This window comes from Hemiscyllium ocellatum, chromosome 22 (genome assembly GCF_020745735.1).
Source record: "Hemiscyllium ocellatum isolate sHemOce1 chromosome 22, sHemOce1.pat.X.cur, whole genome shotgun sequence".
NCBI classification, from domain to species: Eukaryota; Metazoa; Chordata; class Chondrichthyes; order Orectolobiformes; family Hemiscylliidae; genus Hemiscyllium; species Hemiscyllium ocellatum.
The window spans coordinates 10,675,765-10,747,853 of record NC_083422.1 but is presented as its reverse complement, the minus strand read 5'-3'; positions in this window follow the sequence as shown (position 1 = coordinate 10,747,853).

Below are 72,089 nucleotides of genomic sequence, written 5' to 3'. Positions count from 1 at the left end.
TGTTCTGGGCATTGAGGCAAGATTCTTGCTAAACTGTGATGAGTTTTATATTATTGTTCATTCACAACTTTATCACCTGCCCATCCCACCTCATTAATATACAACTTCCTATCCTGGTAACCGCCAGGAGCAAACTAGATGCTGAGAATTCTGAACATGGCCTATTGTGATGAAGGGCTTATGCCAGAAACGTTGACTCTCCTGCTCCTCAGATGCTGCCTGACCTGCTGTCCTTTTTCATCGCCACGCTTTCAACCCATTGTGGTAGAGTGTACACTTGCCTGCTTTCCATTGAGAATTCATTTGTGTCTATCTTATATTTGTGAGCCCTTGTTCTAGTCTCACTTGCAAGGGGAATAGATTTTGCTGAGTCTATCCTACCAAGGCCTTTCATAATCTTAAGGACTTCTATCAGGTCATCCATCAGTCTCCTCTTTTCAGGAGTAAGGTGTTGCATCACATTCAATCTATCCTAATTCATACCACCTCCCAGTTCTTGTATCATCCTGCCAAATCTTTCCATGAACAACTCCAGTAGTTTTATATCCTTCATATAAAGGAATATTGAGTTTCCATTTTGGTTAGACCAAAGTTTTGCTATATTTACACAGCACATATTTTGAGCTCAGAACATCCCAATATACATTACAGCCAATCAAATACCTTTCAATTCTATTCCTGAAATGATGCAGGAGGCTGCTTGCACAGAACAAGTCCCACTGCAACAAAACTAGACAATCTGTGTTAGTGATACTAATTTAGGACTAATTATTAATCATGACAGCCCTAGTCACTTTTCCAAGCTGCCTGGATATGTGATCAAACAACAATCAGGAGTGTACCGCACTCAGAGAGCAAACAAACTATACAAGCACAGTCCCTTTATAATACGCATATACATAGCCATGTGATGGTATTAATGGGGCCAGCATAGTGTATGTTGCGCTGGTTCTCTGCATATTACAATACAATCTTTTCTGAGCACCTGAAAGTGCATCCAGGAACTTGGTTTAACATTCATCTGAAAGTTAGCACCTTTTCCAGTGCCTTACTGCTTCCTTGTTCAACTGATGTGTCAGTTTGATGATGGACAATAGATCTGAATGCATATTCCTTTCTGAATCAGACTGGGTCAAGGCTGGTTCCTACATTGGTTTGTCAATTTTCTTCGGTATTCTCAGCCGTTCAAAATGTTAACAATTTCAAGCAGCCTTTAGCAGCTGGGACTGACAAAGTCATTAAATTCAGGTATTATGTTTGTACTGTTTATTCTTGGACTGCAGAAATATTACATTTTCATAGGAGGTAAATTTGGAATGTTGATTAAAAGCAGATAAACTCTTATTGAATGATAATCCACAGTTTAAAATATTTCAGATCAATTACTTAATCTATCTTAAGATGAAGCTCACTTCATTTCTGATGCAAGTTGGCTGAATATTTTTCTCATTACCTATATGAGAGATGAGAGAGGAGAGTGTACAGCTGTGCTAGTTGGATCTCGTAAATTCATAATTTCTCGATCTGAGGCAAAATATAAAACTATGACATGAAAGCAAAATATCGAAAATGCCGAAAATATTCAGCAGGTCAGATAGCATCTGTGGTGAGGAACCTCACAAGTTTGAAAGAAGGTTCTGAAACCCCAGACAATAACTCCCCTCCTCTTTCTGCCGACAGCATTTTCTGTTTCTCTATTTCTTCTATACGCTGACTCTGGCCAGATTGCAACAACATTAGAAATGATTGCTGTTGTATTTTCACTGGAGCAGGTTGATAGAAGAGGTGAGCAAGTGATAGCGTTTGTGTTTCTTTGAAGTAATAAGCTGAACAAAGATATTGACCTTGGGTGAAGTGAGGTGTTATCTACGTATCCTCAGCTGAAACCCTTTACAGATCAACCTGTTCTGTGCCATGATGATTTATAGTGTGACCCATCCATCTGCAGGCACATCAGGAGCTAACTCTCCTTGGGTGAAACCGCGAATCATTTGTTTATTCTTGGGAGGTGAAGCTTGAAACTGGATGCTGCTATAAGAAGACTCTGAAGGAGAAAAATCATCTTTGGAAGGTCACGGAAAAGTTAAGGAGCCTACCATCTCTGTTGTTATTTCTGGCTATGTTTTGAGGGGTACCTGATACATTTATGAGTTCTGTTTGGGTCAACAGCACTTACGCTTATGTTGTATAGTCACATTAGTAAGGGGTTAAGAAACAGGTCAAAGAAAATTGAACCATTAAGCCAGTACATCTCTGCCCGTTCACTAAGCCCTTCCTCATAAATAAAATCTCAGGTCAGTTTGACACAGCACTTTGCGATTCACTGTACACTGATGGAATACAACTTCAATCTTTTGCTGAGTTCTCAATCTCTCTGCTACTGCTGAGCTATTGAACAGAAGTCAATTGCCTTCACACAGGAGAGGCAAAATTGGAGAGACAAACCAGAGATTGCTGTTGGTGAACTATTGAAGAGCATTTTTCCTTTTTAATTGCGACAACAAAAAATTGTTTAACACACAATTCTCCCTTTATCGGTGTTTCGGACAAGAAAATAATTTAAAAACTCACAAAGACTAAGTGAGCCAGTGAATGGGAAGAATCAATTCTTATCGATTTTGATCAATCAATATTCTGAGGTCAGTTTTGGTTAAATTGGATCAGCCGTATAAACACTCAAATATATGTGAACATACAAAGTAGGAGCAGGCATGTTACATTTAGCCCCTCAAGCCTCCCTTGCCATTCAGTAGGATCATTGCTGATATATTTATATTTTGAATTCCACATTCCCATCTACCTTGGATTATCTTTGAATCCACTACCCGACAAGAATCTCTCTGGATGAAGCGTAATCTAGAGTTTGCTTACTTTCTCTCCATGGATGTTACCTGACCCGTTGCTATCTCCAGCATTTTTTGCCTTCAGTACAGATTCCAGCATCTGCAGTAATTTGCTCCTACCAAGAATCTATCTCCCCACCTCCTTAAAAACATTCAATGACCCTCCTTGCACCCTTTCTCGGAGGCAGGAGATCCAAAGTTGCGTATCCCCCTGAGAGAAAATCTCACGTCTCACCTCTGCCCTAAAAGATAGAGTCCTTATTTTAAATTGTGCCCACTAGTTCTGGATGCAACAATGAGATGAAGCATCATTTCCCACATGCATCTTGTTACGTTTACTCAGCATCTTGCATGCTACAATCGAGTCAGCCCTCTCTCCTCTAAACCCCATTGGAAACAAAACCTGTCTGTCCAATGTTCCCCTAGTCTGTTCAGGAATCAATTGAGTAAGCCTTGTCCAGATTGCCTCGAATGCCCTTATATTTTTTCTTAAATCATCCTGCAGTATTCGAGATCTCCTCTCACCAGTGAAACTGAAGCATAACATCCTTACTTTTCTGTTCAGTTTCACTTGTAATAAAGGATAGCATTCCATTAGCCTTCTTAATTACTTGCTGTACCTGCAGGTCAAAGATTCAGTATTCTGCGGTGAATAATGGACCTCCTGAATCCTCAATATTCTACAGCACTTGCGAGGCGCTCTCAATCACACACTGTGATTGAGTACCTTTTGATTGCTTTGCTGTAGCAGCAACAGCATTCAAATAAGTTTATGCCAGCTGGGAAAAAACAGGGCAGCATCATGAGCACCCAATTTCCTCATGCCCCTCCACAACCAGTGGGCCACATCTGTACTTCCCCAAGATCGCTTTGACAGCATCTTCCAGACCAGAATCATTGATAACACTCCTGCTTTTCAATTCCAATTAAAATTGCAGATTTTAGAACTCCTACAGTGTGGAAACTGGCCCTTCAGCCCAACAAGCCAACCCAGACCCTCCAAAGAGTAACCCACCCAGACCCATTCCCCTACCCTACATTTACCCCTGACTAATAACCTACACTATGGTACTGAGTTGCCCTTTTTCTCCCTGCCTCAGAAAAAGGTGCAGGGAGAGTCATTAAATGTTTTTAAGGAGGTGGGGAGATACAGTCTTTATAGGAGCAAATTACTACCAATTACACTGTGGGCAATTTAGCATGGTCAATTCACCTAACCTGTATATCTTTGGACTGTGGGAAGAAACGCACATAAACACACGGAGAATGTGCAAATTCCACATAGACAGTCGCTTGAGGATGGAATCAAACCAGGGTCCCTGGTGCTGTGAGGCAGCAGCGCTAACCACTGAGCCACAAATTCCAGGAAATGAGCACAAATTAAAGTTGACACTTCACTTGTTGTAGTTGCTGTCTTTTTGAATGTGATAATAAAACAAGGGTCTGAACACAGACTTAAAAGACCGATGGCACTATTTTGAAGAACAGCAGGGGTGGCACAGTGGCTCAGTGGTTAGCACAGCTGCCTCACAGCATCAGGGACCCAGGTTCGATTCCAGCCTTGGGTGACTGTCTGTGTAGAGCTTGCACACTCTCCCCGTGTCGGCGTTTCCTCCGGATACTCTGGTTTCCTCCCACAGTCCAAAGATCTGCAGGTTAGGTGAATTGGTCATACTAAGTTGCCCATAATGTTCGGTGCATAAGTCAGGGGTAAATGTCAGGAAGGGGAATGGGTCTAGGTGGGTTACTGTTCGGAGGGTCAGTGTGGACTTGTTGGGCCAAAGGGCCTGTTTCCACATTGTAGGAATTCTATTATTCTAGACTATCCCTGGTGTTCCTGTCGATGTTTATCTCCTAAAATGCACCACAAAAACAGATTTTGTAGTCATTATCTCAGAGGTCAGAGGGCCAGAGTCTGACACAGGTTGATATCAAGAGCATGGATTCAATGCCCACAATGGCTGTGGCTTTTCATGGAGTCTGTCTCCTTACCTTGTGCCACCTTTCAAGCAACATGAGCAGTTGTCTTTAACAAAGAGATACACTTGTCCCTCGTGGACTGTGGCTCATTCCCAGTCATTATCGCATTTGTGGGAGATTCCTGCCTGGTTTCCTGCTTGACAACAATAACCACACTTCGAAAAGTGTTGCATTGGCTACAAATCTCTTCCCTTTGTCTGGACATGTGAAAGGCACTATAAAAATGTACGTCTTTTTATCTTCAACACTCCATAGACTGAACAGCTGCTCGGGAAGAAAGCACACCAAGGGCAATGGAATGTGGTCAATAAATTCCATAGATAATCACATCTCCAGTACAAATCCCTATTAAAGGTGTCAATTGCAAACTGCTGGAGGGATGCCATCAATCCAGTAAAGTATGCTTCTACTCACCTTTATAACCATGACTAATGTTAAACAAAGTAATATTAGAGGCCAAGATTTAATGCATCAAACGGTAGTGTGGGGTGGGGTCTTCAGAGCTGACTGTCTCCCCATCTCCATCAAACAGCAAAGTCACTGTTCAGGCTCCAATCAGTTCAGCCACATCCTCAAACAGTCTCCTCTTCCCTCTACAAGGATCTCAGTGAGTCCCTCTCTCACTGCACCCCCCAGGTCATCTCCTCTGCCCTGAAACTCTTCAGCCACATCCTCAAACAGTTTCAGAGAACACCTCTGGGACACCCGTACCAACGAACCCAACCGCCCCGTGGCTGAACACTTTAACTCCCCCTCCCACTCTGCCAAGGACATGCAGGTCCTTGGTCTCCTCCATCGCCAGACCTTGGCAACATGACTCCTGGAGGAAGAGCGCCTCATCTTCCGCCTAGGAACTCTCCAACCACAAGGGACGAATGCAGATTTTTCCAGCTTCCTCATTTCCCCTCCCCCCACTTTGTCTCAGTCCTAACCCTCAGTCTCAGCACCGCCTTCTTGACCTGCAATCTTCTTCCCGACCTCTCCGCCCCCACCCCCTCTCCGGCCTATCACCCTCACCTTGACCTCCTTCCACCTATCGTATTCCCAAAGCCCCTCCCCCAAGTTCCTCCTCCCTACCTTTTATCTTAGCCTGCTGGCACACCCTCCTCATTCCTGAAGAAGGGTTTAAGGCCAAAATGTCGATTCTCCTGCTCCTTTGATGCTGCCTGACCTGCTGCGCTTTTCCAGCAACACATTTTTAAGCTCTGATCTCCAGCATCTGCAGTCCTCACTTTTTCCAATCAGTTCAGTCAAAGCTGACTGACAAGCTTCTTGTTAAGTCAAGAGCCTTAGTGTGGAACCCTCTCTTCATCAGCCAATCAAAGGCTAGCAACGTCAGGGTGCTGGAGATTCTTACTGGAGGTTTAGTCTTCTGGGAGCAAACGGCAAGATGGAAGGCTATTGTCGTTCAGGGTCTTGTGGGTTTAGGGGTTGTGTGGGATTAAAAATGATATCTTCAATCCAAATCATTAAGCGCTAATTGTTAAGGGTTAATTGGATGTGACAATGGGAAGTGGAAGGCAAGTTGAAGATTACTGGTTTAGTGCAAGATAGTTGTTTTGACTATTGGGGAACCATGTGACACAGCCACTTGGAGGATGGTTTTCTGCACAATGGAATGTCTAGGAAAGTACTGAAAGCACCCAGAATGGTATTAGTATCTGGGACTCTGAAATGCACATTAGGCTTCAACTCAGACTGAGATCACATCCAGTGCCAGGCAACCCACATTCTCCATACTAGCCGTTGTAAAGCAGGGACCCTGGTGGGCAGAAGGCAATGAGATGTATTGTTAGACATGTTAAACATGTCTAAACTATTTCGAGCTAATAGGTCCACTCATTACTTTGCATATGTTTCTAATATATCTAAAGTAGATTATAGATTGTTATTATATTTTACTGCTTAATATATATTTATTGATTAATATCCACTTTATATATACATATTGCAACTAATACACATGTCAATTTGGATCACATAACCAATAGAGTTGTTACATCCCACCAAATCCACTATTGAACCATAGCATGGGGTCAAAGGGAGAGGGGATGCTATGAAGACAAGTCCTCGATTGGCCCAAATGTGGGGCAGATGGAGACACTGCGCTCCCTCTAACCCCAACAGTGAGGTCACCTCTTAACTGGGGAAGCAGCTGTTTTCTGATCTGACAGGAAGCTAGCTAATTGGGCTTGTGGTGGCTCTTGAATGGCTGTCTGTTCACCAATTAAGAGCATTGATTAGTGTCAAGTCAAGACAGTTACAAAAGGACCTTCCCACCAATGATTTTATTGCTGAGGTGTCAAGAAGTCACCAATTATTGGCCTGATCTTCCTAGCAACCAGCTTGAAGGGGATAATCACACCTCAGGGTAAGGAGTCATCACGAGTGAAATTATTGGATTGATGACATCCCTCTGGAAGTGACTGGAGCAACATGATTTGGGAAGAGATGGAAGAAAGACAGGAGGATGATCCGTTAATATGGATTGTTGCAGGATACAGTTTTAAGGCGTCCAGAAGCACCAAAAGAAATCAGAGCATGATAGATGGCACTATTGTATTTGTAGGCGTAATTTGTAGCCTTAATGGCTATTTAATCCTGTCCATTAGAACAAGCAACAAGTTTAGGCTATTCTGCCCTTCAATGCTATTTCTACACTCTCCCACAAGAGGATTCAACTGTTCGTCATTGACCAGCTCAAGACCCCTCAGGAGCATTTACTTTTCAATTACATCACCTCTGACTCTTGAACTCCAAATGATGCAGGCCTATCCTGTCTAGGCTTTCATCACAAGCCAAACTGCTCATTCCAGCTCTGCTAAAGAAGCAAAATCCACATCCATCCAGGCATGAAGCATGCATCACATAGAAATTAATTAACCTTGAAACCTGGGAAAGGGTTGACTTGTTGGGTCAGAACCCTGCAAGTGCTGCTCCTAACTGGACATATAATAATGACCCTGGCTATAGCTTGAGCCTCATTGAACCTGCACTATGTCCTTGTCTAGGCTAAACGCTGACATTACTTTCTGAGGGAACCATCCTACAACTCTTCCCATCCAAGTACATTGCGTCATAAGGAAGACATTTTGAGGGTTCCTAGGAAAACCAGATGAAGCCTTAAATATTTTCTGCTGAGTGGGGAAATGTATTTACACAAGGTTCAGTTTGGGATTGCTGGAAACAGAAACCATCCTAGATTCTGGAAAATGAAAATGGATGGAGTTGCTGAATAAAAAAAATTGTGGGTTTCTTGATTAACCAGTTAAGAGCAGACTGATAGATATGGCACATATTTCCAATAGGCCGGAAGGTGCTAACGGCAAAATGGATTTTTACCTTTTTTAAAACCTGGGTATCAATTTCAGTAGAATACGTATCTAAAGGGTTAAGAGAGGCTCAAAGCAAATATCTCTGAAAGAGAAAAGCAACAGCTCAGCTCCAATGGAGCTGACTATAGTGTTCTTCATATAAACAAACTGATAATTGTCAATAGGACAGAACATTCACATTCAGTGGCATACACCTTCAACCATGGCCAGAGACTGACTTCATTCAATATCTATGAATGACTATTTATTTTAATTACATCATGAGAGATATACAACTTGCTGTTATTGTTTCAAGGTGTACTCACAAACCTTCTTACTCCTGGGCAATGAACAGGTCCCAATCGAGCATTGGGACTATAATTTAGAATTGCTTCCCTGACATGTGCGAGTGTAGCTAGGCTGATAAGAATTTACATGAAATGAACTTCTGTTCAAAGATCCAAATAGAGTTAAAATTAATAGCATCTTTGTTGTTTCATATTTCATGGAGTGTAGGGAGATATGTATTTCAATGATGTAGGGAGGAGGTGGCATAATGGTAAAATAATTGGACTCGTGGTCCAGAGGCTCCAGGCTAATAGGTTCAAAATCCCACTGTGGTAAGTTTCATTTGAATTCAATAAAATCTGAATCAAAAGCTAGCCATGTGGTAATCATGTAACAATTGTTAAAAAGCTCTCAGGTACACTAATGTCCTTTAGCTGTGGAGTTTTCTCCTTAAAGCTACATGCATTGTTATCTATTTCGCGTGTTTTACGACAGTTTCTCCAATCTACCCCCTTGACCAAGCTTCCTGTCACATGCCCTAATATTTCTCGATGTAACTTGATGCCAAATTTTATTTGCTGATGTTCCGGCAACGGCCTGGAGCAGGTTCCCACTTTAAAAAATGAACATTTCTACCTGTTGTAGCATGCACATAGAGTAGACCCTTCGTGTTACGAAACAATGGCTCCTGTTGGTGAGGCTTGTGTGCAGCATAATGGTGTGGACAGTCTTATCTTGCATGTTCTTTTCAGCCAGATTTACTGATAAAAACCACACTGAGCTTACAACCTGAAACTTCCACTAAAATATGCAGCAGCTCACTCCAGGTCACAGTCTCTGAAGTTAACATTGGTTCTACATGACGGATTCTAACCCATTACAGATACAATCACTAAAACATGGAGAACTCATCTGTGTACAAGGGATTCTGCCAGAGGTAACAAACTGAATCACAGTAAGACATACCTGGGATGGTGTAGTGCCGAGACCTCCACGCACCGGTTTGGAATGGTTGTGAAACTTTGGCACTTCTTAATTTATAACGAGGCATTGCTGCTGGAATTTTATTTCTTATTCACTCATGGGAAGTGAGTGATGCTGCTGAGACCAGCATTTGTTGTCCATCTCCAATTGGCCAGAGTCAACCACATTGCTATGGGTCTGGAGTCACATGTAGACCAGCAGTTTAGTTCCCTGTAGGGCATTAGTGAGGTAGATGGGTTTTTCCTGGCAATCAACCATGGATTAGACTCCTAATTCCAGATTTTTACTATATTCTAATTGCACCATCTGCCATGGCGGGATTTAAACCCGGCTCCTCAGAGCTTTACCTGGGTCTCTGGATTAACGCTCCAGCGATAAGACCTCTAGACCATCTCCTCCTCCTAAACTTAAGGCAGAGAGCAATTCATCATCTGTTTTAGAATATGGCCTGGCAGCTGATTCCAGGCCTGCATTGATAGTGATGGAGAAGGAGGCTTCATCTTTCGGATTCGCAAATATGGCTCTCGAACATTGTGGACTGCCACCAGAAAACATTACCAGGAAATGAGAGGGGAAAATGGTAGAGCCTTCAATCCCAAAAGAGTGCAGTGGGCCGAGGAACATTTGCATTCAAGATAGCATGGAGAGTGGCAAAAAGAGTGCAGGGATCTAGTGTGTGGATGACCTGCATTCAGAAAAAATTCAAAGTACAATATCATAGGAATGCAGATTAAGTGATTCTGGTAATTTCTGAGTAATTGCAAGCTTTTATTAGTACCAGAAAGGCACACTGATAATAATAAAGCTTATTAGGAATAATATGAATTTTAAATGGTAAACTGAGAAAAAATATTCCTCATGTAATAAAGATGGCAGGGGAGGTGATGTTTTGCAGCTGCAATGTGTGGGAGCTGCTGGACATCAGTGTGATCCAAGGCAACCACATCTTCAGTAAGTGACTATGACTTGAAGAAATTCAGTCCAGAAACAGAGTAAGATGTTTCAGTAACGCGGTTATTTAAGGATGGCATTGGTAGATAGTGAGAGGTGAACTTCACTGAAAATGGGTGGCCCATCATTCAGCACCCATCCATAATGTGGAGACAATCCTGATAAGGACTGCCCCAAATGGTGGAATTACCATTCTCAAGCACCTGGACTGGTATCAGAGACTGTCTTTGACTTACTGTGCCAGAACCCCCTGAGCAAAGACCATCACCCCTGATTCAACTGTTCCCAATCCCCCATCACAAGCTTCCCGATTTTGAGTCGGTACTACATGGTAAGGAAAGGATGAAGCAGTATGACCCCTGTGTCTCAGGCTGAGGGGGAAGAGGACCAAAGAGGCAAGGAAGGGATGCTGTGAGCATTCAGGTAGGGTCAAAGTGAGTAAGTAGTATGACAGTGAGCAAAAACTCAGAGATTTGGCTGATCCATGAGCTGGGTGCATATCCCTAAGTGTGCACGGTCCATACAGCCATGTTGCTAATGCAGCCTGTTGTGCAACACTGAAGTGTGCAAGTATCCTATAAATAGATTGGAAATGTTGTCATGAGGTTCATCGAGGTAGGCACCAGCTGGATTCCAGTATTCATAGATGTGGCTGATACCAACAGAGCAGTCCCTGAGGTGATGATGCCCAGTTCTAGCATGGAGGTCATTCAGAGCGAATAATGAGTTAAATTCACCAGGTATCTGCTCTAGTTTCCACACTGAGTTTTCTCAAGATCCAGCCTGTTTGGCAAGTTTGGTAAGATGGAAAATTGAATATTAATGGATTAAGTTGGGCCATCAACAAGGCATTGACTTTTTTTAAATTTACTTGAATGTGGATCTTCCTCTCTGAGTCTGCATTTATTTCCAGGTCCTAATTGTGCGATAAGAAGGTGGTGTGAGGTACCTTCTTGAACTGCTACGAAATGTAGGGTGCTGGGGACACCTGCAGTGTTGTTAGGCAGATAGTACCAGGCTTTTGATGCAAAGGCCTAACAAGGCCTTGAAAGCTCAATAATCCCCTTAAATGGCAATTCACACCTAACTAGTGACAAACCCACCACTCCGCTTGTGAAATGCATAATAGACTGAGCTGCTCCCAATGTTGAGATAGTCTCTGTCGACATTGTCATCTCATTCTGCCACAAATCTCACCATAGGTCATGTCATTTGGACCCCAGTGTGACTCTGTCTATAGAATTAGTTTGAGTAGAGAAGGTAATGGAAAACTTAAAGGTCTATATGTCGAGTTTATTGCACCTACTAAAGTACCTATCCTGCATGACATAATATATAGAGAAACAGACAGGGCATTTAAGAAAGATACTGCAATAATCATGAAACTGAAAGATCTGTACGTGCTAGAAATCAGAAACAGAAACAGAATTTGCTTGAGAAAATCAATAGGTCTAGAGGCATCTGTGGAGAGAAATCAGAGTTAACATCAGGGTTCTTAAGAATGGTCACTGGATCCAATACATTAACCCTGATTTCCCTCTGCAGATGCTGCCAGACCTGCTGAGTTTTTCCAGCATTTTTGTTTTTGTTTCTGCAATAAATGACTTTAAGTATGTAGATTGGGGATGTTGGCAAAGGTAGACTGGAAAATAAGTTGATCGAGTATATTTGGGAGAATATTTTAGAGTAGTATATTCCAGAGCCAACCAGGGAAATGAGGCAGGATTGATCAATAACCTTTTGCAGTAAAGGAACATATTGGTAACTACGATCATAATATGACATAACTGCAAGCTGTTACTAGCGGGGTACGGCAAACAGTTACTAGAGGGGTGCAGTGCAGAGTTGGGCTAGATGGGCATGAATATTTTGAATGTGGTGGTGACTTTTAATATTTCCAAATTTGCTGCTGACACCTAATTGTAATGAGTCATGAGAGGAATGTAAGGAGGTTTCAAGCTGAAATAGACATGGTACGTGAATGCTTTTGAAAATGGCAAATGGGATATAACATGGATAAATGTAAAGAGTCAGGCGCAGGGGGAGCAGGTTTGTGTTCCAGGGAATGGGGGTTGGTCTGCAATGAGGGAAGGAGAGGTGGACGGGCTGGCTCCTGGAGTGACAGAGGCAGATTGAGTGCAGCGTAGGGGAAGGAGGGTCAGTTTTGGGATTAAAATCCTGGGTGTTGATGGAGGTTCAGATCTCAGAGGTGGAAAATATGTTCAGTCTGAAGTTTGAGTACGGGTTTGGTGCTGAGGGGTGAAGGTGTGTCAGGTTGAAGTTTGGGGTTGGGTTGGGTTCTGGACTGTGGAAGATGATTGGACCCTGAGAGCAAGATTGGGAGTTGAATCCCAAAGGTGTCATTTCAGGATCTGGAGTTAGCAATGCAAGTGGTCTGGGAAGGTGTAGTTGGTCTGTATGAGGCCGGTTGAATAGTATCTCTAAAGTTAGGCAATGTATTTAATAATTTTCTTGAGTAACAGTTCAGTGAATCAGATTGGAACCCTGTAAATTCTCTGCTTTAATTTAAATGGTTCCAGACACAATGAAAATTACCAGAGAAATCTTCAATTTCCTGAGAAATTTCTTCAGAGTTTGCTACAATGCAGGATCCCTTTCAACAGCTCCTGTCTACCCTGGAATAATAATTGAGAAACCTGGGATATAGCTCGGAATGAGAGGTGGCTATTTAAAACTGAGATGAGAAAGAATTTCTTCATTCGAAAGGTGGTGAACCTTTTTGAATTCCCTACCCTAACTATCTGAGAAGTCCAGTCATTGAGCACGTTCAAGATAGAAATTAATAGTTTCTGAGGACAAATGACATAGAGTGTCATGAAAATGACATTGAGGCAGATCCTCTTGAATGGGTTGAATGACTTGATGGGTTGAATGGCCTATTTCTGTTCCTAAACATCTATTACTCTATCAAAGTAGCCAGAGGCTTGTGAGAACTCAATAATGTGCTAATACCCATTGGAGAAGGTAGACTTTCACCAACACCACCATCTTCTTTAAGGCAATTAGACATGGGCAACAAATTGTTGGCCTAACCAATGATGTTCATATCCCTTGAGCAACTGAAAAAAATAATCATTGTTATACTTGGTTACCTTTAAATCTATGTTTTGTTAGCAACATCTAGAATCAGAGTAATCAGATTAAAAAGATACAAAAGTACCCATTGTGTATTGAAGACAAATCAAGATTTTTCAAGCATTGATTGAACAATTTGATTACATTCCGGATTGTAGATCCACGGCTGAATAAGTCTAACATCTATTATTAGCACTAGTCCTATCCCTCTTCTTCAGAAAGATAGATGGGAAACAGTATGAACTACCAATTAAAAGATGGTAGAAACTTGGGCAAATGTGAAAACTATGGGAGGAGACAATTTTAATCCAAAACATTCCAGATGTGAGGTAATTGTAAATTTATTTCAGCAAACCAAGCTTTTTAACTAACCACCTGAAAGGTGTAAAACAAGCCATGAATTTATGGATGAAAATCAGTATAAAACTGACCTTACTAGTCCTTAGTTGGAATTGAGGACATAGAATTTGATTAAAGGACTTCTTCGATGGTCCTTCAATCAGTCTGCTGTTCTTGATTACAGTCCACTGAAGTCAGACAGGCCCTTTGCAATCGTTCAATCACACCTTGGTTATTACAGGACAATCTAACTTATCAAAGGACAGTCTCAATTTTGGAATCATTACAGTTGAGCTCAGTTGTAGAGTGTATTCGTGATTGAATTTTACAGGTACCAGATTTGATTAAAATTTGAATCTAATAGTATGTGGTATTTATGTCTTTGCCATTGAATAATAAATTGATTGATCCAATGAGCAATGACCTTTCTACATTCAAAGAAAACCTCCACAGTACTCACAGCCGCATAACTCTAATGCTGCCTGAGAGGGTGGTGGAAGTAGGTACACTAGCAACATTTAAGAAGCATCTGGATGGTGACTTAAAATACCAGGCTCAGTAGGCTATGGACCAAATGCAGATAAATGGGGAATCATGTAATTTAGTGTTTGCTGACTGGCATAGACATGGTGGGCTGAAGGGCCTGCTTTTATGCTGGATGACTCTAACACATGCACTGATAACTGACCACATGTCAAGATATCACCAATATTCTGGCGATCCAGGTTCAAATCCCATCGCGGCAGGTGGTGGAATTTGAACTCAATAAATATCTGGAATTAAGATGACCACAAATCCGATGTCAATTGTCAGGGGGGAAAAAATCTGGTCCTTTAAGGAAGGAGACTGCCATCCTTATTTGGTCTGGCCTACAACCACAGCAAAGTGGTTGACTCTTAACTGCCCTCTGGGATGGGCAAGCAATGTTGGTCTGGCCGTGAATGGATAAAAAAAATATTGTTTTCAGAATTGATGCTGATGCAGTATTGACAGGTACAACTGTAGTGAAAAAAACAAATGTTATCACAAGCTGTTCTTTAAAATAATTCCTAGGATCACTGGCTAGGCCAGTATTTATTTCTTGTCCATAATTATACCTAGTTGTCCTGGAGAAGATGGTGGTGAGCTATCTTGTAGAACTGCTGCAGTCCTTGGGATGTAGCTAGGTGTGGGATGCAGCGAGAACCTCAAATGTTGTTAGGATGAGCTTTTCCAGAATTTTGACCTGGTGACCTTGAAGGAATAATGATGTCAGTCCGAGTCTGGGTGTTGTGAGACTTGGGGCTGAGTTGTTAAGTATATTTAAGGCTGGAATGGACAGAGTTTTAATAAGTAAGGGGATCAATGGATATGGAGAAAAGCAGGAAAGAGGACTTAAGGTTTATCAGATCAGCTGTGGTCTCATTGAATGACAGAGATCACTTGATAGGCTGAATAGCCTCCTTTTACCATGTCTTAAGGTGCTATTCCTCACGCAGAGATCACTTGATAGGTTGAATGGCCTCTTTCTACCCCTATGTCTTCTGGTGCTATTTCTCATGCTTCTGTTGTCCGTTGTTATGGACCAGATCAGACACTCTCAGAATATTTTAAGAAGGTAGCTTCGACCCTAACGTTTCTTATTTTGAAGGTAAACATGAAGTATCTGTTCCCGATACGATGTGACTGGTCAAACTACTTGGTGTTAAGCAATAACGTAATTCTATTGGAAAACTCAACAGAATAATAGATACAGCAGCTATTACTAATTAACTGTTCCAAGATAGTAACATCCCATAAACACACCTGTTGGCAAAAAGGAAATTTCAGACACAGATACTCACATGCAGCTCCCCCATCCAGGAAGGAAAATCATCAAGAGAAAACTCAGAGAGAGTAGCAGCCAGGAGACATTCACTGAAGCTTCCAACTGTGTTGAGATCCCAGTAGCTTCTGATGTTAATGATAAACCAAAACACAGAAATTCTAACCTGTGAGAGCTGGCCACATCCATTCAGGCTATTTAAAAAAAACCCAAGGCCTCCCAAGCTGTTTACACACGTGTGGTATTTACTAGCCAGCTCAGCGTCTCTCTTTTAAAGAAACCAGGACAAAATAACCTCTTAAAGCTGCAGCATCGTCACACCATTCTCCTTTAGGTGGTAGACATTGTGGGTTGGAAAGTGCTATTGAAGGAGCCTCACTTAATCACTGCATTTCCCTTTGAGATGGTGCTGATTGTTGTCACTGTGTGTTGGTGGTGATCGGAGCGGGCTGCTTTGTCTTGGACGTTGTCAAGCATCTTGAGTGTTGTTGGAGCTGCAATCGTTCAGGCTAGAGGGGAGTATTCCATCATAGTCCTGACTTGTGCCTTGGAGGTAGGTGGACAGGCTATGGGGAGTGAAGGTTACTCATCTTGGTTACAATTAAAAAGGCAAGAAAGGAAAACTGATACAAATTAAAAATCACTCGAAAGTCCCTCTGATTTATTCAGGAATCCCAACAATTTATTAAATTGTTCTTGTAATATTTATGTTTAAACAGTAAATATTAACAACACTGACAGAAGACAATTTATTTATGAAGGGAGGGATGATTCCAAATTGTAAGGCAGCATGTGCAGCAGCCCTGAGCATTATTGAAAGGTTTCATCCAGTTTATTATTCAAAGCCGGTACATTAATTGAACTTCTTTGCAGTGCTGAGTGGGATGGCTGCTGCTCAGCAAGTTACCCCTACACTATGAAGTCAATCAGGGAGAGCTTTGAAACGGCTGGCATAAAAAACTGAAAGTGGTTCGAGCAGATTACTCCATGAAGTCATATAGAGCCCTTTCTAATGTATATTAAAAGACGTTCCAAGGAGGTTCTCTGAAATATGATCACTTGAAAATTAAATTAAAGAAGCAGATTTTAGGAGGGTTGAGTCAAAGTTTGGCCAATTGAAGGAGGGTGTTAGAGGAAGATAGGAAGATGGAGTGATCTCGGAATTGAATTCCGAAACTAGATTGCTGAAGGCATGTGTTTTTGGGTAAGTTCACACCCCATTTCCATCTTGCAGCAAAATCTTTTTCTGCAATGCAGCATCAGTATATAAACAGTCGAATGGACATATTGAAGGGACAACTATAGCACTTTATGGCTTGAGTTAAGACCTGGGCTAATGTTTTTGCCTGGGGCAGTGCATAGCCGGAACATTGCCTGCAAATGTTTGCAGTCTTTACGGCCATTTAAGCCCAGCAAGAAAGAGTGGATATTGGAGAAAACGGCATTTCAAATTGGTCTCCTCATCTGAAGTGCACTTGGGAGCCATTCCCTCCCAGTTCGTTTTCTAAAAGTGTAATCCACATTATTATTTATCTACCTGAGACACAAGCGACATGGAAGTGTGGGGCACCAACACTGAGTGAGTAAAATGTCCCGCAGCATCTTACTTTGAGAAGCAACGACATGTCACCAAAAGTCAATTCATTCTACTGTGTTCGATAGTAAGGAGGAATGAAGGTGTAACTTACAATTTCTTTTCATGTTAAAAATCAAATCACATAAATTTTAAATGATGGCCCTGTGCACATTACACTGCTCTTGAAAATACAACAATAATGATGTGAGAAAATTGGTCAGTAATTGTAGCGTGCTGTGAATATTAATGGTGCTCTTTAGTGACTCCATAGAAAATCTAGCCACTGTCTTAAGTGTTATTTGCATTTTTAATATACTCATTGGAGATAGAATAAAAACATCTTCTGTTTGCCAGCATTATTACCCTCACTTATGTAAGCAGAAGCAAATTAATCCACAGTTGTATTTTTGCTGTGCTGTGATGATGGTTTAAAGTATTTATGTTTTGCATAAATACCAGCTGGCAGTGTAGATCTGGGTTCAGGGCCCACTATAACTCTGGGCCAAAGCTTGAGGGAGCAGTCTCCTACTACTGAGTTTCACACCACATGGATTGCAAATCCAACTCCGTGTCCAACCTGGTGTATTTCAGGATTGAACGGATCTTCTGGGAATTTTTAAAAACTGATCATTTCTACTTAAGACTGTAATGACAGGGAATTTCCCTGCGGGTGTCTTAATGAACATTGGATTCTCCAAACTGCTTGGGAGAAGATTCTGTGCATGTTTACTCAGGCATATGCAGAGCTCCCTATTGAGCAGCACGGTTAGAGGTCTGGAAAGGCTGAAGGTAACAAAATAAGTGGAGATGAAACAGGCTGGAGCCTGAATTGTGGCTATCAGCCTGAGACCTGGGATTGTGTTAACTTGTACCAGGCACAGGGACAGGGGAGAACTTCTGTACGTGTTCACTTGCATTTTCTGTAATTAAGAGCAATAGCTGGCAGCATTATATGGAACAGATTAGCACCAAAACCTGGGCGGGAGGTTTGCTAAAACTCTTCGGGAGGGTTTAAGCTAGTTTGGCAGGGGTTTGGGAACGGATCTGAGGTTGGAATAGATAGTGTACAGCCAGATACGGAGTGCAGAGAGTCTGTGAGAAGGGATAGACAGTTGATACGGCAACATTGCAGTCAGTGTGATGGATTGAAGTGTGTCTATTACGACGCAAAAAGTGTCAGGAGTAAGGGTGATGAACTTAGAGCATGGAACAGTACTTGGCACTATGATGTTGTGGCCATTATGGAGACTTGGATGTCAGAGGGGAAGGAATGCTTGTTGGATGTTTCAGGGTTTAGATGTTTCAAAAGGAATTGGGGTGGGGTAGATGGTGTTAAAAAAGCTGGGAGAGTGACATTGCTAATCGGGGATAGTATCACAGCTGCAGAAAGAGAGGTCGTCGAGGAGGGTTTGTCTATCGAGTTAATATTGGTGGAAGTCAGAAACAGGAAAGGAGCAGTCACTTTATCGGGAATTTTCTATAGACTTCCCCAATAGCAATAGAGTCATAGTGGAGCAGATTGGGAGGGAGATTTCGAAAAGGTGCAGAAGTAACAAGGCTGTTGTCATGGGTGACTTTAACTTCCCTAATATTGATTGGAACCTCCTTAGTTCAAATAGTTTGGATGGAGCAGATTTTGTCAGGTGTATCCAGGAAGGACTCCTGACTCACGATGTAGATAGGCCAACTAGAGGGGAGGCCATATTGGATTTGGTGCTTGGTAACAAAGCAGGTCAGGTGTCAGACCTCACCACACAGATAGTGATCACAACTCGCTGACCTTTACTATAGCCATGGAGAGGGATAGGAGCAGACAGTATGGGCAAGTATTCACTTGGGGGAGGGGGAATTACAATGCTATTAGGCAGCAACTAGAACACTGAAATTGGGAACAGATATTCTCAGGGAAATACATGACAGAAATGTGGAAGTTATTTCAGAACCACTTGCTGATTGTGCTGGATAGGTTTGTCCCGCTGAGGCAAGGAAGTAATGGTCAGGTGGTGGAACGTTGGGTGACAATGGATGTGGAACATCTAGTCAAGAGGAAGGAGGAAGCTTACTTAAGATTGAGGAAGCAGGGATCAGATAGGGCTTTAGAGGGTTACAAGGTAGCCAGGAAGGAACCAAAGAATGGACTTATGAAAGCTAGAAGGGTGCTGAAAAAGCTTTAACAGGAAGGATTAAGGAAAACCTTAAGACTTATTTTACACTTAAATCAACATTTTGGGCAAAAGCCCTTCATCAGGAAAGCCTTCACCAGGCTCTTGACGAAGGGCTTTTTGCCGGAAAAGTCGATTTTCCTTCTCCTCGGATGCTGCCTGACCTGCTATGCTTTTCCAGCACCACTCTAATTTTGACTGTATTCTCCAGCATCTGCAGTACCCTTTTGCCTTATTTTACACTTAAGTGAGGCACAAGAGGATGGCCAGAGTGAGGGTAGGGCCAATATGGGATAGTGGAGAGAACTTGTGCCTGGAGTCGGAGGAAGTAGACGAGGTCTTTAATGAATACCTTGCTTTAGTATTCACCACTGAGAGGGACCTTGACATTTGTGAGGACAGTTGAAACAGGCCGATGTGCTCGAACATTTTGATGTTAAGAAGGAGGATGTGCTGAAAATTTTGAAAAACATGAGGATAGGTAAGTCCTCGGGCCAGATGAAATATACCTTAGGTTACTACGGGAAGAAAGGGAAGAGATTGTTATGCCTTTGGCGATGATCTTTGCATCCTTACTGTCCACTAGAGTAGTGCCAGATGATTGGAGGGTGGCAAATGTTATTCCCTTGTTCAAAAAAGAGAAAAAGGATAATCTGGGAATTATAGACCAGTCAGTCTTACGTCTGCGGTGGGCAAATTATTGGAGAGGATTCTGAGAGACAGAATTTATGATTATTTGGAAGAGCATAGTTTGATTAGAGTTAGTTGACATAGCTTTATGAGAGGTATGTCATGCCTCACAAACCTTATTGAATTTTTTGAGATGTACAAAACACATTGATGAAGGTAGAATAGTGTACATGGATTTTAGCAAGGCATTTGATAAGATTCCCCATGGTAGGCTCATTCTGAAAGTAAGGAGGCATGGGATACAGGGAAATCTGGCTGGTCCGTTGAAGAAAGTGAGTGGTAGTAGATGGAAATTTTTCAGCCTTGAACTCGGTGACCAGTAGTGTTCCACAGGGATCTGTTCTGGGACTTCGGCTCTTTGTGATTTTCATAAATGACTTGGATGAGGAAATGGAAGGGTGAGTTAGTAAGTTTGCCGATGATACGAAGATTGGTGGAGTTGTGGATTGTGTGGAAGGCTGTTATAGGTTGCAGCGAGTCATTGACAGGATGCAGAACTGAGTAAAAAGTGAGGTCTGCAGATGCTGGAGATCAGAGCTGAAAATGTGTTGCTGGTTAAAGCGCAGCAGGTCAGTCAGCATCCAAGGAACAGGAAATTCGACGTTTCGGGCACAAGCCCTTCATCAGGAAATGATCCTGATGAAGGGCTTGTGCCCGAAAAGTCGAATTTCCTGTTCCTTGGATGCTGCCTGACCTGCTGCGCTTTAACCAGCAACACATTTTCAGCCCAGGATGCAGAACTGGGCTGATATGTGGCAGATGGAGTTTAACCTGGAAAAGTGTAAAGGGATTCATTTTGGAAGGTCGAATTCAAATGCAGAATACAGAGCTAAAGGCAGGATTCTTGGCAGTGTGGAGGAACAGAGGGATCTTAGGGGCCATGTCCATAGATCCCTCAAAGTTGCCACCCAAGTTGATTAGACTGTTAAAAAGGTGTTTGGTGTGTTGGCTTTCATTAGCAGGGGGATTAAGGTTAAGAGCCGTGAGGTTATGTTGCAGCTCTATAGAGGCCTGGTTAGACCACACTTTGAATATTGTATACAGTTCTAGTTGCTTCACTATAGGAAGGATGTGGAAGCTTTAGATAGGGTGCAGAGGAGATTTGCCAGGATGCTACCTGGACTGGAGGGCATGTCTTATGAAGAAAGGTTGCGGGAGCTCAGGCTTTTCTCATTGGAGCGAAGAAGGGTGAGAGACGACTTGATAGAGATGTACAAGATGACGTGAGGCATAGATAGAGTGAATGGTCAGAGATTTTCTCTCCAGGATAGAAATGGCTATCGTAAGGTGGGCATAATTTTAAGGTGATTTGACGAAGGTTCAGGGGAGATATCAGAGATTGGTTCTTTTCACAGAGAGTGGTGGGTGCATGGAATGTGCTGCCAGGGCAGTTGTAGAATCAGATACATGAGGGACATTTAACTGACTCTCGGATAGGCACATGGATGATAGTAAAATGAAGGGTCAGATCTTAGAGTAGGAAAGAAGTTCTGCACAACATCGAGGGCTGAAGGGCCTGTACTGTACTATACTGTTCTATATTTTATGTAAATTATCCAATAATAAATTTCAAGTTGCCCATTTTTATGTCTGTGAAGCTGAATAATAGGAAATGTTTGATTATGGTGTAAACAATTGTCACTTGAAGAATGAACCATGACATATTTCAGAGATAATGGAAAGCAATTGGTGCACATTGGAGCATATATTTAAGGAATGGTTAATAGAGATGGGTTGCATTATTTCCCCCTCCAACACAATTTTGATTTGGCTCCCTCCCTTGTTTCCACACCTTTGTTTTCAGTATGCACCCGAGCAGTGCTTGTATCGTATTTGTTTAATTGGAGGGTGGGTGATTTGCTGGTGGGTACAGTAAAAAAAAACCTCATCAACCTCTTCTGCAGCTACATTTATGCCCAGGTTTCCTTGGAAATGGACCTCCCGCCATCCACCCATACCCTCAAGTCATTTACAGAGAAGTGGGCACCACAGGGGCTGGGTGCCTTATTCCCTCCACATCCCCCAAACATCTCACCACCACTTTCTCAAGGGCAACTAGGGACAGGCGATGAATGCTGGCTGAGCCAGCAATGCCTATGCCACATGAATGAATTTAGAAAATTTCCATTTTGCTTTCAGTTCCCTATATTTCCTCTTAGGCTATTGTTGCAGTGCCTCTGGTCAATTAGTCAAACTGCATTCTGGGAGTCTCTTAGACACAGAGCCTCAGGCAACTCTCTGTGTGGAGTTTGCGCATTCTCCCTGTGTCTGTGTGGGTTTCCTCCGGGTGCTCCGGTTTCCTCCCACATTCCAAAGATGTGCAGGTTAGGTGAATTGGCCATGCTAAAATGCCCGTAGTGTTAGGTAAGGGGTAAATGTAGGGGTATGGGTGGGTTGCGCTGTGGCGGGTCGGTGTGGACTTGTTGGGTTGAAGGGCCTGTTTCCACAGTGTAAGTAATCTAATCTAACCTAATCTAATCTCAGTGAATTATGAATTATATATAAAAATAAAGGAAAGGCTGGTTAATCTCTTCTGCAATGAATTTTATACCTGGGTGTACATGGAAAGGGAGTGCATGATGTCAACCAGAACCCTTGAAGTACTTGGAGAGAGATAGGCAACCAGGGACAACAGTACATTATCTCCTCCTTTCAATACTATTTCAATTTAATTCCCTCCCTGGACTCCTTCCCTTTTCTATTTTTGGTACTGATATACTGTGCCTGGTGGATAGTGTTTGTGATAGGTTATAAACTTATAGAGTGGTTGGATAACATGTTGGTTTAGAATATGGGGTTGGTTAACTAGTTCCCCTCCAACACAGTTAGGCTTTAAGTACCCTCCCTTGTTACTCGACGTTTTGGGTTTTTCTTTCTGTGATACTGCCCCTTGGTGGTCAGTTCTTGTAATTTGCTCAATTAATTAAACAATTGATTTAGTGGTGGGGTCTTCAAAATAGGAAAAACAACTGATTAGTCCCAATAAGAGGAGTTGCTTAGGAAGGGGAGGGTGCAGAGTGGAGTTTGTATTAAACTATAAAATACCGATAATTAGTGTATGGGGAGATGATAGCCTAATGGTATTATTGCTCGACTGTTAATACAAAGGCCCAGGTTTGATTCCTGACGTGGCAGAAGGTAGAATTTGAACTTGGTAAAAATCTGGAGTTAGAAGGCTAGCGATGACGTGTGAATCCATTGCCAATTGTCAGTAAAAAAAAACCCATGTGGTTCACTAATGCCCTTTAGGAAAGGAGACTGCCATCTTTACCCGGTCTGGTCAACATGTGACTCCAGACTCACAGAAATGCAGTTGACTCTTAACTACTCTCCAGGCAATTAGCCAGTGACACCCAGGTTGATTCCTGCTTCAAGAATGAGAGGACTGGCAAAATAGAAGGGGCAAGCAGAGGGTAAAAAGTACCAAACTGGACAGACATGCCCGAAGGTCCAAGCTGACAATGAATTGAGTTACAAAATTTTGTGAAGAAGGGCCTCTGGGCTTGAAATGTTAACACTGTTTTCTCTGCACAGATGTTGCAATTTCTGTTTGTATTGACGCTGCTTGTTCTAATTAATGATTTTCACTGTTTCATATCTCTTTTATTATGGAGTCATACAGCACCAACATAGAACAATACAGCGCAGAACAGACCCTTCGGCCCTCGATGTTGTGCCAACCTGTGAACTAATCTAAACCCAGCCCCCTACACTATCCTATCATCATCCATGTGCGTATCCAAGAATTGTTTAAATCTCCCAAATGTGACTGAGTTAACTACATTGGCAGGCAGGGCATTCCACACCCTTACCACTCTCTGAGTAAAGAACCTACCTCTGACATCTGTCTTAAATCTATCACCCATCAATTTGTAGCTATGCCTCCTCGTGCAAGCTGACGCCATCATCTTAGGAAAAAGACTTTCACTGTCTGCTCTATCTAATCCTCTGACCATCTTGTATGTCTCTATCAAATCCCCTCTTAGCCTTCTCTCCAATGAGAACAGACCCAACTCTCTCAGCCTTTCCTCATAAGACCTTCCCTTCAGACCAGGCAACATCCTCGTAAATCTCCTTTGCACCTTTTCCAATACATCCACATCCTTCCTGAAATATGGCGACCAGAACTGTACACAATATTCCAAGTGTGGCCGCACCAGCGTTTTGTATAGTTACAGCATGATATTGCGGCTCCGGAACACAATCCCCCTACCAATAAAACCTAAGACACTGTGTGTCTTCTTAACAGCATATTGACCTGGGTGGCAACTTTCAGTGACCTATGTACATGGACTCCAAGATCCCTCAGCACATCCACACTATCAAGAATCTTTCCATTGACTCAGTATTCTGCCTTCCTGTTATTCTTCCCAAAGTGAATCATCTCACATTTAGCTGCATTGAACTCCATTTGCCACCTCTGAGCCCAATTCTGCAGTTTATCCAAGTCCCCCTGCAACCTGTAACATTCTTCCAAACTGTCCACTACTCCACCGACTTTAGTGTCAGCTGCAAACTTACTAACCACCCATCTATGCCTGACATCTCAGTCATTCATAATAATGACAAATAGCATTGGTCCCAAAACAAATCTTTGTGGCACACCAATAGAACCGGATTCCAGGCTGAATATTTTCTGTCTACCACCAGTCGCTGCCTTCTTACAGAAAGCCAGTTTCTAATCCAAACTGCTAAATCACTCTCAACCCCCTGCCTCTGCATTTTTCCCAACAGTCTACCATGTGGAACCTTATCAAAAGCTTTATTGAAATCCATGTATACCACGTCAACTGCTCTGCCCTCATCCACATGCTTGGTCACCTTCTCAAAAAACTCAATGAGGTTTGTGAGACACGATCTGCTCTTGACAAAACCATGTTGACTATCTGCAATCAAATTGTTGCCTGCTAGATGATTATAAATCCTATCTCTTATAATCCTTTCCAAAACTTTTCCTACAACAGACGTAAGGCTCACTGGTCTATAATTACCTGGGCCATCTCAACTGCCCTTCTTGAATGAGGGCACAACATTTGCAATCCTCCAGTCCTCTGGTACTACACCTGTAGACAATGACGACTCAAAGATTAAGGCCAAAGACTCCAACAACTCCTCCCTAGCTTCCCAGAGAATCCTTGGATAAATCCCATCTGGCCCAGGGGACTTGTCTACTTTCACTCCTTCTAAAATTGATAACACCTCTTCCCTACTAACCTTGATCCTTGCTAGTCTAATATCCCATATCTCATTCTTCTCGTCTACAATATTCTCCTTTTCCTGAATGAAAACCGATGAGAAATATTCATTTAGCATCTCTCTGATCTCCACACACAACTTCCCACTTCTGTCTTTGACTGGCCCTATTCTTACCCTAGTCCTCCTTTTATTCCTTACATACCTATAGAAAGATTTAGGGTTCTCCTTTATTCTACCTTCTAAAGACTGCTCATGACCTCTCTTTGCTCTTCTCAACTCTCTTTAAATTCTTCCTAGCTAATCTGTAACTCTCCATCGCCTCATCTGAACCATCTCGTCTCATTGTCACATAAGCCTCCTTCTTCCGCTTAGCAAAGGATGCAATTGCTTTAGTATAATAAGGTTCCCTTATTTTATCACTTCCTCCCTGCCTGACAGGGACATACCTATCAAGGACACACAATATCTGTTCCTTAAACCAACTCCATATTTTGATTGTCCCCATCCCCTACATTTTGCTACCCCATTCTATGCATTCTACGTCTTTCCCTAATCGCATTATAATTGCCCTTCCCCCATCGATAACTCTCACCCTGTGGCATGTACCTATCCCTTTCCATCGCTAAACTAAACGTAACTGAATTATGGTCACTCTCTCCAAGGTGCTCACCCACCACTAAATCAAACACCTGGCCTGGTTCATTGCCAAGCACCAGTCCAGTGGGGCCTCCCCTCTTGTCGGCCCTTTGACATACTGTGTCAGGAAACCCTCCTGTACACATTGGACAAAAACTGATCCATCCGATGTACTAGAGTTAAAGCATTTCCAGTCAATGTTGGGGGAGTTAAAGTCCCCCATAATGACCACCCTGTTCCTTTCACTCCTACCCAGAATTGTTTTGCTGATCCTCTCCTCCTCATCCCTGGAACTTGCAGAGGCCTATAAAAGACTCCCAGCAGAGGTCACAGTGTGACCTCTCCTCTCCTGTTTCTAACCTCAGTAATTGAGTCCTCGTCAAGCAGATCCTTGAGTCCAACTTGTCCATGCCGACCAAGTTTCTCAAACTAAACTGACCCCATTTGCCTGCATTTGGCCCATAACCGTCTAAATCTTTCCTATTAATGTAGCTGTCCAAATGCATTTTAAATATAATGTTGAAGAATGTGGTGCTGGAAAAGCATCCGAGGAGCAGGAGAATCCACGTTTCAGGCATAAGTCCTCCATCAGGAATGAGGCTTGTGGGCCAAGGGGGCTGAGAGATAAATGGGAGGGGGGGGTGAGGCTGGGGGGAAGGTAGCTGAGAATGGGATAGGTAGATGAAGGTGGGGGAGAAGGTGATAGACCAGAGAGGAGAGTGGAGCAGATAGGTGGGAAGGAAGATGGACAGGTAGACAGATCAAAGGTGTGGTGCCAAGTTGGAAGGTTGAGAATGGGCTAAGGTGGGGGGGTAGGGGAGATAAGAAAACTAGTAAAATCCACATTGATCTCATGTGGTTGGAGGGTCCCAAGGCAGACGATGAGGTGTTCTTTCTCCAGGCGGTGGGTGGTTAGGGTTTGGCGATGGGTTTGGAGTGGGAGGGGGTGTTAAAGTGTTCAGCCACAGAGCAGTGGGGTTGGTTAGTGGGAGTGTCCCAGAGACATTCTCTGACACGATGTGCAAATTGGCGTCCTGACTCCCCGATGTAGAGGAGACCATATCTGATGCAATGGATACAGTAGATGACATGTGTGGAAGTACAGATAAATTTCTGTCAGATGTTGAAGGAGGTGAGGGGGGAGGTGTGGGCGCAGGTTCTGCACTTCTTGCGGTGGCAGGGGAAGGTGTCGGGGGGGAGGGTGGGTTGGTGGAGGGCATGGACCTGACAAGGGAGTCACGGAGGGAAATGCAGATAAACATGGGGAAATATATCTCTGGTAGTGGGGTCTGTTTGTAGGTGACGGAAATGGCAGAGGATGATGCAATGTTTTGGAGCTTGGTGGGGTGGAAGATGAGAGCCAGGGGGCTTCTGTCCTTTTTGAAATTGGAGGGCTGAGGTTCCAGGAAGTGGAGGAAATGTGCTGGAGGGCATCGTCGACCATGTGAGAGGGGAAATTGTGGTCTTTGAAGAGGAGGCTATCTGCGATTTTATATAGTGGAATTTGTCCTCCTGGAAGCAGATACAGCAGAGGTGGAGGAATTGGGATTAAGGGATAAGGTTTTTACAGAAGGCAGGCTGTAGTCCAGGTAGCTGCGGGAGATGGTGGATGTTCATGTTGAGTCAGTCACTGGAAATGGAGATCGCGAGGTCATGGAAGAGGAGGGAGGTGTCTGAGATGGTCCAGGTAAACCTGAGGTTGGGGTGGAAGGTCTTTGTGAAGTTCAACCTCCTCATGGGAGCACGAGGTAGCACCAATACCACCATCGATGTAGTGGAGGTAAAAGTGGGGAATGGTGCCAGTGTAGCTGTGGAAGATGGACTGTTCCATGTGTCCAATGAAGAGGCAGGCATAACTGAGGCTCATGCAGGTGTCTGTGGCTCCCCATTTGATCTGGAGGAAGTGGGAGGATTGGAAAAAGAGATTTTTGAGGGTGAGGACCAGTTCAGCCAGTCAGTTCTGTATGCAGGAACTGAGGAAGGAGATGTGGCTGTGTAACGAGTCTGCTTCAGGATGTGGCTGAAGAGATTCATGGCTGAGGACATGACTTGGTGGGGGGTGGGGGGGGCAGTGGGAGAGAGAGAGTCTCTCTGAGATCCTTGTAGACAACGAGGAGAACTTCTTCAAGATGGGCATTCTTGGAAGAGGCTTCGCAGTAAGGTTATAATTAATTAGGAGAAAGAGAGGACTGCAGATGCAGGGTCCTTGCCTAAGGGACATTACAGAGGTTGCTGTTTGTATCCATGGTGATGAATATTGTCTTATTTCCATGATTAATCATTCTCTCATCTTCACATGGCATGAGGTGTATCTCTCATTGTAATGCCTTGTTCAAATGTGTCACTTTGAGACAAATTCTAACGGGTCTGTTTGGTTCAGAAACTAGAACCACAGCAAAATATCACAGCATTGGCTGTGGGCCCCACGAAATAATTTCCTGTCACAGCTTAACTACAGTCTTGGGTTGTATTTTGTCTCTAAGTAGGTCTGAGACATTCCTGGGTATGAACAAGCAGACAAGTTTGGCATCTGCTTTCAGAGTGACATAATACTAGTATTCAGTTGCCCCTGACCTTTAAAGATCTTTGCAATTATAGATTAGTCTGTAACTATGTAAAGTGGCCCCTTGACTGGCAACTGAATTAACTTTAAGGGTAAGCTTCAGGTCTTTGCAGGCTCTTTTGCTGAGCAAGGATTACACTTGGTTGCATAAAACATGTGTTTTGTTCAATAATTTCAGATTCTTTGTGTCTCAGCATTGGCTGAAGCTGGCCTTTAACCTTGAGGCTGACTCCTCCTGGGCCTTGCCGTTGGATGGATGAAGGTTGCAGGATAAACCTCCGCAGCCATCCAAGCCTTCTTATTCAATAGCGCCTCTGACCCCTGTGTCTTATTTACACATTTAACCATTCTCTACACGTACATAAGGTGGTTAATAAGGCACATAGGATACTTGCCTATGTTAGTCAAGGCATTGAATGCAAGAGAAGGAGATTATGATAGAACTGTATAAGAAGTTATTTCAGCCACACCTGAGCACTGTATGCAGTTCTAACTGCCACATGATAGAAAGGATATCTTTGCATGTGCAGCAGTGCAGAAGAGATTGAGCAGGATATTACCTGAGCTGGAGAATTTCCACTGTGAAGAGAGACTCGATAGACTAGGATAGTTTTCTTTAGAGCAGAGAAGACTGAGAGGGAAATTTACTTGAGGTGGAGAAAGTTCTGAGGGGCATAGGGAAGGTTGAAAGGGAGAAACCTTTCCCCTTTAGGAAAGATTTCAGTAATCAATGGGGCACATTTTTTATAATTCATGCCCCCGAAGTTCAGCGTCTGCAAGTTTAGAGAACCCTGCCCACTCTGACCTAAACCCTCCACTGTGGCCCTATAACCTCCATAACCTACACATCCTCACTGTTCATTGAGTCACCAGGTAAAGACTCATCTCTCTCTTTGTTAACAGTTCCAACAGTCTGATCATTCGAGCAGGTGCATGCTGAGCATCAGTCCAGAGACGGTGCACCATTCGAATGTCTGACCTCGAAGGACTCGTTGTCGTCTTCCAGGAAAACCTCATGAGGGATGCTTAGTTAATTTGTCGGAAATTAAAGGCATACATTTGAATTATCAAGATGAGAGTGTTTTAAGGTTGTACTTGGTGATGTTACAACTCTTCCTAACAATTGAAGTGTCTTTGTTAATTATATTATCCACATATCTTTGTAAATATAAAACATACCATATATAATGTTGAGTTTCCATTAATGCTCTTTTTCTATCCCATTAATGGGTGGCACGGTGGCACAGTGGTTAGCACTGTTGCCTTACAGTGCCAGAGACCTGGGTTCAATTCCCACCTCAGACTGTGTGGAGTTTGCACATTCTCCCCATGTCTGCATGGGTTTCCTCCCACAGTCCAAAGATGTGCAGGTCAGGTGAATTGGCCATGTTAAACTGCCTGTAGTGTTAGGTAAGGGGCAAATGTCGGTGTGGACTTGGGCCGAAGGGCCTGTTTCCACACTGTAAGTAATCTAAAATTTAACACTTAAAATGTTCAATCATCAGTTACAACCTTTAAATAATCTTTGGAACCTCAATACAGACAGACTGGAAAGCAACAACTCCAATCCCAGCCACAGGGAACACTGGAACTGAGAGACAATGACCAGGAACTGAGCCATTCTCACACTGAACCCCACGGCACTGTCACAAGGGAGTGAACTGCCAGCTGATAGACATCTCTCACCTTCCTGAATTCAGTGTCCCATTCCTTAGCATTCCAGTGACTATATCAGGCCTGGCACTGACAACTGCCCAGCTGATTGAACATTCCAGCTCCAGAACGAGTCCATGCATTGGGAGGCAGTGTCAGGTCCCAGGTAATATCATATTCCCAACCAATAGGGACCACTGCACAGGTGTAGCTGGAAGAATTGTGAGGCAGGTCTGTATGCACTTTTGGATTAAATCTGACATCAGGGGATCCAATAATGTTTTAATTAATCACAATGCATTTTTATCTTATTTCAACAGCGGCTGACATCAAATGAATGTGAACGAATAATTCAATATGTGTCTTATTCAATTCTGTCACCAGGTAGCTGGCTGGTCTACTCTCAATTCCCCACTTCCGATAGTGTGAGTACTTAGTGCTCAGCTGCTCTCCCCTGTTGTGTGCCATATAAAGTAATGATCCTAAAAAGGCTTAAGATGGGGCATTAAACACCACTGACCTAAGGATATCACAAGTACTATGGTGGGGAAAAGTATAACATCTTAGGATCTAGAAGAGAACAGATCTATTGTCTCAGATCCCTTCATAATCTTTGTAACTATGTCCAAGTTATTAATGCAACTTACACCTGATTACTACCATACAATCAGCATTTCATTTATGAATACAGCCTCTTCTTTACCACTGTAGCCAAGTAGAGCCTTGCACAAGGAAAATAAAACAGCATTGCCATATTGAAGAAATAAGGATCTACTTGAAAGTAGAGTAAAGCAGCATTAAAGTACAACAGAACTAAAAAGCTTTAGTGTAAGAAGAATGAAGAAACACATTAAGAAGAAATGTCAGGGGAAATAATACCTCCTGGCAGGGTTAATTTCAGTGAAGGCCAAACAGGGAACAGGTTTCGGGACTTTAGAAAAAATGTAAAATTCTTAAACTACAGAATGGCTTCCAATCTAAATACTAAAACACAAGCTGAACAAATAACTACATTATCATATTGAATAAGAACTACAGCTGATGACATTAAAGCTCATTAAATCATAAAAGAAGGCACAGATCCTGTAGAGAAAGTTCTCCTCGCTTTTTTAATGACTGTAACCTGAGAACAAATAAAATTGTTGAAAGTTCAAGATTAAGTGAAAAAGCAAACATACAAATTCAGCTTGCTGCTTGCTCTGAACTGCCTCCATGTTGGCTGCAACCAAACAGCAATCAGTCACACTCCGTTCTCCTCCCTAACCAACTGTTAAGTTCACTTGACAATGTAACTTTTAAAAAAGCTTTGCGATTTACATATTAAAGAACTGAAACCAACATGGTCATTCTAATAGAAGAGCAACTTAACAAGCAATCCAGGTCTTTTTTGATATATAATTTCAGTTACATCACATTGTAAATTCTTGCTATAAGTCCTGTGTCTGACAATCTTATACTCCACAACCACCTGATGAAGGAACAGCGCTCCAAAAGCTAGTGCTTCCAAATAAATCTGTTGGACTATAACCTGGTGTTGAGTGATTTTTAACTTTGTACACCCCAGTCCAACACCAGCATCTCCAAATCCTTCCTCCTCCATGGACTTTTATGATTAGATTAGATTACTTACAGTGTGGAAACAGGCCCTTCGGCCCAACAAGTCCACACCGACCCGCCGAAACGCAACCCACCCATACCCCTACATTTACCCCTTACCTAACACTACGGGCAATTTAGCATGGCCAATTCATCTGACCCGCACATCTTTGGACTGTGGGAGGAAACCGGAGCACCCGGAGGAAACCCATGCAGACACGGGGAGAACGTGCAAACTCCACACAGTCAGTTGCCTGAGTCGGGAATTGAACCCAGGTCTCAGGCGCTGTGAGGCAGCAGTGCTAACCACTGTGCCACCGTGCCGCCCACCAAATTTATGATTGACATATCCTCGCATTTTGACCGTGCTCTGACATTGCACTCTGGAATCACACACACGCATTGCAGGGTGCACCAGCAGCTTGTATTGAAAAGCTATGGTTAGTAAGTTTGCAGATGACACTAAAATTGGAGATGTAGTGTAGAGCAAAGAAGGTTACCTCAGAGCACAATGGGATCTTGATCCAATGGGCCAATGGGCTGAGGAGTGGCAGATGGAGTTTAATTTAGATAAATGTGAGGTGCTGCGTTTTGGAAAGGCAACTCAGGGAAGGACTTGATGTTGCTGAAGAAAGAGACCTTGGAGTGCAAGTTCATAGTCCTTGAAAGTGAAGTCACAGGTGGCTAGGATTGTGAAAAAAGCGTTCGTTATACTTGCCTTTATTGGTCAGTGCATTGAGTAAAGGAGTTGGGAGGTCATGTTGTAGCTGTACAGAGTATTAGTTGGTCCACTTAGTGATCTCGGACTAAGTCCCACTCTCTGCAACTGGATCCTCAGTTTCCTGACCCACAGGCCACAATCAGTGAAATCTGGGGACAATATTTAGAACATAGAACATAGAAAAATACAGCACAGTACAGACCCTTTGGCCCTCGATGTTGCGCCGATCCAGGCCCACCTAACCTACACTAGCCCACTATCCTCCATATGCCTATCCAATGCCTGTTTAAATGCCCAGAAAGAGGGAGAGTCCACCACTGCTACTGGCAGGGTATTCCATGAACTCACGACTCACTGAGTAAAGAATCTACCCCTAACATCAGTCCTATACTTACCACCCCTTAATTTAAAGCCATGCCCCCTCATAATAGCTGACTCCATATGTGGAAAAAGGTTCTCATGATCAACCCTATCTAAACCCCTAATCATCTTGTACACCTCTATCAAGTCACCCCTAAACTTTCTTTTCTCCAATGAAAACAGCCCCAAGTGCCTCAGACTTTCCTCATTCCATCTTCCTACCATACCAGGCAACATCCTGGTAAACCTCCTCTGCACCCGTTCCAGTGCCTCCACATCCTTCCTATAGTATGGCGACCAAAACTGCACACAATACTCCAGATGTGGCTGCACCAGAGTCTTATACAATTACAACATGACCTCAGGACTCCGGAACTCAATTCCTCTACCAATAAAAGCCAGTACGCCATATGCCTTCTTCACAGCACTATTTACCTGGGTGGCAACTTTCAGAGATCTGTGTACATGGACACCAAGATCCTTCTGCTCATCCACACTACCAAGTATCCAACCATTAGCCCAGTACTCCATCTTCTTGTTACTCTTACCAAAGTGAATCACTTCACACTTACCTACATTGAACTCCATTTGCCACCTTTCTGCCCAACTCTGCAGCTTATCAATATCCCGCTGTAACCTGCCACATCCTTCTTCACTGTCAACAACTCCACCGACGTTCGTATCATCCACAAACTTGCTCACCCAACCTTCTAGCCCCCCCTCCAGGTCATTTATAAAAATGACAAACAGCAATGGCCCCAAAACAGATCCTTGTGGAACACCGCTAGTAACTGCACTCCAAGATGAACCTTTACCATCAACTACTACCCTCTGTCTTCTTCCAGCCAGCCAATTCCTAATCCAAACCTCCAACACACCCTCAATGCCATACCTCCGTATTTTTTGCAGTAGCCTACCATGGGGAACCTTATCAAACGCCTTACTAAAATCCATATACACCACAGCTACCGCTTTACCCGCATCCACCTCCTTAGTCACCTTCTCAAAGAATTCAATAAGGTTTGTGAGGCACGACCTGCCCTTCACAAAACCATGCAGACTATCCTTGATCACATTATTCCTATCCAGATGGTCATAAATCCTATCCCTTACAATTCTCTCTAAGACTTTGCCCACAACAGAAGTGAGACTCACCGGCCTATAGTTACTAGGGTTATCCCTACTCCCCTTCTTGAACAAGGGAACCACATTTGCTATCCTCTAGTCTTCTGGCACTATTCCTGTAGACAACGAGGACATAAAAATCAAGGCCAATGGCTCTGCAATCTCCTCCCTTGCTTCCCAGAGAATCCTAGGATAAATGCCATCAGGCCCAGGGGACTTATCTATTTTCACCCTTTCCAGAATTTCCAACACCTCTTCCCTACATACCTCAAAGCTATCCATTCTAATTAATTGTGACTCAATATTTACATCAGCAACAATGTCCTGTTCCTGAGTGAATACTGACGAAAAGTATTCATTCAGTGTCTCCCCAATCTCTTCAGCCTCCACACGCAACCTCCCACTACTATCCTTGACTGGACCTATTCCTACCCTAGTCATTCTTTTATTCCTGACATACCTATAGAAAGCCTTTGGGTTTTCCCTAATCCTACCAACCAAGGACTTTTCATGTCCCCTCTTTGCTGCTCTTAGCTCTTTCTTTAGATCCTTCCTGGCTACCTTATAACTCTCAATCGCCTCAAACGACCCTTTCCTCCCTGCCTGACTGGTACATACTTATCAAGGACACTCAATAGTTGTTCCTTGAACAAGCTCCACATATCGATTGCGCCCTTCCTTTTCGAAGCCATGCATCCTTAGTCATGCCTCACCGCATCATAATTTCCCTGCCCCCCGGCTATAACTCTTGCCCTGCAGTGCACACTTATCCCTCTCCATCACGAGAGTAAAAGTCACCGAATTGTGGTCACTCTCCCCAAAATGCTCACCTACCTCCAATTCTAACACCTGGCCTGGTTCGTTACCCAGAACCAAATCCAGTTTGGCCTCACCTCTTGTTGGCCTGTCTACATATTGTGTCAGGAAACCCTCCTGCACACATTGGACAAACACCGACCCATCTAACGAACTCAAGCTATAGCTTTCCCAGTCAATATCTGGAAAGTTAAAGTCCCCCATAACAACCACCCTATTACTTTCACTCTTCTCCTGAATCATCCTCGCAATCCTTTCTTCTACATCTCTCGGACTATTAGGAGGCCTGTAGAAAACTCCTAACAGGGTGACCTCACCTTTTCTATTTCTAACCTCAGCCCAAACTACCTCAGATGGCGAGGCTTCATCCATCGTCCTTTCCACTGCTGTAATACTATCCTTGACAAGCAATGCCACACCTCCCCCTCTTTTACCCCCACCTCTGACCCTACTAAAACATTTAAACCCTGGAACCTGCAAAAGCCAATCCTGTCCCTGTTCTACCCATGTCTCCGTAATAGCCACAACATCGAAATCCCAGGTACCAACCCACGCTGCAAGTTCACCTACCTTATTTCATATACTTCTCACATTGAAGTATACACACTTCAAGCCACTTTCCTGTCTACAGGCACCCTCTTTCGAGATTGATGTCATGTTCCTAACCTCTCTACACTCCAGATCCTGCACCCTAAAGCTACAGTCTAAGTTGCCATGCCCCTGCAGAGTTAGTTTAAACTCCCCCAAAGAGCACTAGCAAACCTCCCCCCAAGGATACTGGTGCTCCTCAGGTTCAGGTGTAGACCATCCTGTTTATAGAGGTCCCACCTTCCCCAGAAAGAACCCCAGTTATCCAGATACTGGAATCCCTCCCTCCTGCACCATCCCTGTAGCCACGCATTTAACTGTTCTCTCTCCCTATTCCTCGACTCTCTATCACATGGCATGGGTAACAAGCCAGAGACAACAACTCTGTTTGTTCTAACTCTGAGCTTCCAACCTAGCTCCCTGAAAGCCTGTCTAACATCCTCACCCTTCTTCCTACTTATGTTGTTGGTGCCAATGTGGACCACGACTTCGGGCTGCTCCCCCTTCCCCTTAAGGACCCAGAAAACGTGATCAGAGACGTCACGTACTCTTGCACCTCGGAGGCAACATACCAAATGTGAGTCTCTCTCGCCCCCACAAAACCGCCTATCTGTGCCCCGAACTATCGAATCCCCAATAACTATAACTATTCCATCCTCACTAACACTCAACACTGGAGCCCCCTCTCCCAGGGGTGCGTGCTAAGCCCCCTACAGTACTCACTGTTTACCCATGACTGTGTCACCAAATACTGGATTAATGCCATTTACAAGTTCGCTAATGACACCACCAAATTCGGTCGAATCTCAGATGGCAATGAAACAGACTACAGATGGGAAGTGGAAGACCTGGAAAAATGGTGCACTGAGAACAACCTGGCTCTCAATGCCGGCAAAACCAAGGAACTCATTATTGACTTTCGGCAGGATGTTACTCATCACCCCCCTCTACACATTAACAGCACAGAGGTGGAATGAGTGGAAAATGTCAAGCTCCTAGGAGTAGTCATCCACAACAAGCTTTCTTAGACTCTTCATGTGGACTCACTGGTTACAAAGGCCCAACAACATTCCTTCTTCCTCAGGCAGCTGAGGAAATTTGGCATAATGTCGAATACCCTTAGCAACTTTTCTAGGTGCACCATCAAGAGCATTCTGTCTGGATGTATCACTACCTGGTGTGACAACTGTACCATTCAAGGTTGGAGATGATTACAGAGAGCGGTGAACTTGGCCTGGACAATCACAAAGGCCAACCTCCCATCTATAGAATCCATCGACCAGGCCCGCGGTCAAGGAAAGGCCACCAGCATTCTCAAAGATCCATCCCACCCTGGCAATGTTTTTCTACAACCTCTATCATCGGGGAGAAGGTACAGAAGTCTGAACACATGCACCAGCTGGTTTCAAAACAGTTTGTACCGCAGTGTTGTTAGAGTACTTAATGGAATCACAAACTCTTAACATTCGCGTACCCGTGTTTTTGTTTTTGCCGCTGTTTACCTATTATTTACTTATCTATGCTACATAACTCTGTGATCTGCCTGTATTGTTCGCAAGACAAAGCTTTCACAGTGCCTCAGTACACGTGACAATAAATTCAATTCAATTCAATTCAATTTAATTCACTTTGGAATATTGCATGCAATTCTGCTCTCCTTCCTAACAGGAAGACATTGTGAAACTTGAAAGAGTTCAGAAAAGACTTACAAGAATGTTGCCAGTTTTGGAAGGTTTGAGCTATAGGCAGAGGCTGAATCGCTGGGACCTTTTCCCTGAAGCATCGGAGGCTGAGGGGTGACCTGATAGAGGTTTATAAATGCCGGAGGAAACATCACAGAAGCGCTTCACAGGAGGCTCCCAAGCACTGAGGATGTCACCTAGACAGGGACGAAACGTCTGCAACACAAATTCCCAGCTCGGCGAACAGAACCACAACAACGAGCACCTGAGCTACAAATCTTCTCACAAACTTTGAAGAGGTTTATAAAATCATGAGTGGTGTGGATAGGCTAAATAGACAAAGTCTTTTCCCTGGCGTGTGGGGGGGGCCCATTACTAGACAGCATAGGTTTAAGATGAGTGGGAAACGATTTAAAAGGGATTGAAGGGGCACCCTTTTCACACAGAGGTTAGTGCATGTATGAAACGAGCTGCTAGTAAAAGTGGTAGAGTCTGGTACAATTACAATTAAAAGGCATCTGAGTGTGTACATGAATAGAAAGACTGAGTAGGATATGTGCCAAATGCTGGCAAATGGAACTAGATTAGGTTAGGATATCTGGTTGGCTTGTATGAGTTGGACTGAAGGGTCTATTTCTGAGATGTACATCTCTATGAGTCCATGACTCCATGCAGCAGGGAGATTTTACACACGTGGATAGGCACCAAGTTCACAGATTGGACTAGGTTACATCTCAGGGATATTTGCTTGCTCTCTTAGCACTTGCTCAATTAACACCTACCTGCTTGCTCACAACGTCTCTGCCTTCCCTTGTCTTCCCAATTAGCTAATGGATTTTTTTGCTCGTACTATAATAATTTCAAGAAACTCAAATCGAATCATAGAGTCAGACAGTCATAGAGATGTACAGCATGGAAACAGACCCTCAGGTCCAACCTGTCCATGCCGACCAGATATCACAACCCAATCTAGTCCCATTTGCCTGTACCCGGCCCATATCCCTCCAAACCCTTCCTATTCATATACCCATCCAAATGCCTCTTAAATATTGCAATTGTACCAGCCTCCACCACATCCTCTGGCAGCTCATTCCATACACGTGCCACCCTCTGCATGAAAAAGCTGCCCCTTAAGTCTTTTTTATACCTTTCCCCTCTCACCCTAAACCTATGCCCTCTAGTTCTGGACTCACCTATCCAATGGAAAAGACTTTGTCTATTTATCCTATCCATGCCCCTCATGATTTTATAAACCTCTATAAGGTCACCTTCTGACGCTCCAGGGAAAACAGCCCCAGCCTGTTCAGCTTCTCCCTATAGCTCAAATCCTCCAACCGTGACAACATCCTTGTAAATCTTTTCTGAACCCTTTCAATTTTCATGACACCCTTCCAATAAGAAGGAGACCAGAATTGCACACAATTTTCCAAAAGTGGCCCAACCAATGTCCTGTACAGTCGCAACATGACCTCCCAACCCCTGTACTCAATACTCTGACCAATAAAGGAAAGTGTACCAAACGCCTTCTTCACTATCCTATCTACCTGCAACTCCACTTTCAAGGAGCTATGAACCTGCACTCCAAGGTCTCTTTGTTCAGCAACGCTCCCTAGAACCTTACCATTAAGAAAAAAGTCCTGCTAAGATTTGCTTTCCCAAAATGCAGCACCTCACATTTATTTAAATTAAACTCCATCTGTTACTCCTCAGCCCATTGGCTTATCTGATCAAACTGGATTGCAGATGTAATCCTGATGAAGGGCTTTTGCCCGAAACGTCGATTTTCCTGCTCTTCAGATGCTGCCTGAACTGCTGTGCTTTTCCAGCACCACTCTAATCCAGAATCTGGTTTCCAACATCTGCAGTCATTGTTTTTACTTCATCTGATCAAACTCCCGTTGCAATCCAAGGTAACCTTCTTCCCTGTCCACTGCACCTCCAATTTTGGTGTCACCCGCAAACTTACTAACTGTACCTCTTAGGCTCACATCCACATCATTTATGTAAATGATGAAAAGTAGTGGACCCAGCACCGATCCTTGTGGCACTCCAATGGTCACAGGCCTCCGGTCTGAAAAACAACCCTCCACCACCCTCTGTCTTCTACCTTTGAGCCAGTTCTCCCTGTATTCCATGAGATCTAACTTTGCTCAGCAGTTTCCCATGGGGAACCTTGTCAAACGCCTTACTGAAGTCCATTTAGATCATGTCCACCACTCTGCCCTCATCAATCCTCTTTGTTACTTCTTCAAAAGACTCAATCATTCTGCACTTTCTCTGAGACATCCTTGATTCTGGCACTAGGGAGGCAACACACCATTCTGATTTTTCACTGTTGGCCACAGAAACGTTTGTCTGTGCCTTGGACTAGAGAGTCCCCTAACACAATCGATCTCTTAGAACCCAACGTACCCATCATTGTATTAGAGCCAGTCTCAATCGCAGAACCTTGGCTATTTGAGTTACATTCCCCTGAGAATCCATCACCTCCTACATTTTCCAAAACAGCATACATGTTTGAAATGAGGATAGCCGCAGAAGACTCCTGCACTAGCTGCCCATCTCTCTTACCTTTCCTGGAGTTAACCCATCGATGTGACTGTATCTGCAACTTTTCTCCCTTCCTATAATTGCCATCTATCACACCCCCTTGCTCTTGTCAATTCCTCCTTGCCTCTAGCTGTCACTCCAACCTTTGCATTCAATCTGAAAGGATTCACAACCAATGACATTTATTGCAGATATAATTCTCAGTAGCACGTAAACTCTTCCTAAACTCCCACATCCGACAAGGAGAGCATATCACTCTATTAAAGGCCACTTTTGCTTCTTCCAATCTATAGACTCAGAAAATAACCCCAACTTACTCCTCTACAAAACACTGCTCCAGGCTAACTTAATACTTATGACTTATACTTTAAAGTTTAATCAAGAGAGGTATCTCAATAAAACATATAGTCAAGAAAAAACCCACTCTATTCACTACTGCAGACTTGCAGTGAGGCCCCATGGCCACCCTTAAAACTATTCACTTACCTGTTTCTGTGCTGTGATCTCTCCCAAACAGGTTCCTCCAACCTCAGCTGTGAATTTCACTGTTTGTTCATTTTCCCAGATGCACTCTGATGTCCAGCGATACATGAATTCAACAGCAAAGGCAGTAACTGTGTAGTATCACTGCTGTGTCAGTTAGCAGTGTGGGTTTCTCTCTCTCTCTCTCTGTCCTGCACTGACCTCACCATGTGCTGTCTTTGTCTGTTCCTCTCCCTTTTAAAAGTGCCATTGTTTTGATTTTTTTTTCTCCAAAGTTCCAAAACAACAACATATAAAACAGTAGTTGCTGCTCCTGGAGTTTGAGGAAATCACCTCCAACACCGAAAATACCTAAAATACCTCAATAAAGGAGCAGCCTATTCCAGCCAGAAATTTTTCCCGTCCTCCATCTTGGATTATCCAGAATCCTAAAACACACAACAGAAATTTTCCAGCTGTGCTGAAGAGCATTTGGAGCTGGGAAGACATGGGTTGGGGGGTGGTGGTGGTTGTGGTTGGGGTGGGGGAGAGTGGGGTACATCCCCAGAGGAGAAAGTGAGGTCTGCAGATGCTGGAGATCAGAGCTGAAAATGTGTTGCTGGAAAAGCGCAGCAGGTCAGGCAGCATCCAAGGAACAGGAGAGTCGACGTTTCAGGCATGAGCCCTTCTTCAGGAATGAGGGCTCATGCCCAAAACGTCAATTCTCCTGCTCCTTGGAGGCTGCCTGACCTGCTGCGCTTTTCCAGCAACACATTTTCAGCTACTTCCCCAGAGGCAACTTGGGACCGGAGTTGGTAATCTGCTTTTGTGACTTTTTAATTGCAGCCAGGTCTTTGCTGCTGATGGGCAGTATATATGCCAGCTCTTATCACATAAGAGCTAGACATGGGTAATGTAGTACTGACAGATTCATTAGATGTTTATTAAAGCTGTTGGTATATACACATATATGACGGTCACAGGCACTTCTGTGTTTGGATGATTACAAACAGGAGCACGCTTCCATCAGTGTGCCATGCTTCAAGTGACCCCAGTTAAGATAGAGACAGAAACCTTTGTACCTTCTGGCCACATGGTACAGTACATTGATGACATCATGTTCATGTCTCTTAAAGTTATACCGAATACAGATGTAACAAGTCAGAGATTCATTACGTTGGAGTGGCCAGCCATAGTTGGGGCCATTGAAGTTTGCTTAGGGGCCATTGTTTAATACTCCAGCTTCAAGCAATTACCAGGTTGGATGCCCATTGAAACAGGATGGTCTACATCTCAATGATGGTGCAGCGAGAGTCAAGGGCCTCAACCTTGTCTATCACTAATTCTGTGGAAGGGTTTCACTTCCATTCCAGTGGTACCGCTGGCTTATTCACTTGCTGAATTCTCTGCAAACAACTGAAGGCATCTCCAAGTTGATGCCCCCTTACAGATGCCTGCCTGCCCTCCTGAGCAGGGCTCCACCGTTCCGGTGGCGTTGCTGAGGTTCTGAAATGGAGCTCCCACATGCTTGATCCATCTATCATCCTTAATTGAATGGTACTCCTAGACGTGGTTTCTAAATTGGCTGGACCCAGGAAGTTCATGACTTACATCCCGCTGTGGCCATGCACCCAGATCCCAACTTGGAATTCAAGCTGACGTCAGGACTGCAATGCAGCTGGGAAAGGCCACACTGTATTATTTCAGTGATGCAGTGGTGCTCTGGTGAGATTGGATTAGACCAGTACTGATGACAATAATTTCACCAAGTCCCCTCCTGCTCTTTAACACAGCCACATGACAGATCGAATTATGAGCACTGCTATTTTTTAAGCATTTCACATAAACATCGATGGCTGTTATTGGCAACAGTTTAATTTTAGGCATTTGATAATAATTTGAGGAGCTCAATGGTGCAGCTTTACAACAAAGACTGAAAGTTGTCTTCATCTTACAATACTCAATGCAAAGAAACCCGACTCTTGCTGACATTAACTACTTTACACCCCCATTTTCATTGAGAAGAGAAAGAAGATTAACAATGGGTTAACTTGAGCAAACACATCAATTTGGAACAATCGCAGGAAAATTAACTCATCCTAATTCCATTCCTGTCAAGATGTGGGGTAATTATGTTCATACTGAACTGAATTAATGTCAGTATCAAGCGTACATTTTTAATCCAGACTTTTTGATATTTTCCTGAGTTCTTGAAGATGAACATCACTGCATGATAATATATATTCAGTGACTCTGCTGATCTGATAATTTGAGTGAGTGAGTTAGAATTGTTTCCATAGTGTGTTCAGGCATTCTGTTCATAGCACTTGTAGCAAAGTAATTACAATTCTAAAGCTTCAATGGCAATTTAAGCAGGGGATACATTGGTGCACAGATTATGTAATGACATGTAAGATGCCATGACTGTCCAATGCAGTTTGGATTAAAATCTCACTGATGGGTGAGACAGTCAGACTGACAAACCACACTTCTGTTATTATCCTGAATCACAGATGTGATTTCAGCAATCACTTCATATTCTTGGGGCCTAAGCATGAGCTGTCCAATTGGCATTGCTCCTACACAGATGCCAACCCATTTATTTTTAGAATGAATGCTGATCAACAAATGGAGACTCTACTGTCTTTGTCAAATAAAAATGTTCAAGGTACACAGTATTGGTAAAGAGGCAGGTTAATATTTCCAGAATGTGCTTTTTAGAAGCTGGAAGATAAGTGAGCCATTTAATAAGTGAGTGAAACAAGAGAGGTAGGAAAGAGTAATGGGCAGAAGGCAATGATTAAAAAGGAGGAGACCTGTCTCAAAGAGGAACAGGAGCCAGGTTATTTCGCTTAATGACTGAAATACCTTCACACTTGTCAGACACTTGGTCATGGTGGGAAGATGTTTCAGGTCGGTGCTATGACAATCACAAATGTGACCAATCTCTCACCAGAGTGAGTAAACAGACACATATTCTGTTTATTTCAAGGTTACATGATTGCTCTAGCAGATAGATTTGATACAGATGTTCAGCATCTATAGCTGGGGGAAGTAAGCTACACACGTCTTTGATATCCTGGTGACATTCTCATTAGCATGTGCTTTCTTAAAGTGATACAGGTACCAATATCCAAAATGACTTAGTTTTTACCTTGAGGGTGCCGAATCCTTTAAACAACAGGCTTCCATGATGTGTTCATCTTTTAATGGGGCTATGATCTCTTTGGACCTTCCTTTTCTTCTCCTTATATAATAAACTGATCTTCATGTACAGCACATACTACAGCTTACTGATCATTTTAATCCTGTTCTCTGATATAATGCCTTCACATTATATGTGCATTAGTATATTGAAACAAAAGTAAAATCTGTTCTCATTTAATTTAATTGTTCCCTTTTCTTCTCTCTTTTAGTTGCCATGAGTAATTGTGAATTTGTAAGCTTGATCATGTAGCAGGAGGCAGACTCATTGCCCTTGCTTGGGTACTTAATGGAAGTTCACCTAACCAGCCAACCAACATGGTGAAATCACTGATGATATTTCATTTTCTCCTGTAATGAGTGACTGATGAAAAATTCACAAGAAGACAAAAAAATTGCAACAGTTACATGGGTACAGAAAAATGTTCTAACTCCCCCTTAATCAGTTGGCCCACACCCACAACTCCCTAGGCTATGAGATAGATAATTTACTGTCACTTGCATTTAACAGTGAATAATACAGTAAAGAACTGTGAACAGCTTCAGCTGCTGCCACAATCCGGTGCCATTTTGAATAGATCAAGAGCACAAAGATATAAATGAAAGAGTTTCTATCTTTGTCCCACCTCATCCACCATGAGTCAAGCATCGTCTGTGCTGGACCCACCAATGTGGGAGTTGCCACTCTTTAGGTGCCATCTCTTCACTTCTGGGCCCACTTCACTGCCAAGTCCCACACTTGCCCTGCAACCAGGAGTCTCTGGCTCTGTTGCCGCTGCAGCATTGTTGATAACCAAGAGTCCCCGTTCCGGGCCTACTACACAGATGCTGTCTCCCCAATGCCAAAAGTCCACATTGTGCCTATTGCAACTAGGAGTCCTTGGCTTCGCTGCCAGGCCAGGCCGCTGCTGCACCAGGAGTCCAGCTCCTGCTGTCCTCCTCCATCTTGAAGAGACTGTGGGGCGTGCCGATAGAGGAGCTTTGCTGCTGGTGCCACCGTTCCCAAACGTTGAGAGGATGTTCTCCCTGTCATTGCCGCTGCCTCTTGTTGCCGGGCAATTCCATGACTGCCAGGAGGCTGCTGCCACTCTCATTGCTGCCGTGATGCTGCCAAAGGGAAGAAACAAAAATGAGAGATAAAGAGCAGAAGTGAAAAGAAGAAAGAAAGAAAGGAAGCAGATGGGTGCAGATGAGCCCTGGGCAAAAGCCTGTACACAGCTCTGCTACCCCTTCACCATCTTGGTGATGTAATGTAATGTAATGTAACTTGATTCGGTGACTCCACTGAATCCTGAAGTGATCTGCTGCAGGTATCATGTCTCCGTAAGTTTGGAGGCTCCCATGTTGTGATGATAACTCCTGTGGGCCCTCCTCTAGGTTTCCACCGACGCTCTTGATGGGCTAAGCCCTCAAATTGTGAAAGGGATTCATTTAGTGTTAAGAGTTCTAGATGAAGCAGAATTTGTAACGAGCATCAAGGAGGGATTTCTAGAGCAGCATGTAAAAAGTCCAACTCGGGAAGGGGCTATACTGGACCTGGTGCTAGGAATGAGCCTGGCCAGGTGGTTGAAGTTTCATTTGGGGATTAATTTGGGAATAGTGATAATAATTCTGTAAGTTTTAGAATACTCATGGACAAAGACAAGAGTGGTCCAAAAGGAAGAGTGCTAAATTGGGGGAAGGCCAACTACCCCAGAATTCGGCAGGAGCTGGAGAATGTACATTGGGATCAGCTATTGGAATGTAAATCCACATTTGATATGTGGAAGTATTTTAAAGAGAGGTTGATTAGAGTGCAGGATAGACATGTCCCTGTGAAAACGAGGGATAGAAATGGTATGATTAGGGAACCATGGATGACAGGAGAAATTGTGAGACTAGATAAGAGGAAAGAGGAAGCATACGTAAGGTCAAGGTAACTGAAAGGAGGCGAAGCTTTGGAAGAATATCAGGACTGTGGGACCAATCTGAAATGAGGGATTAAGAGGGCTAAAAGGTGTCATGAAAGATCTTTAGCAAACAGGGTTAAGGAAAATCCCAAAGCCTTTTATTCATATATAAGGAACAAGTGGGTAACTGGAGGCCCACGCAAGGACAAAAGAGGTAAGTTATGCATGGAGTCAGAGAAAATGGGTGAGCTTCTTAATGAATACTTTGCATCGATATTCACCGAGGAGAGGGACATGACAGATGTTGAGGTTCGGGATAGATGTTTGATTACTCTAGGTCAAGTCAGCATAAGGAGGGCCGAAGTGTTGGATGTTCAAAAAGGCATTAAGGTGATCAAATCCCCAGATCCAGATGGAATCTATCCCAGGTTACTGAGGGAAGTGAGAGGGGAAATAGCTGGGGCTTTAACAGATATCTTTGCAGCATCCTTGAACATGGGTGAGGTCCTGGAGGGCCGGAGAATTGCTAATGTTGTCCCTTTGTTTAAGAAGGGTAGCAGGGGTAATCCAGGTAATTATAGACCGGTGAGCCTGACGTCAATGGTAGGAAACTGCTGGAGAGGATACTGAGGGATAGGATCTATTCCCATTTGGAAGTAAAGGAGCTGATCAGTGATAGGCAACATGGTATTGTCTTATTAATGTAATAGAATTCTTTGAGGAAGTGAGAAAGTTGATTGATGAAGAAGGGCTGTAGATGTCATATATATGGAGTTCAGTAAGATGTCTGATAAGGTTCCCCATGGTAGGCTGTTGGAGAAATTGAAGTCACAGGGGGTCTAAGGTATAGTAGAGGTAGAGATAGAGAACTGGCTGGGTAGCAAGAGACGGGGGTAGTAGTTTCTCAAAATGGAGAACTGTGACCATGGTATTCCACAGGGATCTGTACTGGGACCACTGTTGTTTGTGATATACATAAATGATCTGAAGGAAGGTATAGGTGGTCTGATTAGCAGGATTACAGATGACACTAAGATTGGTGGAGAAGCAGAGAGTGATGGGGGACTGTCAGAGAATATAGCAGAATATAGATAGATTGGACAGTTGGGTGGAGAAATGGCAGATGGAGTTCAGTTCAGGCAAATGCGAAGTGATGCATTTTGGAAGAGCCAATTCATGAGCGATTGATACGGTAGATGAAAAAGCCCTAGAGAGAGATCTGAGTGTTCAGGTTCATTGTACCCTGAAAGTGGCAACACATGTCAATAAGAGTGGTCAAGAAGGCATATGGCATGCTTTCCTTCATTGGACAGGGTACAAGAGTTGGTAGGTCATGTTACAGTTGTATAGGACTTTGGTTCAGCCACATTTGGAATACTGCACACAGTTCTGGTCACCACATTATGAAAAGGATGTGGATGCTTTGGAGAGGGTGCTGAAGAGGTTCACCAGGATGTTGTGTGATATGGCTGGTGCTAGCTATGAAGAGAGGGTGAGTAGATTAGGCTTATTTCCATTAGAAGGATGGAGGTTGAGGGGGGACCTGATTGAGGTTTACAAAGTCATGAGAGGTATAGACAGGGTGAATAGCAAGACATGTTTTCCCAGAGTGGGGGATTCAATTACTAGGGGTCATCAGTTCAAGGTGAGGGGGAAAAGTTTAGGGGAGATATGCGTGGAAAGTTCTTTATGCAGTGGGTGGTGGATGCCTGGAATGCGTTGCCAGCTGAGGTGGTAGAGGCAGACACGAAAGCATCATTTAAGATGTATCTAGACAGGTACATGAATGGGCAGGGAGCAGAGGGATACAGATCCTTAGAAAATAGGCCACAGGTTTAGATAGAGGATCTGGATTGGTGCAGGCTTGGAGGGCCGAAGGGCCTCCTGTGCTGTAATTTTCTTTGCTCTTCTTTCTTTGTTCTTTGAGTGGGTTCAGAAAAGATTTACCAGGATGTTGATGGGTGTGGAAGGTTTGAGTTATAAAGAAAGGCTGGATAGGATGGGACATTTATGACTCGAATGCAGGAGGTTGAGAGGCGACTTTACAGAAGTTTATAAAATAACAAGAGATATAGATAGAGTTAATGATGGTTGTCTTTTCTGTAGGATGGGGGACTTCAGGTCTAGGGGGCATGTTTTTAAGGTGAGATTTTAAAAAGACATGAGGGGCATATTTTTACACAAATTCACGTATGGAATTAACTTCCTGAGGAGGTGGTGTATATGGGTACAATTACTAAGTTTAAGAGATATTTGGATAAGTACACAAATAGGAAACATTTAGATTGATATGGGCCAGGGGCAGATGAGTGGGGCTAGTTTATCTTGAGATTATGTTTGACATAGACTGGTTGGGTTGAAGCGTCTGTTTCCATGCTGAATGACTCTATTTTCATGGTTAAACTAGAGCAATTTTTTAACAGAGAGGTACTCCGTAGTTCTGAGGAGACTGACAGGAAAGTATAATTGATGTCACAATTACATTAATAATAATCGTACAAAAATAGTTCAAAGGGATAATGGCCAAATGCTGGCAAATGAGACAAGGTCAGATTGGGATATCTGGTTAGCACAGATGAGTTGGACCAAAGGGTCTACTTCTATGTTCTGTAACTCTATGACTCAAAGGGCTATGTGGCTGACACCTATTCTCAAATCTTGTGTTCTGCTTGTGAATTCAAAACCAGGGGCCATTAATTCATTAAATAGAACCCCAAAACCTTCACAAACCTTGCTAAAACCCCAAAAGACTTCAGGAGAAACTCCTTCCCTAAATGGTGTTCAGAATGTAGAGTTCACTCAAGGAATAACTGAGATGAGTCGAAGAGTGTGGTGCTGGAAAAGTACAGCCAGTCAGGCAGCATCCAGGGTGCAGGAGAATTAACGCTTCGACGTTTGTGCTCAAAACATCGACTCTCCTGCTCCTCGGATGCTGCCTGACCTGCTGTGCTTTTCCAGCACCACAGTCTTCGACTCTGATCTCCAGCATTTGCAGTGCTCACTTGCTCCCCAGTAATTGAGATGAGTTGCATATTGATATTTAAGGGGAATTTGGATAAATACGTGAAAGAGAAAATATTGTAAAATATACTGAAAGGGTTTGATGAAATAGAGGTGAGGAATATGAACACCTTTGAAGAGGAATCGAGTTCAATGGCTGGTCTTATGCAGTAAATTCTTTGTAAAAATGAGTTGTAACCCCATTTTAGCATCTAGATATGTTTGCCCATGTATCATTTCTAGATGTTTAAGTGATCGATACTTTGTCATAGGTATACTGTGGTGTTATAAAAATGCAACAGAGTAATTTTATGCAATCATGCTTCTGTCTCTGTATCTTGCTCAGGAATAATGAAAATCATGAATTTTGCTGTAGTTTTCCCTCAGGAGTGTGAGTTTGTAATAGCATTTCCAATAATTACAGCTCACAACAAGTAAAACAGAAATGTTCAGCCTCATAATGTTATTTCAGATGATAAAGAACTGGATTAGAGCAAACTCGAGGGAAAGGGATGCCAAAATGTTAGTTTCTGTAATCTAATCCCAGTAGAAATAAGAGATTTAAAAAATCAGAGTGAAATAGATATTATTATTAAGGATTTCAACTAATATGACTGAAATAATTTATTAGGGAGCAACCATTTATTAAAATACAAAAGTTTTTGAGGTCTTTGGTAAGGCTTCTAACTCATTTTAAAAGTGTTTAATTTGAATTACAAAGTTGACATCATGGAAAGTGAATCATGATATTTCAGGGTCTCTCTTTGGAGTTATAGAAATAATTTGACAACCTGAAAAGAAAATTGCGAGCTGGAAGGCGTAAATTAACCTGACTCATCCCATGAGGTTGTGGGTCAGAGTCAACACCATTCCTTTATCCATGTAGCAAAACAGGCAGAGTCTGATCTAAAAATAAAGAAATATTCATGATATTTAAAGCAGAAAATCAGATGTATGAACAACACCTACGCAGAGACTGGAAACATATAAAGGAAACTTGAAAGGAAATTATTTTCTGGGGGGAATAATTCTCCATCTGAGTGAAGTTTAGGGGCAGCTGTTACAAAGTTTTTTTTCACAGAAAAAAAAGGCACTCATTGCAAATCAGTGGTTTTATAGTTTTAAATATTTCAGTTTGTTTAGTGGTAGCATCTCAAGTTCAAGGTTTGTTGGATCAAGACTCACCCCAGGATTCTGCACATAATCTACACTTGTGCTTTAGTGCAGCACTGAATGACGTGCTACATTATCAGAGATGGTACTTTTTCAGAAAGGGGCTGCTTTTCCATTTGGCAGAGGTGCAAAGGATCCTGTGGTACAACCTGAACAAGCCCAGAGGCATCATCTGGTGTCCCAGACAAAATGTATCCTTCTTCCCACTTCTCTGGCTAACGGGCTAGCTGAGTCACACCTGGCTGTGTCACTTGGGACCCACTTGTGACTGTATTATAATTAACAGCTACACTTCAGAAGTGTCTTAGTGGCTTTGAAACACTTTGGGACATGTAATAAATCTACAAGGAGCTAAGCCAGGAAACAAGAAGCAAACCAAAATATAACAAAAGTAAAAGGTACTGGAATGTAATAGATACAGAATTAAGCTACATCAAAAGTGTTGAAATATAATGAGAGACAGATATAATTAATTTATGGAACTTTGTTCTTACCAATACTTAGTGAGGTCAAAGTGGCCAATTAGAATGTCAAAGTGAAGTACAACTTAATTTAGTACTCAACAACGCCAGGGTATTTTAAACCAACTTTAATTATACAGGTGTAATAAAAGCATAATTTGGGGTGATATGTCTATTTTAACTGCTGAGATTAAGTGTTCAGAGATATTATTAGTCAGTCACATGCCTTGTTATCGACAAATATAACTGGTACTATGGTATTCAAGGTTTTGTATTTTGTGAAGCCTCATTCAGTTATAAAGGAACCATGAGGCAAGAAACACCATTGAATTCATTGAGAACAGGATAAATAGTCAGACAGCATGGAAACAGACCCTTTGGTTCAATCAATCCATGCTGACCATAATCCCAATCTAAATTTATCTCACCTGCCTGCACTTGGCCCATATCTCTCCAAACATTTCTTACTAATGAACTCACCGAAATGTCTTTTAAATGTTGTGACTCTATCTGCAATCACCACTTTCTCTGAAAGTTCATTCAAATATTTGTCAAACTTCAATATATGGGTAGTTACAAACGAATGAGGGTAGAATTAGCTGGGAAAGGAGTTTAGCAGGAAAGAAGGCTGAGGAAAATGACAGACGTGCAATATGTCCCAGTGGAGAAGAATGATTCGATGAAGGGATAAACAAACCATGGTTCACTAAGAAAGTTGAGGATAGTATCAAATTGAAATGTGGCAAAGATTATTGTTAGACCAAAGGATGGGGAAAGTTGCAAAAAACAATAGATGATCAAATAAATAGTAGAGGGAGACACAGAGGATAAATAAACGAATGATATCACAATGGACAGCAAGGCCTTCTTTAAGAATATAAAAAGAAAAAGATAGGTCAAAGTGAACATAGATTCCTTAGGGAATAAAGCTGGGGAAGTAATGAGAATAATCAGGAAATGACAGAGAAGTTGCATATATACTTTGTATAAATTTTTTTGCTAGAAGACACTAATAGCATTCCAAAAATACAAAATAATTGAGAGGTCGAAAGGGAGAAAGGAAATGAATACGAAAACTCTTACTGGAAGTAAAGAGCAAGGAACCTAATGCAGCTGACAGCTGATAAGTCTCTAGACCTGATGGGTTGCATTCGAGGATATTAAAGCAAGTTACTACAGAGATAAGGAATGCATTGGCTGTAATCTAGAATAAATACATAAATAAATAACCACATAGAATACAGTGAACAGTTTTGGTTCCCTTCTCTGAAGAAAGATAAGCTGGCTTTGCAGGCAGTGTAAGAATGTCCACAACGTTAATCCTGAATATGGAGGGATTTTCTTCTGAGGAAAGATTGAGAAGAATGGGAGATAATCAAAATGAAACAAGATTTTTAGGGAGCTTAGTCAGGTGGATGCAGAAAGGTTGGTTCCCCTCGTGGGAGGGCCTAAAACCAGAGGTCATAATCTCAAACTAAGGAATCACTGATTTAAGACAGAGATGAGGCGGAATTTTTTCTCTGAGAGAGTAGTGCATTTAGAGGTTGGGTTGGTAAAGTTGGGTATGTTCAAGGTTGGGATAGACTGATTCTTAATCAGTTAGGCAATCAAGGGTTTTGGGGAAAAGTAAAAAATGGCATTGAGGAATATCAGATCTTCAATGATCTCACCAAAAGGTAAAGAATCAATGTGCCAAATGACTGACTTCTGCTCCAGTGACTTATGGTCTTAGAGTCATAGAGTCATAGAGATGTATAGCATGGAAACAGACCCTTTGGTCCAACTCATCCATGCCGACCAGATATCTCAACCTAATCCAGTCCCATTCGCCAGCACTTGGCCCTTATCCCTCTCAACCCTTCCTATTCATATATCCATCTTGATGCCTTTTAAATGTTGTAATTGTACCAGGCTCCAACACTTCCTCTGGCAGCTCATTCCATAAACGCAGCACCCCCTGTGTGAAAACGTTGCCCCTTAGATCTTGTCCTTCTAGTTCTGGACTCCCGACACCAGGGAAAAGACCTTGCCTATTTACCCTATCCATGACCGTCATGATTTTATAAACCTCTATAAGATCATGCCTCAGCCTCTGATGCTCCAGGGAAAACTGCCCCAGCCTGTTCAGCCTCTCCCTGTAGCTCAAATCCTCCAACCCTGGCAACATCTGTGTAAATCTTTTCTGAACCCTTCCAAGTTTCACAACATCTTTCCGATAGGAAGGAGACCAAAATTGCATGCAATATTGCAAAAATGGCCTAACCAATGTCCTGTACAGCTGCAACATGACCTCCCAACTCCTGTACTCAATACTCTGACCAATAGAGGCATGCATACCAAATGCCTTCTTCACTATCCTATCTACCTGAGACTGCACTTTCAAGGAAATAGGAACCTGCACTCCAAGGTCTCTTTGTTCAGCAACACTCCCCAGGACCTTACCATTAAGTATATAGGTCCTTCTCTGATTTGTTTTCCCAAAATTCAGCACCTCGCATTTATCTACATTAGACTCCATCTGCCACTCCTCAGCCCATTGGCTCATCTAATCAAGGTCCCATTGTAATCTGAGGTAACCTTCTTTGCTGTCCACTACACCTCCAATTTTGGCGTCATCTGCAAACTTACTAACTATACCTCCCATGTTCACATCCAAATCATTTATATAAATGACAAAAAGCAGTGGACCCAGCACCGATCCTTGTGGCACTCCACTGGTCACAGGCCTCCAGTCTGAAAAACAACCCTCCACCACCACCTTCTGTCTTCTACCTTCGAACTAATTCTATATGTAAATGGCTAGTTCTCCCGTGTTCCGTGAGATCTAACCTTGATAACCAGTTTCCCATGAGAAAACTTGTCAACACCTTACTGAAGTCCATATAGATCACATCCACCGCTCTGCCCTCATCAATCCTCTTTGTTACTTCTTCAAAAAAGCTCAATCAAGTGTGTGAGACATGGTTTCCCACACACAAAGCCATGTTGACTCTCCCTAATCAATCCTTGCCTTTCCAAATACATGGAAATCCTGTCCCTCAGGATTCCCTCCAACAATTTGCTCACCATCAACGTCAGGCTCACTGGTCTATAGTTCCACCAGTCTATATTTTCCTTACAACCTTTCTTGAAGAGTGGCACCACATGAGCCAGTCTTCTGGCACCTCACCTGTGACTATTGACGATACAAATATCTCAGTATGGGATCCAGCAATCACTTCTCTAGCTTCCCACAGAGTTCCAGGATACACTTGATCAGGTCCTGGGGATTTATCAACTTGTACGTGTTCCAAGACATCCAGCACTTCCTCCTCTGTAATATGGACATTTTTTAAGATGTCACCATCTATTTCCCCACATTCTATATGTTCCATGCCCTTCTTCACAGTAAACATTGATGCAAAATACACGTTTAGTGTCTCTCCCATCTCCTGCAGCTCTACACATAGGTTGCCTTGATGATCTTTGAAGGGCTCTATTCTCTCCCTAGTTACCCTTTTGTCCTTAATGTATTTGTGAAATCTCTTTAGATTCTCCTTAATCCTATCTGCCAACGCAATCCCCTGTCCCCGTTTGCCCCTCCTGATTTCCCTCTTAAGTATACTCCTACTGTCATTATACTCTTCTGAGGATTCACTCGATCTCTCCTGTCTATAACTGACATATGCTTCCTTCTTTTTCTTCACCAAAACCTCAAATTCCCTCACCATCCAGCCTTCACTACACTTACCAGCTTTTCCTTCCCCTAAGAATATCCTCCCCAGGTACAGCAGTAATACTACCCCTTATCAAAAACACCACTCACCCTTTTCCCTTGCCCACTCCCCACAACCCCTTTCCATGATTCCTGTAGCATTTGTATCCTGAACCATTAAGCTGCCAGTCCTGCCCATTCCTGAGCCACATTTCTGTAATTGCCATGATATCCCAGTCCTGTGTTCCCAAACATCCCTGAGTTTATCTGCCTTCCCTGTTAGGCCTCTTGCATTGAAATAAATGCAGTTGAATTTATCAATCCTACCTTGTCCTCTGCTTTGTTCCTGCCTATCCTGCCTGTTTATTTCACTCCTTTTTCCCACTGTACCAGTCTCAGATTGATCTCTTTCCTCACTATCTCACTGGCTCCCCCCCCGCCCCCACCCCGTCCCCCACCACCACCTTACTAGTTTAAATACTCCTGAGCAGTTCTAGCAAATCTCCCTGCCAGTATATTAGTCCCCTTTCAGTTTAAGTGCAATCTGTCCTTCATGTACAGTTCTCTTCTACCCCAGAAGAGATTCCAATGATCCAAAAATGTGAACCCTTCTTCCCGACAACAGCTCCTCAGCTACACATTTATCTGCTCTCTCCGCCTATTCCTACCCTCACTAGCTCATATCACCAGGAGTAATCCAGATATTATTACCCTCGACAGCCTCCTTTTTAAATTCCTGCCTAACTCTCTATATTCTCCCTTCAGAATCTCATTCTCTTCCCTTCCTATGCCAGGATTCTAATGTGTACAATGACCTTTTGCTGGTCCCTCTCGCCCTTTGAGAACATTCTGCACCCTCTCTGAGAAATCTTTGATTTAAACTAGTTTGGCAATGTGGGTGGGAAACAGAGTACCAGTGGCTCAGTGGTTAGCACTGTTGCCTTATAGCACCAGGATCCCAGGTTCGATTCCAGCCTCGGGTGACTGTCTCTGTGGAGTTTGCACATTCTCCCTGTGTCTGCGTGGGTTTCCTCTGGGTGTTCTGGCTTCCTTCCCCAGTCCAAAGATGTACAGGCCAGGTGAATTGGCCATAGTGTTAGGTCAATTAGTCAGAGGGAAATGGGTCTGGGTGGGTTACTCTTCAGAGGGTTAGTGTGGACAGGTTGGGCCAAAGGGCCTGTTTCCACACTGTAGGGAATGGAATCTAGTCCTGCTGAACTACAAGAACAAATCTCCCACCCAGGACATTTGTGCCCCTCCAGTTCAGATGCAACCTGTCCTTCATGTACAGGTCCCACCTTCCCCAGAAGGTATCCCAATGGCCTAGGTATCTGAAGCCCTCCCTCCTGCACCAGCCTCGCAGCCACGTGTTAAGCTGCACTCGCTGACTGTTCCCCACCTCACTATCTCATGGCACTGGTAGCAAACCTGAGATCACTATTCTACTCGTCCTGCTCTTCAGCTTCCAACCTAACTCTCTGGAGTCACTTTTCAGATCCTCAATCCCTTTCCTGGCTATATCATTGGTGCCAATATATACCACGATTTCTGGCTGCTCACCCTCCCCCTTCAGAATCTTGTAAAACTGATCGGTGACATCCCAGACCCTGGCACCAGGGAGGCAACATACCTTCCGGGACTCCCGCTTCTGACCACAAAAATCTCCTGTCAATCCGTCTAACTATTGAGTCCCCTACCACTAACGCTTTTCTGTTCTCCCCCCTTCCCTTTTAAGCCACAGTGCCAGGCTCAGTGCCAGAGATCTGACAACTATCACTTCTCCCCTGGTTGGCCGTCCCCACCAGCAGTATCCAAAATGGTATACTGATTGCTGAGGGGAATGGCCACAGGGGATTCCTGCTCTATCTGTTGGTTCCCTTTCCTCCCCCTGACTGTAACCCAGCTGTCGTTATCTTTAGATTAGATTACTTACAGTGTGGAAACAGGCCTTTCTGCCCAACAAGTCCACACCTACCCGCTGAAGCGCAACCCACCCATACCCCTACATTTACCCCTTACCTAACACCACGGGCAATTTAGCATGGCCAATTCACCTTACCTGTACATCTTTGGACTGTGGGAGGAAACTGGAGCACCCGGAGGAAACCCACGCAGACACGGGGAGAACGTGCAAACTCCACACAGTCAGTCGCCTGAGGCGGGAATTGAATCCGGGTCTCTGGCGCTGTGAGGCAGCAGTGCTAACCACTGTGCCACCGTGCTACCCACTTGTGTCTGAGGAGTGACCACCTCCCTGTACATCCTCTCAATTCCTCCTACACCCTCCCTGATGATCCGTAGTTCATCCAGCTCCAGCTCCAATTCCCTAACTCGGTTTTTGAGGAGCTAGGAACATGCAACTGCCCTGTCAGTCATACCCTGCTTCTCTGAAAGCCCACACAAGACTAAACAAAGGAAGAGAAGAAAAGGAAAAAAAAGAGAAAACCTGAAAACTTACCGAGTTTGCAGAATCTTAGTAAGGTTCAAGGAGGTGGCTGGGAGGGAGACCCTAAGGTGTAGGGTCTAGATCTTACCCACTTAAAAAAAAAACTCCCCAGCAGCTCTCGTTTCTCTCCGCCCTCTTTCCTCGCTGCTCTGTTCAAAATGGAGGCCCAACTCTCGAGGTAAGTCCCTTTTTAATGAGCAGCTGGAAAAAGCACAGCAGGTCAAGCAGCATCAGAGGAGCAGTAATATTTCATAATTCCTGATGAAGGGCTTATGCCCGAAACATCGAATTTCCTATTCCTTGGATGCTGCCTAACCTGCTGTGCTTTAACCAGCAACACATTTTCAACTGTGATCTCCAGCATCTGCAGACCTCACTTTTTATCAGAGGAGCAGTACCCTTCATCAGAGTCCTGCCAAAACATCGACTCTCCCCACTCCTCTGATGTTGCTTGCCCTGCTTTTTCCAGCTCCACACTTTATCGACTCTGACTTTCCAACATCAGCAGTCCTCACTATTTCCAAACTACCTGCAAGCTCCAAGCCACTTACCATTCTGACTTGGAAATATATCGTTGTTCCTTGATGGATCAAAATCCTGGAATTCCCTCACTAATGGCATTGTGGGTATACCTACTCCCTCCCTGTGGACAACAGCAGTGCAGGAAGGCAGCTCATCACAACCTTCTCCAGAGCAACTGGGGACGGGTAAGAAATACTGTTCCAAACAATGCCACTCATGTCTCAATGAGGTCAGCAGAGGTCAGAGTATCCCTACTGTATGGAAGCAGGTCATTCATGTCTTCATTGATCCTCCGGACAGTATCTCACCTCATTACCCAATCCTGTCCCTGTAACCCCACATTTTTCATGGCCAATCTTCCTAACCTGCACATTAATGGATTGTGGGAAGAAACTGGAGAACCCAGTGGAAACCCACACGAGCACGGGGAGAATGTGCAAACTCCATACAGACAGTTGCCTAAGGCTAGAATGGAACCCAGATCCCTGGTGCTGTGAGACAGCAGGGTTAATCACTAAGCCCCACCGTGCTAACTCCTGCATCCTTGATTACTGAAAGGTGCCAGCGTCTTTCAAAGACCTTTGATCCACATAAGGGTTGTTGATGGGCCACAAGTCTCCCTCTATATCTGCCAAATGACACTCCTAAAAGATCTTCAGGCTGCCACCAAGGAGACATACATTGCCATCCATATTTCCACTAAAGTCATTGTAGAGTAGACCATGAGCCTCCTGAAAATGAGATGCTAGAGCCTAGACCAGCCAGGCACTGCCATTTTGTCTAGGCTGGGCAGGGTGTACTATGTCACAATTATGTGATGTACCCACCGCAATCTCAGTTCCCACGGGGGGGGGGGGGGGTTGGTTAAGAAGGATATGCAGGAGCATGAGGAAACAAGGAAACCTTACAGACATCAAATTAGATGAACAGTAAGTGATGTATAATATTTTTACATTATACAGATAGATACATATCTTATGCCATTTGGCATACAAGAGAATGAGAGTGAGCCGGGGGACCATGAAGAAGAGATCTGTGGACCCCAGGAAACCAGAACGATCCTTAAAGCCATCACTTCGAGGATATCTGAGCCTTCTTATTGACAAGCTGTTAATTCATTTGCATAGTTGACTTTCAGTCTTCTGTTTGCTGTGTTCCATCTTCCTCAAGGATTGAGATTTTTTTAAAATTTGATTCATCATGCAATAAAATTTTGACTTTTACTTTCAACTCAAGCTCTGATATACATGCTTCTTCAAATAACCATAACAGCAAAATGCATAGGAGCAGTAGTGGCCATTCAGCCCATCCAGTCTGCTCTGCTATTCAATGAAACCATGGTTGATCTGATTATCCTCCTCCTCATCTTCTTCTTCCTGCCTTATACCAATCCACTGATTAAAAATCAGTCTGAGTCTTGCACATACTTAACAATCCAGCCTCGCTGCAGTAAAGAATTCTGCAAATTAATGACTGCCTGAGAAAGAAATTCATCTTTATCTCTGTCCTAACTGGACAGCCCATTTATTCAGAGATGACTTACTTTGATCTGTGAATCTCCCACAAGGGGAAACAACTTCTCCATGTCTAACTTATCAAATCCCTTAAAAAATTGTGCATTCTTAATAAGATTGCCTTCATTCTTCTAAACCCCACTGAGTAAAGGTCCATTCTACTCAATCTTTCCTCATAAGAAAATACTCCATACTCAGCATCAATCTAGTGAAACTCTGAATGATTTGGGATACGCATTGACCTTGTCCTGCCCAGTGTTGGCATTAAATCATTTGTGATAGAGTGAGCATTCCTGCTATTTTATATTCCTAGATGTTTGACTTAAAATGGTCTTTGTCCATTCACTGATGAATGTATTGAGTTCTCCTGTACTCCAAGGTTGCTCCTAATGACCTTTAACCCTCACTATCCATCCAGTGTTTCAGAACGCATCGTGCCTTCACTGTACCTTGTTGTGAATGACAACTTTGAGGAGCCGGGAAACTGGCTTGAACAGATCAAGATTGATGAAGTTGATGTGCTGGAAACTTTGGCAAACATTAAGATTGATAAGTCCCTAGGACCAGACCAGATTTATCCTAGGCTGCTCCGGGAAGCAAGAAAGGAGGTTGCTAAGCCACTGGCGAAGATATTTGCTTCCTCACTCTCCACGGGGTCGTACCAGAGGGAGGTGAATGTTGTTCCTCTTTTCAGGAAGGGGAATAGGGAAATCCCTGGCAAGTACAGACCAGTCAGTCTTACGTCTGTAGACAGCAAGGTTTTGGAAAGAATTCTGAGCGATAGGATTTATGATTATTCAGAAAAGCATAGAGTGATTAAAGGCAGTCAGCATGGCTTTGTGAGGGGCAGGTCATGCCTCACAAAACTTATTGAGTTCTTTGAGGAGGTGATGAGACAGGTCGACAAAGGTCAAGCAGTGGGTTGTGATGTATATGGACTTCAGCAAGGCATTTGATAAAGTTCCCCATGGTAGGCTCATTCATAAAGTCAGGAGGTATGGGATACAGGAGATCTGGCTGTCTGAATTCAGAATTGGTTGGCTGACAGAAGGTTGTAGATGGAAAGTGGTGAGTGGTGTCCCGCAGGGCTCTGTTCTTGGGCCTCCACTTGTTGTAGTTTTTATAAATGACTTGGATGAGGAGGTTGACGGGTGGGTTAGTAAATTTGCCGATAACACAAAGGTTGGAGGTGCCATTAATAGCAGGCTGCAACTTGACATAGACAGGATGCAGAGCTGGGCTGAGAAATGGGAAGAGATAAATGTGAAGTGGTGCATTTTGGAAGGTCAAACCCGAATGCTGAATATAGGATTAAAGACAGGATTCTTGGCAGTGTGGAGGAACAGAGGGATATTGGTGTTCAAGTGCATAGATCTCTCAAAGTTGCTACCCAAGTGGATAAGGTTGCTAAGAAAGCATATGGTGTTTTGGCTTTCATTAACAGGGGAATCGGGTTTAAGAACCACGAGGTTTTGCTGCAGCTCTACAAGACTCTGATGAGACCACACTTGGAATCTAGTTCTGGTTGCCCTATTATAGGAAAGATACAGAGGTTTTAGAGAAGGTGCAAAGAAGGTTTACCAGGATGCTGCCTGGACTGGAGGGCTTGCTTTATGAAGAAAGGTTGACTAAGCTCAGACTTTTCTCTCTGAAGAGAAGGAGGAAGAGAGGTGACCTGATCAAGGTATAGAATGTAATGAGAGTCATGGATAGAGACTTTTCCCCAGGGCAGGATTGACTGGCGCGAGGGGTCATAGTTTTAAGATATTAGGAGCAAGGTATAGAGGAGACGTCAGAGGTAGGTTCTTTACGCAGAGAGTTGTGAATGCATGGAATGTGTTGCCAGCTGTGGTGGTGGGAGCAGAGTCATTAGAGACATTTAAGCAACTGCTGGACATGACATGGATAGCAGTGAGTTGAGGGATGAGTAGGTTAGGTTATTTTATTTTACATTAGGGTTAACCCTCGGCACAACATCATGGGCCGAAGGGCCTGTTCTGTGCTGTACTTTCTACATTCTATGTACTGAGTGCCTGGGCATCTTCACCGATAATCCATCCACTTATTAGTTGGGAAATGTGAATCTGTTCTCTCCATTGCACTCTGCACTTGTGGCAACTTGAGATGTGAGTTGCCCACTTCCCAGCTCTCAGGCCTGTCTATTTGAGAACGTGGGTAGCCAGAGTCAGGTCGAGGTGATCATCTTTGCCGTTGATGCTGAGCGACAGTGATGGAGTGCATGCTCAAGAGCGTATCCGGCAGCTACTGAGCATCTTGTTGGGCCTGGGTCTGGAAGGCAGCTGTCCCTCTTTCCATGGAGGCAGCCAGGCAGTGGCATGCTGGAGTCTCCACAGAGTGACAACATGGACAGACTCCTCTATGTTTCATTCCAGCTAGCCATTCCACTTGGGGCCCATCTACCTAATGTTTCCTTGCCTCTCTGTCTCACTGTAGGCTCACCATCTCGTGCAGTGTGGACTCTGGCTCGATTAGCTTTGGACCCAATCCGATAAACACATTCAATTAACTTATTCAATTAAATGTAAGGCCTTTGGCAGTGTTGTAGAACACAGAGACCTAGGGGCTCATATACAAGTTTCTTTGAAGTTTGGTGCCTGATAAAGGGCTTATGCTTGAAACGTCGATTCCCCTGCACCTCGGATGCTGCCTGACTGGCTGTGCTTTTCCAGCACCATACTCTTCAACTACATCACATGTAGACAGGTTGGTTAAGAAGGTGTTTGGTAAGCTTGCCTCACTACTCAGACCATTAAGTATAGAAATTGGGAACGAAGCACATCTTACACATGAGACTGAACAAATGCCTAGTCTACAGTTGTCCTCTGAGTGTGAGAGACTTTGAACACTTCTTTTCCCATCACGTGTAGAAGTGTCTCACAGAGTATTTCAATCCTTCAGTCCAAGCAGTCCATGCTGACCATAATCCCAAACTAAATTAGGCCCACCTGCTTGGCCCATATTCTTCCAAACACTGCTTATTCATGTACTTATCCAATAGACTTTAAATGACATAACTGTACCTGCATCCATCACTTCCTCTGGAAGTTCATTCCACACACGAATAACTCTCTGTGTAAAATGGTTGCCCCCCCTCCCATGTCTCTCTTAAATCTTCTCTCACTTTAAAAATACACGCCTTAGTCTTGAAAGCCCCAACCCTAGGGAAACGACACCTGTCATTCACTTTACCTATACCCCTCATGATTTTATTAAATCTGTTTAAGGTCACCCCTCAACCTCCTAAAATTCCTGAACAAAATTCCCAGCCTATCCAGCCTCTCTTTATAACTGAAGCCCTCCATTCCTGGCGACATTTTGGTAAATCTTTTCTGAACCCTCTCCAGTTTAATAATATCCTTCCTATAACAGGGTGATCAGAACTGGACGCACTACTCCAGAAATGGTCTCATCAATGTCCGGTACAACCTCAACATAATGTCCCAACTCCCACACTCAATGATCTGAGCTATGAAGGCAAGCATGCTAAACACCTTCTTAATCACCTTGTCTACACGTGACACCAGTTTCAAAGAAACTTGTATATTAATTGTTAGGTCTCTGTGTTCTACAATACCGCCCAAGGCCCCACTTTTAATTGAATAATGTAAAAACGATGACTGCAGATGCTGGAAACCAGATTCTGGAATAGAGTGGTGCCGGAAGAGCACAGCAGTTCAGGCAGCATCCGAGGAGCAGGAAAATCGACATTTCGGGCAAAAGCCCTTCATCAGGAATATATTCCTGATGAAGGGCTTTTGCCTTTTGATTGAATAAGTCATTTGAATGCATTCAACAGATTGTGTCCGAGGCTAATTGAGCCAGGGTCCACACTGCAGTGAAAGTCCCTGTGCTAGTAGAGAGTGCAGGTAAACACTTTGGATTCACAGGCTTCCTCCTCCGAGATGGCGTTGGTGCTCTGACAGTGGCTCTGATTGTTCTGCTGTGTGGTGTCCTGTGTGGGTTGGAGAAATGAAGGGAAAAAAAATTAGTTGGCCAAAATGGAGAATGGTTTCTGCAGAACGATGTGTTAGCCTTAGTGCCTATCTGAGAAGAGCAGAGTGCGATGCTGCTTACTGGTTTGCTACCCATCGGTGTCTCCCTATGACTGCAGAATGGTCCTGCTCTTTCATGGCCAGCTTTGCGGTCATTCCTTTGAAGGAGGGGCCTGATACCTGGTTTAATGAACCCGCCATACACCCCCAACTCCCAATCCCAGCTCACCGTCAGCTGCTCTTGGCCCTGTCAGCATGGTTATGGGCCAGTTATTCCTGCAATGAGTTAAAGAGAAGCACCGAATGTGATTAGAATGGATGCAATAACATTATGTCACACTGTGTGAGGTAGTGAGGTGACCCACATTGAGTGAGTAAAGAGTGCACTTGGCGAAAGGGCATAATTGAGAAGATGAGGCTGGTGCCATGGTGGCTCAATGGTTAACACTGCTACCTCACAGTGCCAGGGACCCAGGTTCAATTCCAGCCTCAGGTGACTGTCTGTGTGGAGTTTGCATGTTCTCCTTGTTTCTGCATGGGTGTTCACCCACAGTCCAAAGATGTTCAGTTTAGGTGGATTGACCATGCTAAATTACCCATACTATTCAGGGATATGTAGATTAGGTACATTAGTCAGGGGTTAATATAGGGCAGGGGGAATGGATCTGGGTGGAGTACTCTTCAGAGTGTCAGTGTGGAGTTGTTGGGCCTAAGATCGGACATGCTAGCAGCATTCAAGAAACCCCTGGGCGAATACATGAGTAGGAAGGGAATAGAGGGATACGAATCCTGTAAGTGAAGATAGTTTTAATATGGAAGGGCAAAATGTGTTGGTGCAGGTTTGGAGGGCCGAAGGGCCTGTTCCTGTGCTGTGTTGTTCTTGGTAGCTACAGTAAATGGAACTCAGATTGGAAAAGGGTTGAATGTGTTTATTCCAGGAATACACATTGGGTTCACTCTTGTTTATTGTACATTGATCATTTGGACTTGTGTATAGGAAACATCATTTCACAATTTGCTGATCACAGAAAGGCCAAGCATCTGTCAAGGAGTGAGAAGGAATAAAAAACATGACTTCGGAAGATAGGAGCAGGCTGTAGACATGCATCAATCTGAGGTGATGTATTCTAATTAAACAAACAGGGAATGGGAATATGCACTCAGTGGGGTAGCAGTGGGGAGACTCAAAGAGTTCTGGTGTCTCTGCTTCTGGGTCAGAAGGTGTAGGGTTAGAGCACCAAAGAATGAAAAACAGAAAACCTACATTGACATTGCACAAGATTTCTGTGATCCATGTATCATGACTGGACCATGATTGTTGCATTGGGTACCAATCACTGTAAGAAGCTCACTTTCACAAATGTTTTTTCGAGGGTGGCACAGTGGCTCAGTGGTAGCACAGTGCCAGGAAGCTGGGTTTGATTTCACTCTCAGGCATATGTGTGGAGTTTGTACATTCTCCCCATATCTGCGTGGGTTTCTTCTGAGGTGTTTCAGTTGCCTCCCAAAGACATGCAGCTTAGATGGGTTGGCCAGGCTAAATTGCCCATAGGGTCAAGGGATGTGCAGGCCAGGTTGATTAGCCATGGGAAATGCAGGGTTACAGGGATAGGTTAGGGGGTAGGTTTGAGCGGGAAGGTCAAAGTAGACTCGATGGGCTGAATGCCTGCCTCACATTGTAGGGATCCTGTTTTTTATTCAACCTGCACAGACATATTACCATATATCTCTAGAGCAGGTGAGACTTGAACCTGGGCCAGAGCTAGGCATACTGCCACTGCACTACAAGATCCTTCATCCTCATTGTTGTGTTCTGTCTAATTATTAGTGGAAGAAGTTCCACAACTAGAGAGTGTTCATCAAAAGAGACACTAGTCTTGCAAAATGTAGTGCAGATTATTGCAGAATTGTAAAAGGTACAAACAACATTGAGCTGTTACAACTAATAGGAGCCACAAGTGGCACCTCAGCTCCATTGGGTAAGATGATCCAATTCTCTACCCAAACAAAGTGCGTTATCATCAAATTGGGTGGAGATCTTGCAACTTCAACATTAGCCCTTTCAGAGTCATTACCTGACACAAATAACCAGAGAATTACTCAGGAATTCCACCTCTATTCTCCAAGGGAAGAGCCGTGAACAGTTGCTGACAGTTTCAGTCATGTCGCGGTAAACAACATACATTCCGAGTTCTTTTACAAAGGAGCCATTTTACAGGATTATATAGTTCAATAAAAAACAGCATTCTGTTTTATCCTCTGTCTACTCCATGGCCATATGGAGAAAATTAATGTTCAAGGTAAAAAAGGGGAGATTGAAGGTGACAAGGAGAGACAGAGTGAGGTGGAGAAAGAACTGACAGGCAGTGAGTCAGCCTGAATTTATACATTACATTATTTCTTAAGAAAAATAACAATACCTTGGCAACAACTATAGAACAAGTAACCTTAGCAAGTTGCTCTTTTATCTGATTTGCAACAGCTCTTAAGAGTCAATTTGTCTTTCCAAGGCAATTATTTAAACAATGGAAACATGGAAGAATCAAGGCCTCCAGTCACAGCCACATATTAATAGAGTTCAGGTATGTTTGATTTATCTGGGTCAGGAGAGGATATACCTTGGCAGAGTAAGGTATTAATGAGTTTCCTGAAATCCAAATATGGGTGAGATGTGTCAACAAATCTTTAAGTCCTTTCTTTTCTCCAGAACAAAATAAGTTGATACCCCGGAGCAATGGAGACATTGAAAGAAAATGATGCCAAAGGTTATCAATAAAGAGCAGGAATACTCTGATTTATTGGGGTTGATAGTAAGAAAGAATGCAACTAGATTGTGAGTCAACTAGATTACTCCTATTACCTGGCAATATCGTAAAAATGTTTCTTAAAATACAAGGGGTCAACATCTCAGAGGGGTTCAAGCGATGTGGACGTTGGTACGGTCATGGTAGATCAGAGAGATAGGTTTCTCACTGGGGTGTGGCAAGTTGCCAATTAAGGGGATGGGCTGAAAATGTGTTGCTGGAAAAGCGCAGCAGGTCAGGCAGCCTCCAAGGAGCAGGAGAATCGATGTTTCCGGCATGAGCCCATCTTCAGGAATGGCTCATGCCTTCAGGAATTCCTGAAGAAGGGCTCATGCCCGAAACGTCGATTCTCCTGCTCCTTGGATGCTGCCTGACCTGCTGCACTTTTCCAGCAACACATTTTCAGCTCTGATCTCCAGCATCTGCAGTCCTCACTTTCTCCTCCAATTAAGGGGATGGGGCTTGTTGAATGCTTTATTGACTCCACAATTCACCTTATTAATATTCAGCTTCCTGTCTGACCACATGCTTCAAACAAGCCAGATCTGGCAAATGGAAATCAGAGCAGGTTGCCTGGCAGCCTCAGCTCGCCACTTGCTCCAAAGGATCTCCATGTTGGTCCACTGGGCATGGCATCTCAGGGCACACTCCATAGGCACGGGGCACATACATCCCACTTCCATGGGCATTGTTATCTAATTGGTGCCATAGCCTATAAACTGTCATGCCACATGTTTGTGAGCTTCAATCCTGCACTGTACCAGTAGCTCTCATTGTAATGCTATAACAAAAACATTGTGCTCACAGGGACATACATCCAGCTCAGGTGACCAGACTACATCTCCAGGCTCTTCACCCATCGTCTCGGTGCTAGACAAGACAGTCTGAACCAAGTTGGATACCCCAGCATCCCCACCTTGTATTGCCATATTGTGCCTTTCTGAACCTTGCACCCACCCTGCCACCACCTCCCCCAACCCCTCCAGCCATAGATGTCAGGCTTGTATTGTTGTTGGATTGCCTTGATGTTTATTGTAGACCTAAAGCCAGGAGGCTTATCATGGTTGTTAGCAGTCATCAGTCAAGTGAAAGGGGACAGCCATCCCTATAGGGGGCCCCAGCCCAGGTGCCTGGCAATGGTCAGTCAGCCACTCCTGCACGAGGAGGTGATGTTGAGCAATCCACCACCAATCTTGTCTCTTTCTCCCCTGGGCTGAGAAAGACAAGTATTATGGGAGATGGAAGTGGGCAGTACGACTGATACTGTTGGTGGAGAGCTTTCCTGAATGACCAAGCAGAGTTAACGGTGTCGGGGCTTGGAGAGGTGACAGTGAATGAGAGGACACAGCAGACAACAGAAAAAAAGAGAGTGGTAGATTATGAGTCCTGGTGGGAGGTGAGTACAGTAGCAGAGACAGAGGCAGTGTGAGGTGTCAGAGAGAAGACGATGATGTTTACACTGGCCGAGTGGAGAAGGACATTGACCTTCCTACAGAGTTCGCCATTCCTCTAGTAAGTTGAGACATCACTGATCCTGCTAACAACCATGGACCAGGCTGGCTTGGGTCGATGTTGTGGGGGATGAGGAAATCCTGCTTCTCTGCCACTCCAGACTTCTCTGGATCTCCACATTGGTCCCCTCCTCAGCAATGCACGGACTCTTCCCTGTCTGCCACATCCAGGACAAATGATAGAAACCATGCAGGGCAGCTTCATACCGACATGCACACAACACCTTTTAAAGATGGTGCCAATGTCAGGGATGCTGATTCTTTCTGGGATAGCCTGGTCATGACGAGTTGTCCTGGCAACTGTCTGTGGTAAAATGGGGCTAACATCAGGTAAACGGTGTGCCTTACAGATGGAGTAGATAGTTCATGAGGTGAATGTGGGAAGAGAAAATTTGCTAGGCCCTGCAGTTAAAAAAAAGCCCTCCACAAGTGTCCTGGTCTCCTATACCCAACTATCTTCAGCTGCTTCATTATTAGCCTTCCCTCCATCGTAAGGCCAGAAGTTGAGATGTTCACTGATGATTGCACAATGTTGCAGACTAGTCATGACTCCTTAGATAATGAAGCAGTGCAGCAACACCCAGATTTGAGCTGAAAACTAGCAAGTAATGATCATGCCACCCAAATACCAGGTAATGTCCATCTCCAACAAGAGACCAATCAACAACTGACTCTCAATCACTGAATCCACCATTTATAACCACCTGGGGGTTATCATTGACCAGAAACTGAACTGGACTAACCATGTAAATATGGTAGTTACAATATCAGGTCAGAGGCTAAGAATACTGTGGCGAGTAACTCACCTCCTGACTCCCCAAAGCTTGTTCACCATCTGCAAGGCACAAGTCAGGAGTGTGATGGCATACACCTCATTTTTCCTGGATGAGTGCAGCTCCAAAACCACTCAAAAAACGTAACATCATCCAGGATAAAGCAGCCCACTTGATTGCTACCATATGCACAACCGTCCACTCCCTCCACCACCATCAATCTGTAGCAGTGTTGTGTACAATCGGCCTGGTCCACTGCCAAAATTTACCAAAGATCTTTACACCACACCTTCCAAAACCATAACCACCAGCATAGAGAAGGTCAAGCACAGGAGCTACATGGGAATATCAGCACCTCTAAGTTCCCCTCCAAGCCACTCCTCATCCTGACTTAAAAACAATGCACTGTTCCTTCACTATCCCTGGGTCAGAATCCTGGAATTCCCTCCCTAATATCACTGTGAGTTTACCTGCAGCACATGGACTGCAGCGGTTCCACCACCTTCTGAAGCACAATGAGTGACGGGGCAATGAAATGCTAGCCCTATCAGAGGTGCACACCTCTCACAAACTGAATTTTAAAAATTAATGTGAGAGACACTTGGTCAAGAAAAGTGTCAGATTCAGCTCTGGGTCTGTTTTTCAAAATCTGTTCTTCGAATGGTGGGTGACACTGGCTAGGCCAGAATTTGTTGCCCATTCCAAACTGGCCAGAGGGCAGTTGAGAGTCGGCCATATTGTGCTGAGGTCTGGACTCTTTCTGATGCCTATCGGGTAAGGATGGCAGAATTGCGGTACTTGAAGGGCATTAATGAACTAGATAGGTTTTTACAACAATCTGCGAGTAAGAGTGACATTAGCATTACCAGCGAATGTTAGAACTCACTGCCCATCTGAGCACAGCATTCTCCAATGAAACAACAATACAATAAAGACACTCAAAGCTATTTAAGCAATTTTTGCTTGAGGGATAAATGATTGTTAGGACACAATGAGTGCTCTCCTGCTTTTTTTTTCAGTTAGTGCCATGGGATCTTTGAAAACCACCACGCCCACAGTTAAAAGACAGAATGCCCAACAGCGCACTCTCTCCAATTCTGTGTAGAAGTCTGTGGAGTGAACCTTGAACCCTCAACTCCGACGAGAGAGAGTTACCAAGTGATTTATTGCTGACACCTTGGATTTGCGAATCCCTACCTTGGAATCAGATGTCACTTGCTTGCGCGTATTGTCAAATGTTTCAAGTGCTTTCCAGCCATGAGAAACGAATATAATGCAGGCTTTCCCTGGTCTCGGGAAGGTGTTTGGCAAACAAATCAGGACGTATGTAACTCCCAGAGTAATTGATGGACTCTCACACCAAACTAGGTTTACATTTGTGGACAGCCCACAATATATACATTGGGATAAATCAACAGTACAGTGGAGCATGTGATTTATTGCAGGCTACAGACAAATCCAACAGCTGAAGGAAACCCAAGGTAAAATTTATTGGGGGACCATCTGTTTGCTTCAGATTTATGAACCAACGTCTCGACTCTTTTATTTATATTTCTCCCTGTGAACAAGGTAACCTTGGGGTTTCAGGATTAGGTAGCAATTCCGAAACGCCTGCTTCTAGAAAGCTAATCAAAAAGCAGAAAAACAGAAAATCCTTACCAACCTCCTATTAGGTGAAGAGTGAGCGAACTGTAGACAGTTGTATTTCAAAATGTATTCTTGAAAGAAAGAGTCAAAGAAGGTAGCAGAAGCTTCAATTTTCAATCAATAATCTGCATGTTGTAAGGCATGAGAATAGTCAATGTCACTCTTGCTCAAGAGATGGCAGGGTTATAAACTGAGTAACTACAGACCAGTTAATCTGATATTGGTTGGGGAAAAATGTCAGGGGTTATAATTTTAACTAATTAGACTAGATTCCCTATAGTGTGGAAACAGGCCCTTCAGCCCAACTAGTCCACACTGACCTTCTGCAGAGTAACCCACCCAGACCCATTTCCCTCTGACTAATGCACCTAACACGCTGGGTAACTTAGCATGGCCAATTCACCTGACCTGCACATCTTTGGTCTGTGGGAGGAAACCCACACAGACAACGTGCAAACTCCACGCAGACAGTTGCCCAAAGCTGGGATTGAACTTGGGACCCTGGTGCTGTGAGGCAGTGGTGCTAACCACTGAGCCACCATGCTGCCTGTTAGTGCACATGTAAATGGAATTTTGGCACTTGTTGCTAAAGGAATAGAGAAGCGTTTCTGCAACTGTACAAGGCTTTAAAGAGACCTTAATACATACAGTTTTAGTCTCCTTACATGTGGAGGGATGTACAGTCAAGATTTGAGTGATGCTGGAAAAGTACAGCAGGCCAGGCAGCATCCGAAGAGCAGGAAAATTGACGTTTCAGGCAAAAGCCCTTCCTCAGGAATGAGGCCTCATTCCTGATTAAGGGCTTTTGCCCGAAACATCGATTTTCCTGCTCCTCGGATGCTGCCTGACCCGCTGTGATTTTCCGGCGCTAAACTTTCCGACTCTGATCTCCAGCATCTGCTGTCCTCAATTTCTCCCAGGGTAGTGTTCTCAGTCCAACCATCTTCAGCTGCTTCATCAAAGACATTCCCTCCATCATGAGATTATAAATGGGGATGTTTCACTGCTGACTGTACAGTGTTCAGTATCATTCACAATTCCTCACATACTGAAGCAGTCCAGGTCCATATGCAGCGAGGCCTGGACAACGTCCGGGCTTGGACTGACCAGTAACATCCACACTGCATAGGTTTTAGGCAACATACATCACCAACAAGAGAGGATTAAACGTTCACCCCTTGATATTGGAAAATGTTGCCATCACTGAATCTCTGACTATGAACATCCTTGGCAATACCATTGACCAGAATCAAGACTGTAATAATCATGTAAATATTGTTGCTACAAGAGCAGGTCAGAGGAAGAGAATACAGTGCTGATGTCTCAAGGCCTGTTCAACATCGCCAAGGCACAAGTAAGGAATCTGACACCATTTTCTCTATTAAATGGTCGAGTGTGGGTCCGACAACACTGGAGACATTTGATGCAATCAAGGATAAAGTAACCCACTGTAAACCACCACAATGTTCGAATTTCCTCACCAATGCACGGTGAAGGTAACGTGAACCATACACAAAATGCACTGTAGTAACTTGCCGCGGCTTCTTCCATAACACCTTTTAACCCTGTAACCACTACCACCTAGAAGGATAAATGCAGTAGATGCCAATCACTTGTACGTTCAATTCTAAGCCACACACTTGGAACTATTCCACTGTTATTTCACTCTCACTGGATCAAAATTAATAGACAATAGACAATAGGTGCAGGAGTAGGCCATTCAGCCCTTCGAGCCTGCACCGCCATTCAATATGATCATGGCTGACCATTCCTAATCAATATCCGCTTCCTGCCTTATCTCCATAACCCTTGATTCCACTATCTTTGAGAGCTCTATCCAACTCTTTCTGAAATGAATCCAGAGACTGGGCCTCCACTGCCCTCTGGGGCAAATCCTGGAACTTCCTCACTAACAGTACAGTGGATCCACAAGACGGGCTGTTGTGGATCAAGGCACGACTATCTCAAGGGCAATTAGAGATGAGCAGTAACTACAGTATTCAGATCACCCATAAGAATAAAAAAATGTAGAAAGTTTGTCAAGGTGGATTAGATCTGGAGAAGACATCAAAATGATAGGGAAAGGGTATAAAAAGTTCCAGCATCAATTCAATATGGGTGAATGTTATGGACCAAACCAAACCCTCTGCAGATACATCAAGGAGATAGCTGAGACCTGAACTATTTATCTTACATAAAGGCAATGTCAGTTGCTATGTTCCAGATGTAATTCGAATGGTCACACGACTTCAAGCAAAACAGTTTCTGTTCTTATCCCCAGTTAAAACACAAACAAATGAAAGAAGAATTAATATAACTTTAACTTGATTGGAAAACTTAACAGAATGACAGATTGTTTCTTTAATTGCTAATCAGCAAATGTTCAAATACAGTAAAAGCCCAGCAAGATGGTAGCAGGGTAGAATAATTCACCTGGCTCCTCTACTCTGCAGGACTTTCTATTTTCCATTTTCCCTCTCATTTCAGTGAGTCCCAGTGCAGTGCGAGGGGAAGTGAGTCCTGGTGCAGTGTGAAGGGAAGTGAGTCCTGGTGCAGCGCGAGGGGAAGTGAGTCCTGGTGCAGTGCGAGGGGAAGTGAGTCCGGTTGCAGCGTGAAATGAAGAGATTCCTGGTGCAGTGTGAAGGGAAGTGAGTCCTGGTGCAGTGCAAGGGGAAGTGAGTCCTGGTGTAGTGCGAGGGGAAGTGAGTCCTGGTGCAGCGCGAGGGGAAGTGAGTCCTGGTGCAGTGCGAGGGGAAGTGAGTCCTGGTGCAGTGCGAGGGGAAGTGAGTCCTGGTGCAGCGCGAGGGGAAGTGAGTCCTGGTGCAGTGTGAAGGGAAGTGAGTCCTGGTGCAGTGCGAGGGGAAGTGAGTCCTGGTGCAGTGTGAAGGGAAGTGAGTCCTGGTGCAGTGCGAGGGGAAGTGAGTCCTGGTGCAGTGCGAGGGGGAGTGAGTCCCGGTGCAGTGTGAAGGGAAGTGAGTCCTGGTGCAGTGCGAAGGGAAGTGAGTCCTGGTGCAGTGCGAAGGGAAGTGAGTCCCGGTGCAGTGCGAGGGGAAGTGAGTCCTGGTGCAGTGCGAGGGGAAGTGAGTCCTGGTGCAGCGTGAAGGGAAGTGAGTCCTGGTGCAGTGTGAAGGGAAGTGAGTCCTGGTGCAGTGCGAAGGGAAGTGAGTCCTGGTGCAGTGCGAAGGGAAGTGAGTCCCGGTGCAGTGCGAGGGGAAGTGAGTTCTGGTGCAGTGCGAGGGGAAGTGAGTCCTGGTGCAGTGCGAAGGGAAGTGAGTCCTGGTGCAGTGCGAGGGGAAGTGAGTCCTGGTGCAGTGCGAGGGGAAGTGAGTCCTGGTGCAGTGTGAAGGGAAGTGAGTCCTGGTGCAGTGCGAGGGGGAGTGAGTCCCGGTGCAGTGTGAAGGGAAGTGAGTCCTGGTGCAGTGTGAGGGGAAGTGAGTCCCGGTGCAGTGTGAAGGGAAGTGAG